The 64,485-nt window shown below is 40.8% G+C and overlaps 1 protein-coding gene across 1 annotated transcript; it reads right to left on the minus strand.

Moving 5' to 3' along the window:
* Positions 1-17,113: 17,113 nt before the first annotated feature.
* On the minus strand, positions 17,114-55,931 carry LOC139367549 (RPE-retinal G protein-coupled receptor-like). Its single transcript, XM_071105797.1, has 7 exons — positions 55,770-55,931; positions 55,277-55,433; positions 53,766-53,887; positions 44,856-45,009; positions 27,217-27,334; positions 19,108-19,221; positions 17,114-17,464 (listed from the first exon to the last, which is right to left on the minus strand). Exons 1-7 carry the CDS (start codon positions 55,846-55,848, stop codon positions 17,321-17,323), a joined length of 888 nt encoding a protein of 295 aa, XP_070961898.1. The 5' UTR covers positions 55,849-55,931; the 3' UTR covers positions 17,114-17,320.
* Between the last annotated feature and the right edge of the window lie 8,554 nt (positions 55,932-64,485).

Here is a 64,485-nt window from a genome sequence, read left to right on the forward strand (position 1 = left end):
TCCTTTTAAATATTGAGTATGTAATTAATATTCTGATTCTTTATAAGGGACAATGTCCCTAGAGAGGGGAATGTTGGGGAATAATCAGAATTAGTTTGTAACATAGGTAAGATGTTTTATATTCATTATATGTTTGTAAGTTACTTCTCATCATAATGTTATTTTTGTATAATACTGTGGCGGGGTTGCAGTATCTGTTCTATGTCAAGACTAAGTTGCTTGGGCCGGAGAGAGGGGAGAGGTCAAGCGTGTATCTTGTGGCTCCACAATGTCTGTGTGCCAGTGAGTGTGTCTCTGTGATCTTGTCAAGATAGGATGGATTTGATATATGGCTGTTGATATGGAGGATTTGTTTATGGTTCTGAGTTTGAGAAAAGTACATAGTTTAGGAGACAAAGCTGAATGATAAATTATGCCCATGCTGTTTGGATATGTGTGTCTCTGCTATTAAAGGATCTCTGTTGCAATGTGTAAGGGGCTCTCAGAGAATTCATTGATAGACAATGAATTGATCTGAGAGTCACAGGGTTGTGATAGAGCTCATATAATTAAAGATGGACTTTGTGATAACTAACTCTGACTTGTGTGTGGTTTTCTCTCATGATTTGGTAAATAGAGGAAATTTCCACGACATTGGTCACCTGTACCTCTACAGATATCAACATGAGAAGATTGAATTGTCCCCTTCATATCCTGAAGGGTAAGTATGAATTTTACCATCAAATTGGGCCGAAATCCAGAAATGTGCAGGTTTAAATCATCACAGAAAGGGAAACCAATGTCATCAACCTAGTCTCTAGGATATGTCGAGTTCAACGAGGTCTGACTGCTATGAGCGTGCAAATAATAGGCCCGGAATGAAGCCTGACTAGTAGTGATTTAGTGATGCTTTGGATATATTGCTGCCTCTGGGTCACACAGAGATATGCCGTTTTTGATGAGCTCATCAAGGGGAGGTTGTGGTGGATAAACCACAGAGTTATTCTAGCTGCACATGCTGGTTCATGTAGTCTGACACATCCCAGTTTCTACATAAGGAAAACATGGGTTTTCAGGTTATGCTCTAACTCTGCTTCTGTGAAGGCAATGTTCAAAATTCCTTTTAGCACATATTCAGGGTCACCTGTACCTCTACAGATATCAGCATGAAAATATTTAATGGTCCCCTTCATATTCTAAAGGGGATGTATTAACTTTACCATCAAATTGTGCTGGAAACAAATGGCATCAACCTAGTCTCTAGGCAGTGCCTAGTTTAATGAGATGCCCCATTTGACCGTAACACGCTCTGTCTGACTGTAGCAAACGTGCTAATAGTAGGCATAGAATGAAGCTTGACTGATAGTAATTTAATGATGCTTTGAACATATTCAGGGCTCTAGGTCACACAGAGATTCACCATTTTTGATGGGCTCATCGGTGAGAGGTTGGTGTGGATAAGTCACAGAGGTATACTAGCTGCGCGCTCTTGTCAAGTAGTCTGACACATCCGAGTTTCTCCATAAGGATAAAATGGGTTTACAGGTTATGTTCGAACTCTGCTTCTGTGGATGCATTTTTCAAAATTCCTTTTAACACATGTTCAGGGTCACCTGTTCCTCTAAAGATATCAACATGAAAATATTTAATGGTCCCCTTCATATCGAAAAAGGGGAAGTATGAATTCACCATCCAATAAGGCTTAATTCCAGAAATGTGCAGGCTTAAATCATCACAGAAAGGGAAACAAATGGTATCAAGCTAGTCTCTAGGCCATGTCGAGATCAAGGAGATGCCCAATCTGACTGTTGCTTGCTCGGTCTGACTGCAGAGACTGTGCAAATAGTAGGCCCGGAATGAAGCCTGACTAGTATTGATTTAATGATGCTATGGCCATTGTGCGGCCTCTGGGTCACACAGAGACACACCCATTCCGATGGGCTCATCGGGGGGAGGTTGAGGTGGATAAGCCACAGGGTCACCTGTACCTCTACAAATATCAACATTAAAAGACTGAATGGTCCCATTCATATCCATATATTCATGGTCCAGGCTGTACCGTGTTCAAGGAGATGAACCACTTGACCATAGCTCACTCGGTCTGACCGCAGCGACCGTGCAAATAGTAGGCCCGGAATGAAGCCTTATACTAGTAGTGATTTAATGATGTTGTTGATGTTGGACATATTGCGGCCTCTGGGTCACACAGAGACACACCATTTTCAATATGCTATTCAGGGGGAGGTTGGGGTGGATAAGCCACAGAGTTATTCTAGCTAAGCGCGCCGGTCAAGTTCTCTGACACATACGAGTTTCTCCCTAAGAATAAGATGGCTTTACAGGTCATGCTCTAACTATGCTTCTGTGCAGTGTCGTGTCTTTGGCTAGGCCGGATTAAGTGATATGACATGCTATTCTATAAAATAATTTCTCCGTAATTAATATCACCTGATTGAGCTAATCATGTAAATGTAATTAACTAGAGAGTCGGGCACCACTAAATAATATTTATAGAGCTGTTATCTTCTGAATAAACTCGTAAAGACCTCGTAATATTTTACATCAATAGCAGTCAACATTAATATTAATTTTACTTCAGTCTCATAATCTGAAAGTTGTAAATTCTTGGTTATCTGCCCTGGCTAACAATTTGAATCAGCAATACAAAATTGGGTTTGATTATTTATTTACTAAATACCTAACTAATCACACAGAATTCAAATACACACAATTGATCATAAATTGATTACAAATGACGTCATAAAGAAAAACGCCCCAAGCGGGCGGAACAGATGTGACAGCTTGTTACACAAAAGAAAAGGGGCTGGGTTTGAGTGAAGGAGCAGGAAGACTGAGGAACAAAGGGAAGAAGCTGGGCTATCGTAAATACAGTATCTTATGCATTCTAAATTACCCTCCATTTGGAAAAGGAAAATGCAATAAATATTTACTCTGAGCTGCTCTTCAGTAGGTTGGTGGTAGATGGAAAACCGTGTTGCCAAACCGAGTCCTCTGTCATTTGAAGAATGTCTCTGGTGGTCACTTGGATAAGTTGTAGTAACGTCATTGTGTGGTAGACGGGATACTCTGTCTGTTCCTTCCTAATCTTGCAGTTGTGGTCACTAACTCAACAGCTAGGAGCTATCACTTCTGTCGTGAATAAGAGTTCAAAGTTCATACCATTCGCAACCAAAGCTCATGCTGATGTTGGCTTCGTTCTGTAGTTATTATCTGAACCATTCTGACACAGGACCGTCATCTTACCTCATCGGAACAGGAAGTTATGTTGTCGTCAAGGCTTTATATAGAAAGGTAGAAAAGGGGTGTGTGTCATAGTTTACAACCTCTGTGTCTTCACGTGGGCAGGCCACTGTGTGAGCAGCAATATCTTATTAAAATCCACATCTCACATTTTAGAAGCTAAAATCACATTTCATCCCATCACAAATAATTTAATATTCAAACATTTAAATTGAACAACAATTCCATGTGAATCCGATAACTCTCTGTAGTACCTCCCGAGTGGTGCAGCGTTCTAAGGCACTGCTTCTCAGTGCTAGAGGTGTCTTAACAGATCCTGGTTTGATTCCAGGCTGTATCACAACCGGCCATGATTAGGAGTTCCATAGGGCGGCACACAATTGGGCCAACGTCATTAGGGTTTGGCTGGTGTCGTGTCTTTGGCTATGCCGGAATAAGTGATATAACATGCTATTCTATAAAATAATTGATCTGTAATTAATATCACCAGATTGAGCTAATCATGTAAATGTAATTAACTAGAGTCGGGCACCACGAAATAATATTTATAGAGCTGTTATCTTCCGAATAAACTCTTAAAAACCTCGTAATATTTTACATCAATAGCCGTCCATATCAATCGTCACCTTAATTCAGTCTCATCTGAAAGTTGTAAATCCTTTTATCTGCACAAACCCTGGCTAACAAGTTGAATCAGCAATACAAAATTGGGTTTCATTATTTATTTACTAAATACTTAACTAATTACACATACACACAATTAATCATAACTTGATTACAAATTACATCATAAAGGAAAACGTCCCTAGCGGGCGGAACAGAAATGACAGCTTGTTACACAAAGGAAAAGGGACTGGGTTGAGTGAAAGGCGGGAGACTGAGGAACAAAGGGAAAAAGCTGTGCTATCGTAAATACAGTATCTTTTGCATTCTAAATTAACGCCCTTTGGAAAATGGGCAATAAACATTTACTCTGAGCTGCGCTTCAGTAGGTTGGTGGTAGATGGAAGTCCGTGTTGTCAAACCGAGTCCTTTGTCCTTTGAAGAATGTCTCTGGTGGTCAATTGGATAAGTTGTAGTAACGTCATTGTGTGGTAGACGGTTTACAACCTCTGTCTCTTCACGTGGGCGGGCCACTGAGTGAGCAGCAATATCTCATGAAAACCCACACATGAAAACTCACATTTTAAAAGCTAAAATCACATTTCATCCATCCCATCACAAATAATTTCATATTCAAACATTTAAATTGAACAACAAATCCATGTGAATCCGATAACTCTGATGTGTAGACTTTCCACTGTAGAGTTTATGTCATCTAATCATTGATGAGAATGTCTCAGATGACAACCGAACTGACATCATATTCATTAACTTCTTGAAACTAGGGGGCATTATTTTCATTTTAGGAAAAATAACGTCCCCAAAGTAAATGTGCTATTTTGTCAGAATATGCATATAATTGACAGATTAGGATAGAAAACACTCTAAAGTTTCCAAACTGTAAAAATATTGTCTGTGAGTATGACAGAACTGATATTGCAGGCGAAAGCCTGAGAAAAATCAGGAAGGGACTCTTGTTTAGAAAGCTCTGCGTTCCTATGCTTCCCAGAACTGGGCAGGCTTAAATCATCACAGAAAATAAATCAAATGTCATCAACCTATCAGCCATGCAGTGATCAAGGAGATGCCCCACTTGACAGTAGCTCGCTCGGTCTGACCTCAGCGACTGTGCAAATAGTATGATTGGAACGAAGCCTGACTAGTGGTGATTTAGTGATGCTTTGGACATATTGCGGCCATTGTGTCACACAGAGACCGATGGGAGACCGATGGGCTCATCGGGGGGTGGTTGTTGTGGATAAGCCACAGAGTTATCTTCTTATGGCTGATATCCCGCTACCGGGATCGATATGACAACAGCCAGTGAAAGTGCATCTCATAATTTAAAATCCTCAAAAATACAAGTATTGTATACCATTTTAAACATAAACTTGTTGTAAATCCCACCACAGTGTCCGATTTCAAAAAGGCTTTACAGCAAACGCACACCACACTATTATGTTAGGTAACCGCCTAGTCACAGAAAAACACAGCCATTTTTCCAGCCAAAGAGAGGAGTCACAAAAAGCAGAAATAGCGATAAAATTAATCACTAACCTTTGATGATCTTCATCAGATGACCCTCATAGGACTTCACGATACAAAATACACAATACATTGGCATGTCATTTCCAAAACATCCTGTGATTTTGCAGAGAGCCACATCAATTTACAGAAATACTCATAATGAACATTAATAAAAGATACAACTGTTATGCGTCGAATTATAGATATAATTCTCCTTAATGCAACCGCTGTGTCAGATTTCAAAAAAACTTTACGGAAAAAGCACACCATGCAATAATCTGAGTACAGCGCTAAGACAACAAAACAAGCCATACAGTTACCCGCCATGTTGCGAGCATGCAGTTACAGTTCATGGAAACTTGTCAAACGATGCATAGAATCAATCTTTAGGATGTTTTTAACACTAAATCTTCAATAAATGTTCCAACCTGTAGAATGCCTTTGTCTTTAGAAATGCAATGGAACGCAGCTAACTCTCACGGGAGCGAGCGTGATCAGCTCATGCCAGACACCTGATTGAAACAGCTCTCTTTCTCCCCCCCTTCATAGTAGAAGCCTCAAACAAGGTTCTAAAGACTGTTGACATCTAGTGGAAGGCTTAGGAAGTGCAATATGACCCCATAGATCCTCTATATTCGATAGGCTATGAGTTCAAAACTACAAACCTCAGATTTCCCACTTCCTGGTTGGATTTTATCTCAGGTTGCCTGCCATATGAGTTATGTTATACCCACAGACATCACTCAAACAGTTTTAGAAACGTCAGAGTGTTTTCTATCCAAATCTACTAATGATATGCATATCTTAGCTTCTGGGCCTGAGTAGCAGGCAGTTTACTCTGGGCACCTTATTCATCCAAGCTACTCAATACTTCCGCCCAGCCATAAGAAGATTTATACTAGCTGAGCGTGTCAGTTCATGTAGTCTGACACATCCAAGTTTCTCCCTAAGGATAACATGGAATTACAGGTTATGCTTTATCCTCTCTGGTACAAGTATATACACTGAGAACATGTGACACTTAGATTGCACACAGGTGAACTTTATTTAACTCTGCTTCTGTCTAGGACATTTTCAAAATTCCTGTTGCCACATATTCAGGTTCACCTGTACCTCTACAGATATAATTATTAAAAGATTGAATGGTCCCCTTCATACCCTAAAGGGGATGAATGAATTCACCATCAAATTGGGCTGAAACCCAGAAATGTGCAGGTTTAAATCATCACAGAAAGGGAAACAAATTCCATGAACCTAGTCACTAGGCCGTGCCGAGTTCAAGGAGATGCCACACTTGACCATAGCTAGCTCGGTCTGACGGCAGCGACCGGTTCAAATAATAGTTATTTAATGATGCTTTGGACATAGGGGGGTTGTTGGGGTTCGTTCCTTGTTTCTTTTCAATCATTGGCTCATTGGTGAAATTAGCATTCAGACAATATCTTTGATGAAATCATTCAAAAACCTTTATTGATGCAATTGCAGACAGAAGTTGACAACAGGAACATAGCAGTCATGTTTCCGAGTAAGTTCTGCAAAATTGAAAAAGTCCAGTCTTGGTGATGTCACTGCATACGTCATTACCTTCTACTCATCAAACCAAGCCCATGCATACACAGCTCTACAAACTTGCAAGAGAGGATTGATTAACTTTTAGCTGATTCCTCGACAACCTATTTTATTTGCTTGGATTTTAACAGAATTGTTACAAAATGGCATCTACCCCTTTCCAAAGTACGGTTAAACTGACTTTTTCCAGATTGGCAGCAACCACCTTCAGAGACTACGGTGAATGTTTAATCGCATGTAAGAGCTGAACCTACTTTTCACCTACTTTTCACAGTTCAGGGATACTGAACTGTGAAAAGGCCACATTTCCAATGTGGAAACTGTCAGATTATTGAGGAACATATGTCTGAGCTGGACATACTTACTCTGGACATCCAGAGTAAGCAAATTGAGACATTGCAGAGTATCCTGGATAGATCTTACTCTAAGAACTTTTCCTTTGCTATTCCTCACCCTGGTGGTCGTGCCACTGCCTCACCACCGTGTTGCCACTTTCTGACTGACTGGCCAGAGCTGCCCGACAGAGACCTCTACCTAGTGAAGTCACATCTCTCCTCCCATCTCACCTGCCCTCTCCATCCTGCCCCGACCTCCCGTCCCGTTCCCCCCGCTCCACCCCCCTTAGAAAATAGAGAAGCAAGGATGCTTTATGAGGAGCTGTAGGGTGCCACGGTTATCGATCCTGCATCCCAGTGGAGGCACGTCACACACTATAAACCCAGCACAAGCTAAAACCCTGTGCTACACAGGAGCACAAGTACAGGACATTACAAGGCTGCTTCCGACCATTCTACACCCGACGGGAACTGCCGCTGTCGTAGTCCATGTGGGGTCAAACGACATCAGTGCTAGCTCAGAACTTCTGAAAATTGATTTTAAAGAACTGATTCTAGCATTGAAATATTCCAAAAAGCAGCCAATAATTTCAGGTCTGGTACCATCGTTGGGCCAGGCTAGTGGCATTACACATCTGGCTAAAATATTACTGTAGCTCTTTTCAAATCACTTTTATAGGTAACTTTGACAACTTCTGGAAACAGAAGATACTCTACAGGAATGACGGAGTCCATGCAATTCATCTTGGCTCCTGGACTCCAAGCATTTCAAGACTGCGTTAAACAAGAATCAAACCAAGAATCAAACCAAGAATCAATAACCATCAGAATCTATTCTCACAATGTCCTACTCACTCACAACTTTCAGCTTAACTCTCCTATTTCTTTTTCCCCCAGTGGGCAAAAATATAACCCCTCTCATTTCAATGTTTTTCCTTACCTCTATCGTAAGATTAAAGCCCAACTTTATAACTTCCTCTTCTCTTTGCTCTCCACACTTATGAAATGTATCCTATTCCTTTAAAAATAACACGCGCAGCGCCAAAATTATAACATGCGTCAATCAATCTATAAGAATGAAAAACATTTCGGTAATCACTTTCTATTGCCATTCTCTCCCCGCTATCATTCAGATTTTTTAAAACTTAGGTAACTGTCTTCTCTATTGATACAGTAATTTAAATACGACTCAATTCTCAATACATTATTCCATCAGATAATTTAGTGAACAGACATCGTCTTGCATCAGAATTCACTTCGTTATTATTTTAAGTTGAATTAGTCTATCAATTTAACCGAAACAATCTATTGAAAACGTTCAATTTATCCCTTCTAACAATTTGAACCAGACAAGCTATTAAAACGTTCAGTTTATATCTTATACAAACACTAGCGACCATAACTTTCCAGGCAAGACATACAAATAGATTATTTACAATCAAAAACTCTAAATTCAGTCAGTGCAATGACTGGGAATGGAACCCCGGCGTCCCACATGGCAGGCGAGAATTCTACCACTGAACCGCTAATGCTATGCAAAAAACTAAGATTCTCCGGAAATAAACCCAATTTACAAGTAACATCAAAATACGTCACTGTCGGCAATTCCCAGAAGAATAATAGCCCAATTTTAATAGTACAAACGTTACTCCAGCCATGATTCTCAAATTCCAAATGAATATATTAGCAATCAAAGAATAAAATTGACAGTTAATGACTAGGAAACAGATATTGCGCCTTTTAATAAAAGTAGATTATGTTTACTTATGCAACGTATTTCAATTACTTTACTACATCACATTAATCACGCGATGATAAATTAGTTTGATAGAAAACCTTAGGCTTTGTATGACATTATAAATTACATTGAGATTCCCCCTTAATTCTCTCTAACTTTATTCAGTTTATTCAATAAATCCCGCAACTTCTCTCATACTGGGAAGAAAAAATATAACATGTTAAGTCCTTAAGGGCAGTTTAATTTCAAATGTTTCACCCAGACGGAGATAATCCAATATGCGTTTTATAGTTACATCGTTAGGGTAAGATAACCAAAAGTGGACACACTCTAATCAGTTTCTAGAGCTCAATTTCCCAGATTTTGTAGATTATTTTAATAGTGCTTAAAAACTTCATCTTTAGCAAATTATCAATTTAAGATACCAACTCAAAACCTATGTACGTCAAATGGGTGGTTTAAATTGTATCTTATCATTCTCAGCATTACTTTATCAAATCTCTAGTAATTGATTATACACACATACAATTTATCATAATTTCAAATAATTCACAGAATCCATTTAAAACTTAAGAAACCTTAGGTACGCACACAGAACTTTAAGGATCACCCACACAGGATTGGTCAGATGTTCACACAGAACTGGTCAGACGTCCACACAGAACATCAGAAAATAAAAAGGTTTGCCCACACAGAGTCAACCCTACCCCGCTCACACAGAACGGTCCGACAACTATTACCTAGTGAACCCATAACAAAATACTCACACAGAGTAACCCAGGGCATACCTGGCTAGCACATTTAAAATAATTGGAATTCACCACCTCTGAGGGTCACTTAGACAATCACACAGACACACAGAATGAGGTCCTTCTTCCAAAAGGGCTTCACAAGTGTAAGGGGATAAAGAATATGTACATAAAGATATATGAATGAGTGATGGTACAGAGCGGCATAGTCAAGATACAGTAGATGGTATCGAGTACAGTATATACATATGAGATGAGTATGTAAACAAAGTGGCATAGTTAAAGTGGCTAGTGATACATGTATTACATAAAGATGCAGTAGATGATATAGAGTACAGTATATATGTATTCATATGAGATGAATAATGTAGGGTATGTAAACATTATATTAGGTAGCATTGTTTAAAGTGGCTAGTGATATATTTTACATCATTTCCCATCAATTCCCATTATTAAAGTGGCTGCAGTTGAGTCAGTGTGTTGGCAGCAGCCACTCAATGTTAGTGGTGGCTGTTTAACAGTCTAAAGGCCTTGAGATAGAATCTGTTTTTCAGTCTCTCGGTCCCAGCTTTGATGCACCTGTACTGACCTCGCCTTCTGGATGATAGCGGGGTGAACAGGCAGTGGCTCGGGTGGTTGTTGTCCTTGATGATCTTTATGTACTTCCTGTAACATCGGGTGGTGTAGGTGTCCTGGAGGGCAGGTAGTTTGCCCCCGGTCATGCGTTGTGCAGACCTCACTACCCTCTGGAGAGACTTACGGTTGTGGGCGGAGCAGTTGCCGTACCAGGCGGTGATACAGCCCGCTAGGATGCTCTCGATTGTGCATCTATAGAAGTTTGTGAGTGCTTTTGGTGACAAGCCGAATTTCTTCAGCCTTCTGAGGTTGAAGAGGCGCTGCTGCGCCTTCTTCACGATGCTGTCTGTGTGGGTGGACCAATTCAGTTTGTCTGTGATGTGTATGCCGAGGAACTTAAAACTTGCTACACTCTCCACTACTGTTCCATCGATGTGGATAGGGGGGTGTTCCCTCTGCTGTTCCTGAAGTGCACAATCATCTCCTTAGTTTTGTTGACGTTGAGTGTGAGGTTATTTTCCTGACACCACACTCCGAGGGCCCTCACCTCCTCCCTGTAGGCCGTCTCATCGTTGTTGGTAATCAAGCCTACCACTGTTGTGTCGTCCGCAAACTTGATGATTGAGTTGGAGGCGTGCGTGGCCACGCAGTCGTGGGTGAACAGGGAGTACAGGAGAGGGCTCAGAACGCACCCTTGTGGGGCCCCAGTGTTGAGGATCAGCGGGTGGAGATATTGTTGCCTACCCTCAACACCTGGGGGCGGCACGTCAGGAAGTCCAGTACCCAGTTGCACAGGGCGGGGTCGAGACCCAGGGTATCGAGCTTGATGACGAGCTTGGAGGGTACTATGGTGTTAAATGCCGAGCTGTAGTCGATGAACAGCATTCTCACATAGGTATTCCTCTTGTCCAGATGGGTTAGGGCAGTGTGCAGTGTGGTTGAGATTGCATCGTCTGTGGACATATTTGGGCGGTAAGCAAATTGGAGTGGGTCTAGGGTGTCAGGTAGGGTGGAGGTGATATGGTCCTTGACTAGTCTCTCAAAGCACTTCATGATGACGGAAGTGAGTGCTACGGGGCGGTAGTCGTTTAGCTCAGTTACCTTAGCTTTCTTGGGAACAGGAACAATGGTAGCCCTCTTGAAGCATGTTGGAACAGCAGACTGGGATAGGGATTGATTGAATATGTCCGTAAACACACCAGCCAGCTGGTCTGCGCATGCTCTGAGGGCGCGGCTGGGGATGCCGTCTGGGCCTGCAGCCTTGCGAGGGTTAACACGATTAAATTTTTTACTCACCTCGGCTGCAGTGAAGGAGAGGCCGCATGTTTTGGTTGCAGGCTGTGTCAGTGGCACTGTATTGTCCTCAAAGCGGTCAAAAAAGTTATTTAGTCTGCCTTGGAGTGCAAGACATCCTGGTCCGTGACGGGGCTGGTTTTCTTTTTGTAGTCCGTGATTGACTGTAGACCCTGCCACATACCTCTTGTGTCTGAACCGTTGAATTGAGATTCTACTTTGTCTCTATACTGACGCTTAGCTTGTTTGATTGCCTTGCGGATGGAATAGCTACACTGTTTGTATTCGGTCATGTTTCCGGTCACCTTGCCCTGATTAAAAGCAGTGGTTCGCGCTTTCAGTTTCACGCGAATGCTGCCATCAATCCACTGTTTCTGGTTTGGGAATGTTTTAATCGTTGCTATGGGAACGACATCTTCAACGCACGTTCTAATGAACTCGCTCACCGAATCAGCGTATTTGTCAATGTTGTTGTCTAACGCAATACGAAACATGTCCCAGTCCACGTGATGGAAGCAGTCTTGGAGTGTGGAATCAGATTGGTCGGACCAGCGATGAACAGACCTCAGCGTGGGAGCTTCTTGTTTTAGTTTCTGTCTGTAGGCAGGGATCAACAAAATGGAGTCGTGGTCAGCTTTTCCGAAAAGAGGGCGGGGCAGGGCCTTATATGCATCGCGGAAGTTAGAATAGCAGTGATCCAAGGTTTTGCCAGCCCTGGTTGCGCAATCGATATGCTGATACAATTTAGGGAGTCTTGTTTTCAGATTAGCCTTGTTAAAATCCCCAGCTACAATGAATGCAGCCTCCAGTTTGCAAAGAGTCAAATAAAGTTAGTTCAGAGCCATCGATGTGTCTGCTTAGGGGGGAATATATACGGCTGTGATTATAATCGAAGAGAATTCCCTTGGTAGATAATGCGGTCGACATTTGATTGTGAGGAATTCTAAATCAGGTGAACAGAAAGACTTGAGTTCCTGTATGCTTTTGTGACCACACCACGTCTCGTTAGCCATAAGGCATACGCCCCCGCCCCTCTTCTTACCAGAAAGATGTTTGTTACTGTCGGCGCGATGCGTGGAGAAACCAGCTGGCTGCACCGACTCCGATAGCGTCTCTCCAGTGAGCCATGTTTCCGTGAAGCAAAGAACGTTACAGTCTCTGATGTCCCTCTGGAATGCTACCCTTGCTCGGATTTCATCAACCATATTGTCAAGAGACTGGACATTGGCGAGAAGTATAGTGGGGAGTGGTGCACGATGTGCCCGTCTCCGGAGTCTGACCAGAAGACCGCTACGTTTCCCTCTTTTACGAAGTCGTTTTTTTGGGTCGCCGGCTGGGATCCATTCCGTTGTCCTGGGTGAAAGGCAGAACACAGGATCCGCTTCGCGAAAGTCATATTCTTGGTCGTACTGATGGTGAGTTGACGCTGCTCTTATGTTCAGTAGTTCTTCTCGACTGTATGTAATGAAACCTAAGATGACCTGGGGTACTAATTAAAGAAATAACACGTAAAAAAACAAAAAAACTGCATAGTTTCCTAGGAACGCGAAGCGAGGCGGCCATCTCTGTCGGCGCCGGAAGTACTCTGTTTACCAAATCATGAGAGCAAACCACACACAAGTCAGAGTTAGTTATCACAATGTCCATCTTTAATTACAGTGCCTTGCGAAAGTATTCGGCCCCCTTGAACTTTGCGACCTTTTGCCACATTTCAGGCTTCAAACATAAAGATATAAAACTGTATTTTTTTGTGAAGAATCAACAACAAGTGGGACACAATCATGAAGTGGAACGACATTTATTGGATATTTCAAACTTTTTTAACAAATCAAAAACTGAAAAATTGGGCGTGCAAAATTATTCAGCCCCTTTACTTTCAGTGCAGCAAACTCTCTCCAGAAGTTCAGTGAGGATTTCTGAATGATCCAATGTTGACCTAAATGACTAATGATGATAAATACAATCCACCTGTGTGTAATCAAGTCTCCGTATAAATGCACCTGCACTGTGATAGTCTCAGAGGTCCGTTAAAAGCGCAGAGAGCATCATGAAGAACAAGGAACACACCAGGCAGGTCCGAGATACTGTTGTGAAGAAGTTTAAAGCCGGATTTGGACACAAAAAGATTTCCCAAGCTTGATGATGAGCCCATCGAAAATTGCTTATCTCTGTGTGACTTAGAGGCCTTAATATGTCCAAAACATCATGAAATCACTATTAGTCAGGCTTCATTCCAGGCCTACTATTAGCTTGGTCGCTGCAGTCAGACAGAGCGAGTTACGGTTGGGGCATCTCATTGAACTAGGCACTGCCTTGAGACTAGGTTGATGCCATTTGTTTCCCTATATGTGATGATTTAAGCCTGCACATTTCTGGACCTCATCCCAATTTGATGGTAAATGTAATACTTCCCTTTTAGGATATCTGTAAAGGTACAGGTGACCCTGAACATGTGCTAAAATTAATTTAAAAAATTGCCTGCACAAAAGCAGAGTTAGAGCATAACCTGTAAACCCATGTTATCCTTAGGGAGAAACTTGGATGTGTCAGACTACATGAACCGCAGCTAGAATATATTTGTGGCTTATCCACCCCAACCTCCCCCCGATGAGCCCATCGAAACGGCGTGTCTCTGTGTGACCTAGAGGCCGCAATATGTCCAAAGTATCATTAAATCTCTACTTGTCAGGCTTCATTCCGGGCCTATTATTTGCAGGGTCTCTGCAGTCAGACCATGCGAGCTAAGGTCAAGTAGGGCATCTCCTTGACCTCGGCAAGGCCTAGAAACTAGCATGATGCCATTTGTTTCCCTTTCTGTGATGAATTAAGCCTGCACATTATAAAGTGGGTTCAAATGGCAAGTCATTTCAGTAATTCATGATCAGTAACTGGTCAAAAACTGTAATTTGATCTAATGAGTAATAACAGTTTTGTAATTGATAAAAAACAAGTTTGATATAAGCCATATTTTGTTTCTGGAATTAGTATATTATTGTTTGTTAAACAACAAAAGTTAAGTATATATTATTCAAAAAGCTGATGCAAATAGTAACCTATTTTTTTTTAATAGAACTCGCACAATATGTTTTACAGTTTTGACAGAATAGTGATTTGTCACAAAAAGCACTTGGGGAAGCACTTGGGGAAGTCCACTGAAAAGTATCAATAATACATCAATAATAATTTGTATGAAGCTGTTTCAAAATACGAACAACTATAGATCAGAGACATCCACAAATCTCACGGGTGTTCACAAGTCACTTGCATCTTTCACTGATTAGACTGTGGGGTTTAAAATTTCAATGCACAAATACCTAATATGTCTAAAATATTTCTTAGAACTATGATTTTTACAGTTGATTCAATTCAATAATTTAAATGGACTATGTTTGATGGCAATTACTCTTTCTTTATACCAATGTGATTCTATATATTGATATTTAACCTTTATTTAACTAGGCAAGTCAGTTAAGAACAAATTCATATTTACAATGATGGCCTACTGGGGAACAGTGGGTAAACTGCCTTGTTCAGGGGTAGAATTAAAGATTTTTACCTTCCAGCAATCTTTTGTTTACTGCCCCAACGCTCTAACTACTAGGCTATAAACATCCTGATGCAAATATTTGATTGAATTGTACGTAACAGGGAGTTTTACCTCCCCACAAAACACAAAAATACAGCTACTATAAATGTTGCTGTTTATGTTTTGGAATTCTAAGAAGTTGCAATCTTATTAGAAAACAGCACGTAACAGCACTTAAATCGTATTAAGATTACATGGTTGATTTGGAAAGGTCAGAGTTTGTGAATTGCCAAATTTACTGTGCTATTCTGATGATGTCACTGATAACACACGTGACATTGTATAGATGATTGTCAATCAAGGACGGGAATGGAAAGAAGGACCATTTTCACTCTGCATTTTAGATAGTTGAACAGCTCATGTGATTTCTATGTATTGATGCTTACACATTGCTTACATCTCTCACCCTAGATACCTGAATGAGACTCATAGATACCATAATTTTAGGCCTACACTCTGCATTAGGAGTTTTTACAATTGCAAAGCAGATCATCTGAGTTTCTCCTATAATAACAAAAGGATTTTATGTTTGATTATCATCATTGTCATTGATTATCATCTGCTATGGTAACTGGCTCTCTCTCTCAGTCTGACCTATGTTACCCTATCAGCCTGGAGGTATGGTGCATCATAATGGAGTTATAATACACTGTAAGACTTTTCATAAAACATGTATGATAATGATCTTGACTAGATAACACCCATTTTTATTCAGTTGAAAGGTTGATGTAGAGATATAACATATTATAAGACATTAGAAAGCCTCATACATGTTATAAAGCAGGCTTTAAGTAAAGTGTTACCACTGTATCAATGAGGTCACCTTATATCTTACTACCTTGTTAGTCTTTATTGTATTTATCTTATCTCCCATACTCTCCTATGAAAGTATTGTATCCATTCTTTCTTTTCTGAGCATCAACCATCAGACAAGGTACGTACGAAGTGTTGTGGTAATAATGTTGAAAAGGAAACAGATGTTAACTGATGCTGGCTGCTAAACTGTTCTCTCCACGTAAACTGAATCATACATAAAACTCGAAGAGTTGGATGGAATGAACGGGTCTCAAACACTACCTTGTGCTCTTTCGTTAGAATCAATTAATGTCAAGGGACTTTACCTTAGTAACATCACCTTAATCAATGACGTACAAGGTTTAATGTCACATTTGGTGCATCATAATGAAGGCGATTGTTTACTTTTACTGACCAGTTATAACCTGTCAACAATGAACATCTATTTTTAGTAGTTTACTTTCTAACAGGAATGATGTGCTAACAAAAAAATACTTCTATGTGAAATAGGACAACATACATTACTGCCTTTGAAACTAAGCCTGGAGGAGAGAAGAGCATGCAAAATACATTTCTTTCTTTCTTATAATCTCAGGGTGGCCAGAGGGATGTGTTTTCATGAAAATCACCCTTTTTGGTAGGATTGCAGAGTGTAGCTGCTCTACTAATTCTGCTTTGTAGCTCATCCAGGACCTTTGCCTGTAATAACCTACAAAGCAAGATTGGAATGCCCAATCTCTGGCTGACCATATGGCTTCTACTGGGACTAGAGCTCTAAAGGATTTCTATCAGGGGAGCTCTACTCTTTACATGAACTTATCCAGATTCAAAGGAATGCAAAGTAGTATCATGTTTGATGAGTGAAGCCTGCAAGTATGATGCATTTTGATGTGGTTATAATGTACTGTTAGAGCAACAGTTGGTATACACATGTATGACCCATTATATTAGCATCTCATAATATTAAATGCACATTGCTTTGGGAACCAAAGGACAATGAGTTACAGTGCATTTGGAAAGTATTCAGACCCCTTGAATTTTTTCCACATTTTGTTACGTTACAGCTTTATTCTAAAATGAATAAAACATAATTAATCTACACACAATACCTCATAATCACAATGTGAAAACAGGTTTTTAAAAATGTTTGAACATACACACACACACACACACACACACACACACACACACACACACACACACACACACACACTGAAGGCCAGGTCCAGTGACTTTAATGAATCTACAACAACATTCGTACCTTTTGGAAAACCAAGAAGACAGTTTGTGTGATTTTCACATGCTTAGTTTATTTGAACTTGTTCTCAATTTGAGGCACTTCAGTCTTTTCCCCAGTGAGGAACTGCCAGATGCCTCCTCTGTAGTTCTCATTGCCCAGGGCGTACACGAAAACGTTGAAGGTGGGAGAGGTCTTTGCCAGAATAGGAGCCAACTTCAAACAGAAGACCAAACAGAGCAATGTCAATGTCTCAGTACGAGCTCAAGAAGAAACAAATGGTACATTTGTGTCGAACTGTACAACAAGTTTGTTAAAATACAGATATACATAAAGTGACTGAACTGAATGACTCAGTTGGTTGGAAAATGACATTTGGCACATCAGAGTTGTGAGTTTGCTTCCTGAATGGGCAATACACTATACAAGTATGTGTTAAATGCACATTGCTTTGGGAACCAAAGGACCATGAGTTACAGTGCATTTGGAAAGTATTCAGAACCCTTGAATTTTTCCACATTTTGTTTACGTTACAGCTTTATTCTAAAATGAAACATATAAAAAATCTTCTTTAATTTACACACAATACCTCATAATCACAATGCGAAAATAGTTTTTTTTAAATGTTTGAACATTTATTACAAATCAAAAACAGAAATACCTTATTTACATAAGTACTTAGACTCTTTGCTATGAGACTCGAAATTCAGCTCAGGTGCATTCTGTTTCCACTGATTATCCTTCTACAACTCGATTGGAGTCCACCTGTGGTAAATTCAATTGATTGGACATGATTTGGAAAGACACACACCTTTCTATATAAGGTCCCACAGTTGACAGTGCATGTCAGAGCAAGGTCGAAGGAATTGTCTGTAGATCACCGAGACAGGATTGTGTCGAAGCACAAATCTAAGGAACGGTACCAAAACATTTCTACAGCAGTGAAGGTCCCCAAGAACACAGTGGCCTCCATCATTCTTAAATTGAAGAAGTTTGGAACCACCAATACTCTTCCTAGAGCTGGCAACCCTGCCAAACTGAGCAATCAGAGGAAAGGGGCCTTGGTCAGTGAGGTGACCAAGAACCCAATGGTCACTGACAGAGATCCAGAGTTCTTCTGTGTAGATGGGAGAACCTTCCAGAAGGACAACCATCTCTGCATCATTTTATGGATGGAAGCCATTCCTCAATAAAAGGCACATGACAGCCCACTTGGAGTTTGCCAAAAGGCACCTAAAAATGCTCAGATAATGAGATTGATAATTGAACCCTTTGGCCTGATACCTAAGCGTCACAGCCAGAGCTCTGACTTGAACCCGATCGAACATCTCTGGAGAGACTTGAAAATAGCTGTGCAGTGACGCTCCCATCCAACCTGACAGAGCTTGAGAGGACCTGCAGAGAAGAATGGGAGAAACTCCCCAAATACAGGTTTGCCAAGCTTGTAGGTGCTTCAACTAAGTACTGAGTAAAGGGTCTGAATACTTATGTTAATGTAATATTTCAGTTTATTTATTTTTTAATAAATTTGCAAACATTTCTAAAAACCTTGTTTTGCTTTGTCATTATGGGGTATTGTGTGTAAATTGATGAGGGGGGGAAACAAGTTAATACATTTCAGAATAAGACTAACGTGACAAAATGTGGAAAAAGTCAAGGGGTCTGAATAATTTCTGAATGCACTGTATATAATCAAGCAGTGTGATTAATGACTACTGTATTACACAGAAATCCTGAGTATTGCATTTGGTAAATGGAGTAAAAGACCGTTGGCATAAACAAACTCATATGACCTTGAGAAATCTATATGAAGTTTTCTGTCAGATTAGATGCACTGTGTGCATGTGTGTTGTCCTTACCATCCTAATTTTGGGAGAGACCAAGTTGGCATTCTCAACAGCAGCGTAGAAGGCAAGGACTCCATAGGGTCCCCAGCAGAACAAAAATGTCTTCAGGGGAGTGGAAGTGTTAAACTGTAGAGAGATTGACAGTATATTACTTACAATGCCTTGAGAAAGTATTCACACCACTTTACTTTTGCAAAATGTTGTTGTGTTACAGCCTGAGTTTTAAAATGGATTAAATATGTTTTTTTTTTGTCACTGGCCTACACACAATACCCAATAATTTCAAAGTGGAAATGTTTACAAATGTATTTAAAATGAAAAGCTGAAATGTCTTTAATCAATACGTATTCAACCACTTTGTTATAACAAGCCTAAATAAGTTCATGTGCAAGTCACATAATACATTGCATGGACTCTCTGTGTGCAATAGTGTTAAAATAATGTTTTATGACTACTTCATCTCTGTAGCACACACAGATTTATCTGTAAGGTCCCTCAGTGGAGCAGTGAATTTCAAACACAGATTCAACTACAAAAACCTGCAAGGTTTTCCAATGTCTCGCAAAGAATGGTTGGGTTAAAAAAAAGCAGACATTGAATATACCTTTGAGCATGGTGAAGTTATTAATTAAAGATACAGGTTGGATAAACAACATTGTAGTTACTCCACAATACTAACATAATAGACAGAATGAAAAGAAGAAAGCCTGTACTGTCACACCCTGACCATAGTTTGCTTTGTATGTTTATATGTTTTGTTTGGTCAGGGTGTGATCTGAGTGGGCATTCTATGTTGTGTGTCTAGTTTGTCTGTTTCTGTGTTTGGCCTGATATGGTTCTCAATCAGAGGCAGGTGTTAGTCATTGTCTCTGATTGGGAACCATATTTAGGTAGCCTGTTTGGTGTTGGGTTTTGTGGGTGATTGTTCCTGTCTCTGTGTTAATTTGCACCAGAATAGGCTGTTTCGGTTTTCCACGTTTGTTGTTTTGTATTATGTTTAGTTGCTTTATTAAAAAAACATGAATAGTAACCACGCTGCATTTTGGTCCTCCTCTCCTTTGACACAAGAAAACCGTTACATGTACAGAATAAAAACATTCCAAAACATGCAAAGGGAGAAAGAGAGAGCAGGGAGATGGAGAGAGAGAGGGAGAGAGAGAAGGAATTGTTACTATTCAGCCATGAAGAGAACAAAAAAAGAAAGAAAAACATCTCGGATCATGGGGCTTACATGCATGTGACGGTCTGGTCACAAGCATGGGATAACGGCTGGGATAGAAACATAATATGTAGCTTACCATAATTTCATAATGAACTACATTCCGAGTTCAGCTCGTAAACAAAGACATCATGCACCGAAACAGGTACACAGGGAAACGTTGTTCACTGACCATTGAGTAATCCCATGTTTCATATTCATACTGCAATATACTTGGGGGTAACAGGTTCGTTTGTGTATGTGTTCTTTTTGAGTACACATGACAAAAAGATTGGATTGCCATGTGTACAACTGTTGTATCCATAAAGGAATGTTAATTACATAGTTTACAGTTTTGTAGACATTTCTAGTAGAAACCCAACACTCTGTTTGTCAGGGGAGTCTGAGAGGAGAGGGGGCTTTGTTTTTCCAAAATAGTGATAAGGTGATGTGTCTTGGAGGTCTTGGATGTGTGTGTGTCTGTGTGTGTGTGAGAGAGACACAGAGAGAGCAAGTCTGTGTGTGAGTGATGCTATTTGAAGGTTACATAACAGTAACAGTGCTGCCTTAGTGAGAAGAGCTCACGCTTTCCTGCAGAATAGTCACATTTGTGCTCCGACTAGCGCGGTCTTAGACCTAGCTACAGCACCATGAGTAAATGTCTTATGCAACATATAGAGGCAACCTGATTCAGTCCCTCCAGTCCCGCGGGACGTATGTATAGTGGCTTCCTTTACGGCACAGTGGTTGCTTTTCAAACCAACTCACCTAATCCCTTCTCCCGGGGGCCTTGATGCTCTACAACTTACATGGGCAAAAAAACTAAATAGATTAACATTGGCACTATAGGGATTGTGCATGTTGACAGAGGGTGTTCTTTAATGGAAGCCTCTCCAACATAATCCAGGTAGAATCAGGAATTCCCCAGGGAAGCTGTCTAGGCCACTTACTTTTTAAAGTCTTTACTAACAACATACCACTACCTTTGAGTAAAGCCAGTGTGTCTATGTATGCAGACGACTCAACACTATACAATTTTTTTAATTAACTAAATAAATGATTATTTACAATGACGGCCTACCCCGGTGTCATGACGTTGGCCTGGGGGGTAGGTTTATGACAGTCATAAATACCTCTTCCCCCCTTTTTCCTCTCTCTACCCTACTGAGGTTACCCTTGGTTAACATAGAGATTCTGAGAACGTCAGAATGTGAGGGGAAATGAACTATATTCTGGTAATCTGAACAATTGAACATATGCGGTGGTACTTAATGAATATGATGTCAGTTCGGTTGTCATCTGAGACATTCTCATCAATGCTAAGATGACATAAACTCTACAGTGGAAAGTATACACATCAGAGTTATCGGATTCACATGGATTTGTTGTTCAATTTAAATGTTTGAATATGAAATTATTTGTGATGGGATGAAATGTGATTTTAGCTTTTAAAATGTGAGTTTTCATGTGTGGGTTTTCATGAGATATTGCTGCTCACTCAGTGGCCCGCCCACGTGAAGAGACAGAGGTTGTAAACCGTCTACCACACAATGACGTTACTACAACTTATCCAATTGACCACCAGAGACATTCTTCAAAGGACAAAGGACTCGGTTTGACAACACGGACTTCCATCTACCACCAACCTACTGAAGCGCAGCTCAGAGTAAATGTTTATTGCCCATTTTCCAAAGGGCGGTAATTTAGAATGCATAAGATACTGTATTTACGATAGCACAGCTTTTTCCCTTTGTTCCTCAGTCTCCCGCCTTTCACTCAACCCAGTCCCTTTTCCTTTGTGTAACAAGCTGTCATATCTGTTCCGCCCGCTAGGGACGTTTTCCTTTATGACGTAATTTGTAATCAAGTTATGATTAATTGTGTGTATGTGTAATTAGTTAAGTATTTAGTAAATAAATAATGAAACCCAATTTTGTATTGCTGATTCAACTTGCTAGCCAGGGTTTGTGCAGATAAAAGGATTTACAACTTTCAGATGAGACTGAATTAAGGTGACGATTGATATGGACGGCTATTGATGTAAAATATTACGAGGTCTTTAAGAGTTTATTCGGAAGATAACAGCTCTATAAATATTATTTTGTGGTGCCCGACTCTAGTTAATTACATTTACATGATTAGCTCAATCTGGTGATATTAATTACAGATCAATTATTTTATAGAATAGCATGTTACATCACTTATTCCGGCATAGCCAAAGACACGAAACCAGCCAAACCCTAATGACGTTGGCCCAATTGTGTGCCGCCCTATGGAACTCCTAATCACGGCCGGTTGTGATACAGCCTGGAATCAAACCAGAATCTGTTAAGACACCTCTAGCACTGAGAAGCAGTGCCTTAGAACGCTGCACCACTCGGTGATTGTGAGTGATTGAAATGACTGCTACACTTAAAGCGATGCAGTTAGTTTCAGAATGGGTGGCAAGGAATAAGTTAGTCCTAAATTAGTGACCCGATTCAGTAAACTAGGCATATGTTGCAATTAATGACTTCGCAGGAGAGCCGTTTGAATGGTAAAAAAACGTTTTTAGCAAATAGCGTTTTTTTGGCAGAAATGCTTTCTCGAACATGTGAACTTTCATGTGCCGTAATATCAAACTTGTACGCTAGTTATTGAGTGTAAGGGGGGAATTATTTTTTCAGTAACCTGGTTATATTATGAGCCTAGTTGGTTTAGCCACAGAAAAAGCCAGCAACCTTCCCGCTAGTCATGATTGGCTGAGATAAGTGGGCTGGAAATGCTGAGAGATGAGATTGGATTGGTCTGCCATGTAGCAAGCACTTGTCTATTGGAGCTGGTCAGTATTTCTAGGTAGTCGTGTCGAACACGTTTTTTTTTTAAGTATCACGTAGTAAAACTGCATAAACCTAATGTCAAGTTAAAGTGTATTGTTCGCTAGCTAACATTAGCTGGCATGCTCACTAGCTAATGTTATGTGTATGCTCTCCGCTTTCTGGAGGACTGAGTTTTGAAATCAATGGAATTCGAGTATGACAGCTAATGAGATGGAGAAAGCACCCGTCTGGATTACATCTTCAAACTAAGGGCAACCATGCCTAGCATCAGACAGAAGACGCATCCAACCATGATGTAAGATAGTCTAGCTAGCTACATTCAGATATTACATATTTCTAATTTTGACAGTATGGTTTAATTTCAAGTGTACTGTTAGCTAGTTAACATTAGCTGGCTGGGTCGCTATGTAATGTTATGTGTATGATCTTATTCTTTGTATCTCAGACATATTTGCTTGGCTAGTTATAGCCATAGAACTGGTTAGTTTGCTACCTGCAAATTCATGCAGGGTAGTAACGTCATGAGTTGTGATTATGGTCCATTGTTTAGCTAGCTAGCTACATGTCAAGACTCCACTATGCAAGTCTCCATTTCAGTACAATGTCACTGCAACTGTTGTTAGACGTACTAGCTGGTAAATTCGCTCTGGCTATCTACTCCAATTTCAGACCATGGATAAGATATTGTAGCTTGCTACATTTTCAGATTTTACTCGCTTCTAATTTTGACAAAATATTTTTTTAAAGTTACAGTGTACTGTTAGTTAGCTAACATTAGCTGGTTGGCTTGCTAACTAACATTATGTCATGCGTTGGGATTCATTGTTTACCTACCTAGGTATCTAGCCCACATTTCTTAACAATAAACTAATCTTAGTGTGCCAGAGAGCAGAATAACTGATACATTTTTTAACGCTGAACACCCATTGAATATGTCCGGTGTTAGTAAACGTAATTCAAATCGTAATTCAATTGTTGCCAGCAGCACTGTTAGAGTCACCAATGCTCTGAATAACATGAAAACAGCCTAACCAGCTCTGCTAGGGTGAGTAAAATGGTCAGAGTGGTGTGTTCTCTCATTATGTGTCTGGAAGTAGCTAGCTAATGTTAGCCAGTTAGCTTGGGTGCTTTCGGCTCAACCCTACTTATTGGCCTGAGCGTACAGTGTGCTCCTTGAATGCGAAATGCTCTGCATTTACCAACGGACAATCTGACTGCACAGTTGAAGTCACCAAAGCTCTGGATAACATAACAGCCTAACCAGCTCTGCTAGGGCGAGTAATGTTCAGCGAGCTGTTCTCTCTCTCTCTCTCTTAAATGTCTGGAATTAACTGGCAAGTTAGTACAGAACGCTCGGATCAACCCTTAAAGAGATGGGTGGGGCTAAGGCTTAAGAGGGTGTGAACAATGCTGAATGGGTGTACACAAAGGGCTCTCCAATAGCAGTACCAAAACATTAAAAGACAGTTATCAAAAGTTAGTTTACATGTTGATCAACTTTCAAAGCAGAATTACTTTCCCATTTTTCCCTCAGATGCAGTGTATGATATTTCACTTTGTAGCTCTGAGTCTCTACTTTTATCCAATGTAAAAAAAAAAGGAAATTCCAACGTTGCTCCAAAAGACCAAATCCAGGTGGTGAGTAACATGTATCAAAAACTAAAAGCATTGCATTTGAGAAAAATCATTAACTAAACCCTAAACCTCAACTAAATCTTGTAATATGGAAATTGAGCAAGTTGAGGTGAGTAAACTGCTTGGAGTAACCCTGGATTGTAATCTGTCATTGTCAAAACATATTGATACAACAGTAGCTAAGATGGGGAGAAGTCTGTCCATAATGAAACGCTGCTCTTTACAGCACTTTCAACAAGGCAGGTCCTACAGGCCCTAGTTTTGTTGCACCTGAACCACTGTTCTGTCGTGTGGTCAGGTGGCACAAAGAGGGACTTAGGAAAATTGCAATCAGCTCAGAACAGGGCAGCATGGCTTGCCCTTGGATGTCCACTACCGTTCAAAAGTTTGGGATCACTTAAAAATGGCCTCGCTTTTCAAAGAAAAGCTTTTTTTTTGTCCATTAAAATAACATAAAATTGATCAGAAATACAATGTAGACATTGTTAATGTTGTAAATGACTATTGTAGCTGGATACAGCAGAGTTTTTATGGAATATCTACATAGGCGTACAGAGAACCATTATCATCAACCATCACTCCTGTGTTCCAATGGCATGTTGTGTTAGCTAATCCAAGTTGATCATTTTAAAACGCTAATTGATCATTAGAAAACCCTTTGGCAATTATGGTAGCACAGATAAACTGGTGTAGCGATTAAAGAAGCAATTCAAACTGGCCTTCTTTAGACTAGTTGAGTATCTGGAGCTTCAGCATTTGCGTCAGCATTTGTGGGTTCTTTCTTCTGAAACTCGTCAGTATTCTTGTTCTGAGAAATTAAGGCTATTCCATGCGAGAAATTGCCAAGAAACTGAAGATCTCGTACAACTCCCTTCACAGAACACAAACTGGCTCTAACCAGGCCTTCTAAGCAGAGTTCCTCTGTCCAGGGTCTTTTGCCCATCCTAATCTTTTCTTTTTATTGGCCTATCTGAGATATGGCTTTTTCTTTGCAACTCTGCCTAGAAGGCCAGCATCCCGGTGTCGCCTCTTCACTGTTGACATTGAGACTGGTGTTTTGCGGGTATCATTTAATGAAGCTGCCAGTTGAGGACTTGTGAGGCGTCTGTTTCTCAAACTAGACACTAATGTACTCGTCCTCTTGCTCAGTTGTGCACCTGGGCCTCCCACTCCTCTTTCTATTGCTTGGAAGGCAGCCACGGTTCGTCCTTTATTTAAAGAGGGAGATCAAGCTGATCATGACTGTTAAAGGCCTATCTATAATTTACCCTGTTCATCAAAAGTGTTCTAAAAACTTGTCAATAATCAACTGGCTTTCTTGTTGTATATAGTATTCTCTCTGGTATGCAATCTGGTTTCCACTCAGGTTATGGATTTGTCACTGCAACCTTAAAAGGTCCTCAATGATGTCACAATTGCCCTTGATTATAAGGAATGTTGTGCTGATATTTGTATTGACTTGGTCAAAGTTTTTGATACTGTAAACCATTCCAGTCTTGTTGGCCGGCTAAGGAGTATTGGTGTCTCTGAGGGGTCTTGGGGCTGGTTTGCTGACTACCTCTCTCAAACAGTGCAGTGTATAAAGTCAGAACATCTGTTGCCTCAGACACTGCCTGTCACCAAGGGAGTACCCCAAGGTTCGATCCTAGGCCCCACTCTGTTCTCAATTTACATCAACAACATAGCTTAGGCAGTAGGAAGCTCTCACATCCATGTATTGTCTTATACTCAGCTGGCCCCTCCCCAGATTTTGTGTTAAAGGCTCTACAACAAAGCTTTCTTACTGTCCAACAAGGTTTCTCTGCCCTTAACTTTGTTCTGAACACCTCCAAAACAAAGGTCATGTGGTTGGGAAAGAAGAATGCCTCTCTCCCCACAGGTGTGATTATTACCTCTGAGAGTTTAGAGCTTGAGGTAGTCACCTCCTACAAGTAATTGAGAGTATGGCTAGACGGAACACTGTCCTTCTCTCAGCACATATCAAAGCTGCAAGCTAAAGTTAAATCTAGACTTGGTTTCCTCTATCGGAATCGCTCCTCTTCCACCCCGCCTGCCAAACTAACCATGATTCAGATGACCATTCTACCCATGCTAGATTACAGAGACATAATTTATAGATCGACAGGTAAGGGTGCTCTCGAGCGGCTAGATGTGCTTTACCATTCGGCCATCAAATGTGCCACCAATGCTCCTATACTCCTCTGTAAACTGGTCATCTCTGTATACCCGTCGCAAGACCCACTGGTTGGTGCTTATTTATAAAACCCTCTTAGGGTTAGGGTATAAAACTCCCCTTTTGGTAGGCCGTCATTGTAAATAAGAATGTGTTCTTAACTGAATTGCCTAGTAAAATAAAGGTTAAATAAAAAGAGTAGCTGCTGCCTTGGCATGGGGATCCATAATAATAAAAATACAGTATTGGAATAGGGCTTAGCCACGAATGAAAATAATAGCAGACATGCTTCTTACCCTGGGGTTTCCAGTCTTCTTGAATTTCTGGCCGATGGACTGGTAGGAGGACATGACAACAATGGTCTGGATGGCCATGTTGAAAATGGCCATGGGGATCAGGTAGGATGTATAGTTGCTGTTTAGAAGAGGAAAGAACACAGGATGTTATGAAACAAGTGCACCTGGGGAGCAAAGACAAATGTTTTACAATACAGAAATAGACAATACTCTACAGTGGCTGGCAAAAGTATTAACCCCCTTTCGCATTTTTCCTATTTTGTGTTTTACAACCTGGAACTAAAATAGATTTTGGTGGGGTTTGTATCATTTGATTTACACAACCTGCCTAACACTTTGAAGATGCAAAATATTTTATATTGTGAAACAAACAAGAAATAAGACAAAAAACTGAACTTGAGTGCGAAACTATTTACCCCCAGAGTCAATACTTTGTAGAGCCACCTTTTGCAGCAATTATTGGGGTATGTCGGGGTATGTCTCTATAAACTTGGCATCTAACCACTTTTTCTCATTCTTCAAAGCAAAACTGCTCCAGCTCCTTCAAGTTGGATGGGTTCCGCTGGTGTAAGGCAAACTGGGCTTTGACTAGGCCATTCCAAGACATTTCAATGTTTTCCCTTAACCTTTTATAACTAGGGGGCGCTATTTTAATTTTTGGATGAAAAACGTTCCCGTTTTAAACAAGATATTTTGTCACGAAAAGATGCTTGACTATGCATATAATTGACAGCTTTGGAAAGAAAAAACTGACATTTCCAAAACTGCAAAGATATTGTCTGTGAGTGCCACAGACTGATGTTACAGAAAAAACCCAGATAACAATACAATCAGGAAGTGACGCATTTTTTTAAACCGCCTCATGGCAATGACTCCTTATATGGCTGTGGAGGAGCTAGGAGTCAGCTTACCTTTTCCATGTTTTCCCCAAGGTGTCTGCAGCATTGTGACGTATTTGTAGGCATATCATTGGAAGATTGACCATAAGAGACTACATCTACCAGGTGGTCGCTTGGTGTCCTCCGTCGCTTTTATTGCGTAATCTCCAGCTGCGTACATTTTTTCCATTTGGTTCAGAGGAGAAACCAAACTGCCACGAATGATTTATCATCAAATAGATATGTGAAAAACACCTTGAGGATTGATTCTAAACAACGTTTGCCATGTTTCTGTCGATATTATAGAGTTAATTTGGAAAAAAGTTTGGCGTTGTAATGACTGAATTTTCTGGGTTTTTTCTTAGCCAAACTTGATGAACAAAATGTAGCGATTTCTCCTACACAAATAATATTTTGGGAAAAACTGAACATTTGCTATCTAACTAAGAGTCTCCTCATTGAAAACATCCAAAGTTCTTCAAAGGTAAATTATTTTATTTGAATGCTTTTCTTGTTTTTGTGAAACTGTTGCCTGCTGAATGCTAGGCTAAATGCTATGCTAGCTATCAATACTCTTACACAAATGCTTGTGTAGCTATGGTTGAAAAGCATATTTTGAAAATCTGAGACGACAGTGTTGTTAACAAAAGGCTAAGCTTGTGAGCCAATATGTTTATTTCATTTCATTTGCGATTTTCATGAATAGTTAACGTTGCATTATGGTAATGAGCTTGAGGCTATAATTATGCTCCTGGATACGGGATTGCTCGACGCAACAGGTTAAATACCATAGCTACTAGTAACGGTAAGGATTTTACTAACATGGGTAGTAAATCCTCAAAGGAGGTCCCGGAATTAACGGGAGAAGGGAAATAATGCAGGGAAGAGATAAGAGAAACACCTATTTTGGCCCGACATGCGGGAGTAAGTTTAAAGAAGGAACGATAATTCGCTCATGTGTGAGACCTAATAACTTATCAAGATTCACAATAGTAACTATTCCTAATTTCTGATAGAAGAGAGCGAGATTAATGAGAATCCTCGCCGAGGAAAAGCTTGGGCTTTAAAATTAGGGCTATTTTCTGTTGTCCCGATGCCGGAGTTACGAATACAGACAATTGTAAAATGGGTCTATTTGCGGAGAATCTTAGTATTTTACATAGCGTTAGTGGTATAGTGGTGAGCTTAGCTGTCTTGCAAACTGCAGTCCAGGGTTCGGTTCCCAGCCAAGGTGTGTTTTTGATTGTAATTAAAGTAATTGTTTGTTTTGCAGAGAAAGTTATAGTCACTAGTATTTGTATAAGATATAAACAGAACGTTTTAAATAGTTTGTTTGGTTCAAATTGAAAGACTAATTCATTCAACTTAAAATAAGGACGGAGCGAATTTTGAGGTAAGACGATGTCTGTTCAATAAATGATCTGTTTGAATAATGTATTGGGAATAGAGTTATAATTAAAATGCTGAATCAAAGACGAGAGAGTTATTTAAATCTAATGAATTCTAAATAATAATGAAGAGACAATTACGATAGATTTGTGCCCATCGAAATGTTATTTTATATATTAGCGAATTGAGAGATGAGAGATGTTGATTGATGTTGTAAGTTCTAATTCAAGATTCAACAGATGTGATAAATTAGGTTTGGTTTATCGAACCCGTACTACTGTTGCTGCAGACAGCCAACAATTATTTACAATTCATTGAAAGTCGTTGCGGCTTGTGTCTAGGTTGAGCGCTTGTTGATGAGATCACTCGCAAGGTACTTTTGTCACCACAGAAATGATGTTGTGACTGGGGGTGACGGAGAAAATTGTTTGTGTCTTTAAGAAGAAAAATGCCTTGCATTATTGTTTTGAGTCACTTTTCAGAAGTTGATAAAAATTTCCAAATACATTTTTAAAAGTAGCTGTAAGTCATCAGGGTAGTCAGGAAAGATGCTAAAAACTAGCAGCAGATTCGCTAGGTGGGCATCATTGATTTGTGGTGTTTATTTGGACTGTATTTGGCTATGAGAAAGGGAGATCTGAATGTCTGAATCGTAAAACATAGTGATAATGGATTCTGATGGTTATTGATTCCTGGTTTGATTGTTTAAGTAACACCAGTTCATTTGAGCAGGAAAGTTCATGTAGTCTAACATTAAAATCTGTTTCCATTATGTGGAACAATGTTAGGGTATTAATGTTGAAAAGCAACCTCTATAGTAAAAAACAATTGCATATGTTTTGGGAAATTAGCTAGGTTGAATTTGGTTATTTGAGCTTTTCCCATGATACATAGACAGGGGGCAAGTTGTTCTTTTTTGAGGAACATGCAGACTGTGTTTTGTTTATTTGAGATGTAAACATGAGTCTCTGAGTAATATTGTCATCTGAAGCATTATAGTAGGGAGTTTTTGTATAGTTTGTTTTTGCGACAGAGGGGAAAAGTAATACATTAGATCATAATGTTTTCAGGTTAATTGTATCTAAGGGTAGCATGTTTAGTTAAGTATACATATACATTGACGTTGCTTAAATCTTATGATTAATGATTTGAGGTAAGAGGAATTATCATTAGGTTTGGTTTATAGTTCACTTTTGAGTTTCGGAATCGATGTAGCATAGTGAATGCTAGTTACGTGTTTTGTGTTCTTCTGGGAGAATGGGAGTTTATTGTCTCTCTTTTAGATGTTTCCTGGGACTATAATCTTGGGGAGAGTGGGTGAGATTGAGGCCATAAACGACCAAATTGAAAAAGGCCTGGAAGTGTTTGTTTATTCATCAAGGTTTGCAAATATACACATATAAAACATTTGTTAGGACTATTTGTTTTAGTGCAAAGGTATTTAAAGAGGCACGCACACATATGGAACTTCATGAGTTTTTATTTTATGAATTTTAATTACACAAGTGATTTTTTTTATTTTAAGGATAAAGGGTTCTTTAATTTGTCTAATGAGGTATGGAACATGACTATAAAAGGGTGGTATGACCTTTGACCTTATCATGGCTATCTCTTGGGGTCTGATCAGCCTCAGGGGAGAGCCATTTGTATAATGAATTTGTGGTCATTTGGGTTACTACTTTTAAGGTAAATTAATTATAATGGAGTTATAGTTTTGGGTTAGAATTATTGTTTGAACCACAGATAAGAAAGTGGTTCAGGATTCTGTTTTACAACATTAGCTGTGAAGTTTTTGAATTGGCAATTATTGATTTGGTTTTACAACAGAAAAAAATCCTATTTATCATTGAGAATAAATAGGGGGAGATAATATACATTGAGGTATGGATAGGAGATATATTAAGCCAATAGGGCAGGAAATTATATAGAAAAATAAGTTTAAGTTCTTAGGGGTGAGAAACTACTGTAGATAAGGTATTCCACACTATGCAACATATATTAAATTATTGATGAAACTGATTTTAAGGTTAATTCATGTTATTGTCAGATAAGATATTGTGGATCCCTGAAGGAAAGAGCTTATTAGTGTTGGAAGGATTTGATATGGTTAGCATTTGTTTTGGCTTTGTTTGACTATTAGGAGTTTTTTTTAAATAGTATTAAATTTAACAGGAATATATGACATCTGTGATGATTTAGGATTATTGTTAGGATCAAGATAGATTGATTAAGGAAATGTAAGGACTTTAGAGATTGCCACTCATAGACATGTTTTTTCTAAAATCAATGATTTTAGATAAAGTCAAACCGTGAGATGCTTAGTGGTATTTGAGAGATAGGAGGGAAAATGGTTACTGTTTAAATCAATAAATATATATATATATATATATATAAGAGAAAAAATATATATATAGAAGGAGCACAGATACTTCTTAAAATAGATAAGACACTTGACAGAGAATTGGTACAGGATTGACATGAATGGACACCCAAGGGAGAATTGGACATGTGGAGAATGAAAGGGGCGCTCCTACATGATGATGTCAGACATAAGTGCAGAGCAGCACTTTATTATGGACAGACTTCTCCCCATCCTAGCTACTGTTGAATCAATATGTTTTGACCATGACAGTTTTACAATCCAGTTACTCCAAGCTGTTTAGTTTCCTCAACTTGCTCAATTACCACATTATTAATTCAGTCCCTCCAGGATTCTGCGATTCTGCGATCGCATAATTCAATGCAATATCAACCATCAGCGCATATTATGCGAGAGCTCGCAATTTTGACCAATTCCAGCACTTTTAGCACAGAAAATGGTCCAATAAAAAGCGGGTTTGTAATTTTGACGAATTACTGCACTGTTGCCATGGAAAATGGCCCAATTCAACCACACGTCAAGAAAGTTTTTCCCCCCTGGCCTGTCAGCATATTCACACGTGAAGATGATGGGTGATTGTTGATGGCTGACAGGCAGCACAATGAACAGAAATTTACCAACAAAGATAACAGCTAACGACCGTGCAAATCAATTTCCAAATGTTTTTGGACACTAGAAAAAGTCGACAATCAACAGTCCCTCTGAATCAGCAAAGCATATGAGAATGTCAGAACAGTTACCACAGCAGCGGCAGATCACAATGACTGAAGTGGTAGCAGGGAAGACTGTGGCAAGCACTGAAAGAATCAAGGTGAGTGGCGTTTTTACTCAAACTTTTACTCTGCTAACCTTGGCTTAAGTAGGGTGGTCTGCACTCTGCTCTCCCCATTCTGTCTATGGAGAGCGCTGCTCAAATCACAGAGTGCAATTTCTCAGCATTGCCATTTTAAACTCTCTGTAAAACTTAATAAGGATCACGAAAGCACAATCTTTCTGGATTTATTTTTTTTTTAGTAATAATCAACCACAACTCTATTATTCCGTGTTCTGTTCTTTATCTCCCTTACAACCCTTTCAGAAAAACAAGACAATTTATTAGAAAGAAATATCGATCCTCAAATTGAAAGTGATTCATCAGCTTTGAATCTATTAGTTTTTTAAGAGAGAGAGAGTGAGTGAGTGTGTGAGTGAGTGAGACTTTCGGTCTATCTTTAATGAAACTTTCCCTCTACCACACGATACAAAACAACACCGCACATCACAATAACCCCCAAAAACTTACCATTTCTACAACCGTATGTCCAATACATCTTCCCCAGCTATACAGACAGCTCCCCCCAACACTCCATATCTCCTGAAATATCTCCACACTTTTTATCATTCTATAGAACTCAAATTCTACCCTAAGGCGCGCAGAGACCATCCCATTAAATAATAGTAAAGGGTCTGTTATCCCCCCACCTTTGACCCTGTTCCTCCTTGTTAGCCAAATAGCCAACTTCGCCTGAGCAAACAGAAAATTCAACAAAATACATTTGGCCTTCTCCTTATTTGAATACCTGTACCCATTGTAAACATCCCAGCAGTAAAAACTACTCCCAACCTCTCACCACAGACATTCCAACATAGACATTAATTGCATTAACTTTTTATGGCTGCAGGGGCAGTATTGAGTATATTGGATGAAAAGGTGCCCATTGTAAACGGCCAGCTCCTCAGTCTCAGTTGCTAATATATGCATATTATTATTAGTATTGGATAGAAAACACTCTAAAGTTTCCAAAACTGTGAAAATATTGTCTGTGAGTATAACTGAACTGATATTGCTGGCGAAACCCTGAGGAAAAACAAAACAGGAAGTGGCTTCTATTTTGAAAACTCCATGTTCCATAGCCTCCCTTTGCTGGATTTTAAGGGATATGAACCAGATTCCGTTTCCTATTGCTTCCTCAAGGTGTCAACAGTCTTCAGACAGTTTCAGGCTTTTATTTTGAAAAATGAGCCAGAACGATAACATCGAGTCAAGTGGTCACATGAGTTTTGCTCGCGCAACAGAATTTGGACAGCCATTGTTTTCCCCTCTCCTACTGTGAAAGACATTTGCGGTTGATATATTATCGATTATATATTTTAAAAACATCCTGAGGATTGATTATAAAAAACGTTTGACATGTTTCTGTGGACATTACAGATATTATTTGGAATTTGTCTGCGTTGTCGTGAGTGAAAACATCCGAAGATCATCAGAGGTAAACGATTCATTTGATTGCTTTTCTGATTTTCGTGACCAAGCTTCCTGATGCTAAGTGTACTTAATGTTTTGTAGTGCGATCGATAAACTTACACAAACGCTTGGTTTGCTTTCACTGAAAAGCATAATTTCAAAATCTGACACAACAGGTGGATTAACAAAAGGCTAAGCTGTGTTTTCCTATATTGCACTTGTGATTTCATGAATATAATATTTGTAGTAATATTTATTGAATGTAGCACTATGCTATTCAGCGGTTTTTGATGACACTTATCTTCTTGCTCCTACTTGAGACGCAGATGTCTCAAGTAGACACCTGGAAATGCAAATGCGCTACGCTAAATGCTAAATGTACTCGTTAAAACTCAAACCTTCATCAAAATTCACATGCAGGGTATTGAATTAAAGCTACACTCGTTGTGAACCTAGCCAACAAGTCCGATTTTTAAAATGCTTTTCGGCGAAAGCATGAGAAGCTATTATCTGATAGCATGCAACACCCCAAAATGCCTGAATGCGATGTAAACAAAGATATAGCTTAGCCGGCGCTACACAAAACGCAGAAATAAAATATAAAACATTCATTACCTTTGACGAGCTTCTTTCTTGGCACTCCTATATGCCCCATAAACATCACTATTGGGTATTTTTTTTGTTTAAATCGGTCCATATATACCCAAAATAGCTTTCTATGGATGCTGTGTCATTCAGAAAAAAACATTGTTTTTAAACGCTGCGTCATTTTTTTAAATTAAAAAAGTCGACGCTAAACTTTCACAAAACACTTCGAAATACTTTTGTAATCCAACTTTAGGTATTAGTAAACGTTTATAATCTATCAAAATGATTACAGGGTGATGTATATTCAATAGCTCCTCGTTTTCAAATCAATGGCTGCCAATGTGCACATTCAAAACATCCTGGTGGAGACCGGAAGAAATGAAATCCAGTTAGTTGGATTTACAAAGAAAAAAGTCCCTTGAAAATGACGACAATGGCGACATCGTGTGGAATCTGTAGGAATTGCATGCAGGTCGATAATTAATTTTGTGCCCTTTTAACAACCCATGAAAGTGACGCATGGAAATAATTTTTAGCTTTCAAAGAGCAGTTTTTCTTGCGCTTTTCAATGAAACACACGATCTGTTATAGTCACAGCCGTGATTTAACCAGTTTTAGAAACTTCAGAGTGTTTTCTATCTACACATACTAATCATATGCATATACTATATTCCTGGCATGAGTAGCAGGACGCTGAAAAGTTGCACGATTTTTAACAGAATGTTCGAAAAAGGAGGGGGCAGACTTGAGGTTTTAACCCAATATCGAGATTGCAGCCATAACAAGTTAACCTGGCGCACACAGAAAACACATGGATCACAGTTTTTTTCATAACACAGAAAGGACACCCCTGCCCAATTCCCAGTTCAACCTGTACCAAGCAGCTGTTAGTGGACAGGAAGAACCCTCCACTGGAGGTATCCTTTTTTTAAATTGAATTTTTACCCCTTTTTCTCCCCAATTTCATGGTATCCAATTGTTGTAGTAGCTACTATCTTGTCTCATCGCTACAACTCCCGTACGGGCTCGGGAGAGACAAAGGTTGAATGTCATGCGTACTCCGATACACAACCCAACCAGCCGCACTGCTTCTTAACACAGCGCGCATCCAACCCGGAAGCCAGCCGCACCAATGTGTCGGAGGCTACACCGTGCACCCGGCAACCTTGGTTAGCGCGCACTGCGCCCGGCCCACCACAGGAGTTGCTGGTGCGAGATGAGACAAGGACATCCCTACCGACCAAGCCCTCCCTAACCCGGACGACGCTAGGCCAATTGTGCGTCACCCCACGGACCTCCCGGTCGCGGCCGGTTACGACAGAGCCTGGGCGCGAACCCAGGGACTCTGATGGCACAGCTGGCGCTGCAGTACAGCGCCCTTAATCACTGCGCCACCCGGGAGGCCCCACTGGAGGTATCCTGACCTCTTTGGTACTGTAAAGACCCCTCCATCTAAAACCCACCATACTCTCCGCCCCACATACCCCCTGCCAATGATGTGCCTTCACTCCTGTTAGGCTCCTAATGTTCCTTACCTCAACGCAGAAGTTGTAGAGGGCTTTACCTCCCACCCCTTCAAACTCCCACAGGTTCAGAGTGTTAAAATCTAACAAGTCCTCCAGACCCCCTTGCCAGTCTCCAGTCTCTGCCGTCACCTGCAGTGGCAGAAACATTGGTGGCCCCTCCCCCTTTGGCCGCTCAAACACCCCCCTTACCGGCTCAGACAGTGCCCCCTGGACCTCCTCCAGGAATCTCTCCAGCAGCCTAAGATACGTTATTCCTGTTTGTTGTGCCAGGACTTCTGGGGTTTTCCACCCCTCCTCTCCCATCAGTCGCAGGTCACCCAGCCTTTGTAAACCCGCTGCCATCAGTTGCCTCTGCAGGGTGGTCGACTGAACCGATCTCAAAGGGATGGCTGGGTTGTGGTAGATAGGCTCCTCCCACACCCACAGCTCGACTCCCCACCCCCTTCTCGTGTGGGCCTTAGCAGCTGCAGAGTAAAAATCTGAGAGACCTGCTGTACTAAGCCTCTCCAGCTTCATGAGGAACAGGTGCCGGTCCAACCCTAATCCGCCAGCTCTCCTCAGCAGTGCGCATGCTGGTTCCCTCCAGCCAACATCAGTATAGTACAGCAGTCTCTGCGCCGACTTTAGTCAGTAAGCAGCCACCCTGCTCTCCAGTTCCACCAGGCCCTGTCCTCCTTCGTGGATGGTCATGTACAACACTGTTGCCCTCAGCCAGTAATGGCTCGACCAGAAAAAGTCCACAAACTTGTGTTGCAGGTCTGCGAGCAGACAGACAGTTTTTGCCACAGGGAAGATGCCACCAGGTCCAACATGTCCCTGATTAAGAACAAGTTGTCTGTGATTGAGTGTCCCGGTACACAATATGTTTGGTCCTCATGGACTATCGAGTCCAGATGGGACTTCAGACTGTTAGAGAGGACCTGGCAAATATCTTGTAGTCCGCACAGAGCAATGCCACAGTTCTTAAGTTCACACAAGTCCCCTTTTTTGGGCAGGAGAGTCAGAGCCGCCCGATGGTAGCTCATCGGCTACTCTCCTACCCCGACACATTCACGCAACATGCAAAGATATCCAGTCCAATTATTCTCCAGAATGTTTTATAAAACTCCACTGGGAGTCCATCGGTGCATGACCAGGGGACATCTGGGTTACGGCCTCTGCCAGCTCATGGGACAACAGAGGAATGTCCATTTCATCCCTCTGTGCCAGAGAGAGCTTAGGGAGTCCTGCAAACAAGACCTGAGCACACATATGATCACACATTTCTGACCTATACAACTCAGTTTAACCTTTTGTGACTAGGGGGCAGTATTTTCATTTTTGGAAAAATAACGTTCCCGTAATAAACGGGATATTTTGTCAGGACAAGATGCTAGAATATGCATATCATTGACAGCTTAGGATAGAAAACACTCTAAAGTTTCCAAAACTGTAAAAATAATGTCTGTGAGTATAACAGAACTGATGTTGCAGGCGAAAGCCTGAGAAAAATCCAATCCGGAAGTGCCTCATGTTTTGAAAGCGCTGCGTTCCAGATTACTTTTTCTCCGTATTCCCCAAGGTGTCTACAGCATTCTGACGTAGTTTTACGCATTTATGTTGTAGAATACCCGTAAGCGTGTGGTCACCTGATTCTCCCAAAGGGATTATTGCGTAAAATACAGAGGTAGCCATTTTTCCAATCGGTCCTACTGAAAAACTAATTGTCCCGGTGGATATATTATCGAATAGATATTTGAAAAACACCTTGAGGATTGATTATAAACAACGTTTGCCATGTTTCTGTCGATATTATGGAGCTAATTTGGAATATTTTTCGGAGTTTTTGTGACTGCAATTTCAGGGCGATTTCTCAGCCAAACGTGAAGAAGAAACTGAGCTTTTTCGCCTACAAAAATAATATTTTTGGAAAAAAGGAACATTGGCTATCTAACTGGGAGTTTCGTGAATGAAAACATCCGAGGCTCATCAAAGGTAAACAATTTAATTTGATTGCTTTTCTGATTTCCATGACCAAGTTACCTGCTGCTAGCTGGACAAAATGCTCTGCTAGGCTATCGATAAACTTACACAAATGCTTGTCTAGCTTTGGCTGTAAAGCATATTTTGAAAATCTGAGATGACAGGGTGATTAACAAAAGGCTAAGCTCTGTCTCAATATATTTAACTTATTATTTTCATGAATAGGAATATTTTCTAGGAATATTTATGTCCGTTGCGTTATGCTAATTAGTTGATGATTACGCTCCCTCATGCGGGATGGGTAACTAGAGGATAACACTCCACAGTTCGCTCCCGCATCTCTCCCACCACAGAGGTCACCCGCCCATTAGACAGCCGTAGACAATGCATACCCTTGGCTTCACCTCTCTGTCTTTCCAAACCAAAGAAGAAGGAGCTAGAAGCATCCATCTCATTGAGCATGGAGAACCTAGCTCTTACAAGTGCTCCCTTTGCTTTAACCTGGAAAAAACTACCCAGGTCACTACGTAGTTCAGATAAAATTAGTCTGGAGGCCTTCATTGCCTTCCCCCACCATCTCTACCTCCATCTCACTAATACAATGATCTAGTTCCCCCAATAGTATCCTACCCTCTGAGAATGAGAGAGCTGTGTACTGTTGACAGAAAAGCAGAATTTTGACTTTTCCCACATCCCACCATTGACAGACTCATACTCCTCTCTTCGCTGCCCCCACCGTTCCCAAAATGTCTGGAAACTTTAACAAAAAGTGGCATCCTGTAAGAGCTTTACATTAAACTTCCAATAGGATGCATGCCAGGGCCAGGCCCTGGTGAAATAGACAGTCAAACCATGGTTATGTGGTGATCCGAAAACCCAACCAGTAGAATGGTTGCGCCCAACAGCCTATTGCTCAGATTCCTGGACATGTAAAACCTTCATCCATGTATCCTGTCTTGTGTTGGGATGTTTAGTTCTCCAAACATCCACTAGATCAAACTGATGAATGATGTCCCTTAACACTGACACTGAATGAGGCTCTTCCACCATTTCTGTCTTTCATAAAAATCCATTGTACAGTTCCAGTCCCCGTCAATCACCAGGTGCTACCTGTGAGAGTTCCTGTCTAAGACACCCAAATAGAACCCTCCTCTCTCTCCCTGTGTTAGAGGCATACACATTTATAAATGTGTAAATGTGTATTGTTGATTTCTACTTTTACAACAAGCAGCCTACCCCTACATACCTCCTTTGAGGAGCACATTTTTACAGACAGAACTGGTACAAACAGGACTGCCACCCCTGCATTAAAATGTGTCCCATGGCTAGACACATTTGCCCCTTTCCACCAGAGCCCCCAATCGACTTATTCAACACATCACTATGCGTCTCCCGCAGAAACAACACCAGTACTTTTTTGGTTTTACATATTCACCCAACACACTCTATCCCGCATCCCTGACACCATTTATATTAAGCGAGCCTACCCGAAGAGTCTCCATAAGAGGTGGGAGAAAAGCCAGCAAAGAAAGAGACCAATAGCAAAGCTCAAAAAGCCCCAGTGTCAGAAAGAAACTATACATCTAAACAGTGTCTGAAGGTAAACCCTTACACACTGTTGTGACCCATTTCCTCAGCCTAAACTGTTTCCTGGGTGCGAGGACACCATGCCCCTCGTTTTTTATAGCATTTGTACTGATCTTACAAACTTTCCCAGATAAGATAATAAGCCTAAAGATTAAATTGTACCCCTTGGTCTCATTCAGGAACCTTGTCAGTTCTCTCAACATGTAGAGTGCCTTGCGAAAGTATTCGGCCCCCTTGAACTTTGCGAACTTTTGCCACATTTCAGGCTTCAAACATAAAGATATAAAACTGTATTTTTTTGTGAAGAATCAACAACAAGTGGGACACAATCATGAAGTGGAACGACATTTATTGGATATTTCAAAATGTTTTAACAAATCAAAAACAGAAAAATTGGGCGTGCAAAATTATTCAGCCCCTTTACTTTCAGTGCAGCAAACTCTCTCCAGAAGTTCAGTGAGGATCTCTGAATGATCCAATGTTGACCTAAATGACTAATGATGATAAATACAATCCACCTGTGTGTAATCAAGTCTCCGTATAAATGCACCTGCACTGTGATAGTCTCAGAGGTCCATTAAAAGCGCAGAGAGCATCATGAAGAACAAGGAACACACCAGGCAGGTCCGAGATACTGTTGTGAAGAAGTTTAAAGCCGGATTTGGATACAAAAAGATTTCCCAAGCTTTAAACATCCCAAGGAGCACTGTGCAAGCGATAATATTGAAATGGAAGGAGTATCAGACCACTGCAAATCTACCAAGACCTGGCCGTCCCTCTAAACTTTCAGCTCATACAAGGAGAAGACTGATCAGAGATGCAGCCAAGAGGCCCATGATCACTCTGGATGAACTGCAGAGATCTACAGCTGAGGTGGGAGACTCTGTCCATAGGACAACAATCAGTCGTATATTGCACAAATCTGGCCTTTATGGAAGAGTGGCAAGAAGAAAGCCATTTCTTAAAGATATCCATAAAAAGTGTCATTTAAAGTTTGCCACCAGCCACCTGGGAGACACACCAAACATGTGGAAGAAGGTGCTCTGGTCAGATGAAACCAAAATTGAACTTTTTGGCAACAATGCAAAACGTTATGTTTGGTGTAAAAGCAACACAGCTCATCACCCTGAACACACCATCCCCACTGTCAAACATGGTGGTGGCAGCATCATGGTTTGGGCCTGCTTTTCTTCAGCAGGGACAGGGAAGATGGTTAAAATTGATGGGAAGATGGATAGAGCCAAATACAGGACCATTCTGGTAGAAAACCTGATGGAGTCTGCAAAAGACCTGAGACTGGGACGGAGATTTGTCTTCCAACAAGACAATGATCCAAAACATAAAGCAAAATCTACAATGGAATGGTTAAAAAATAAACATATCCAGGTGTTAGAATGGCCAAGTCAAAGTCCAGACCTGAATCCAATCGAGAATCTGTGGAAAGAACTGAAAACTGCTGTTCACAAATGCTCTCCATCCAACCTCACTGAGCTCGAGCTGTTTTGCAAGGAGGAATGGGAAACAATATCAGTCTCTCGATGTGCAAAACTGATAGAGACATACCCCAAGCGACTTACAGCTGTAATCGCAGCAAAAGGTGGCGCTACAAAGTATTAACTTAAGGGGGCTGAATAATTTTGCACGCCCAATTTTTCAGTTTTTGATTTGTTAAAAAAGTTTGAAATATCCAATAAATGTCGTTCCACTTCATGATTGTGTCCCACTTGTTGTTGATTCTTCACAAAACATACAGTTTTATATCTTTATGTTTGAAGCCTGAAATGTGGCAAAAGGTCGCAAAGTTCAAGGGGCACTGTACTTTGACCCTTCTGCTTGACTGGCGGACCCATTGAAGAGGAGTTTGAAAAAAATAACTCCGTATCCTCTTCCTCAGACTCACTTTCCTCCTCATCTCCATCTCCCATCCTGACCACCTGCCCATCCTCTCTGGTCAGGGCCTTCCCGCCAGCACCAGGCAAAGGTTCCATGGTGCCTTTGACCACATCCTTTTTCCTTTTCTGCTTGACACCCTCCTCCTCCCCCCTAGTCTCTTACACTTCCCCACTATACTCTCCTCATCAACTAGCATAACCTGACTAGAACCAGCCTAATCTACACCACCCTCCATAGCATGACTACACCCAGCCTCAGCTACCCCACCATCTCTAGCCTAACTAGGCCCAGCCTCATTTACACCACCATCTCTTGCATGACTAGGCCCAGCCTCATTAACACCACCATCCCTGGCATGACTAGGCCCAGCCTCTGCTGTCTGCATCTCATTACCCCCTGCATGTTGATTTCCCCCACAAGGTGCCCTCACCTTGTCTACGGCCTTTATGATGGCACTCTTATGCCCAAATTCCTCACACTCAAAACATCGTAGACTATCTGTGCTGGCAAACCCTGTGTAGAGCCCCTTCCTATGCATCACTTTAATGAGCTGTTGCTCATTGTTATTCAGAAGCATAAACACTTGCCTTTTTGCACTTTTTATATTATGTATTCTGCTTAAAATCAACCTAAAATTGAGCACATTTGACTTTTATTGCTTTATGTCAAAAAACATTGCAAAATGTATTGCAGAATTTCAGAAAAGCTGCCGCAAAATCAAGCATTTTTGGCCGCAGAAATCCCAAAATGTTGAAATCCCAAAATGTTCATAGATCCTGGAGGGACTGTTCATTACAATATTTAGTTAAGATATATGGTTTTGTGAATGATTTGTCCCAAATACAATGCTTTTAGTTTATGAAATAGTTAGGACAAACTTATTCCTTGCCACCCATTCTGAAAGCCAGTCTCATGTCATTAGTAAAGACTGAGAAAAGTAAGGGGCCTAGACAGCTACCCTGGGAATTCCTGAATCTACCTGGATTTTGTTGGAGATGCTTCCATTAAATAACACCCTCTATGTTCTGTTAGACAGGTAACTCTTTATCCACAATATAGCAGTTGGTGTACAGCCATAACACATTTGGTTTTTCAGTAGTAGACTATGATCGATAATGTCAAAAGCCGCACTGAACAAAACAGCCCGACAATCTTTTTATCATCAATTTCTCTCAGCCGTCATTTGTGTAAGTGCTGTGCTTGTTGAATGTCCTTCGTGCTTAAAGTCTGTTACTGTAAAATGGCATTGTATCTGGTCAAACACCATTTTTTCCAAAAATGTACGAAGGGTTGGTAACAGGCTGACTGGTCGGCTATTTGAGCCAGTAAATGTGGCTTTACTATCTTTAGGTAGGTGAATAACTTTTTCTTTCCTCCAGGCCTGAGGGCACACACTTTCTAGTAGGCTTAAATTGAAGATATGGCAAATAGGAGTGGCAATATCATCTGCTATTATTGTCAGTAATTTTCCATCCAGGATGTCAGACCCAGGTGGCTTGTCAGTGTTGATAGACAACAATATACAATCTCTTATACACTAGATTAGGCCCAGTCTTTGGAACTTTGGTTTTCCTAGATATGGCTACTATATTGTGATCACTACATCCGATGGATTTGAATACTGCTTTCAAACAAATTTCTGCAGCATTAGTAAAGATGTGATCAATACATGTTGATGATTTAATTCCTGTGTTGTTTGTAACTACCTTGGTTGGTTGAATGATAACCTGAACCAGGTTGCAGGCACTAGTTACAGTTTGAAGCTTTCTCTGGAGTGAGTAGCCAGAAAATAACCCAGAAAATATAACTCTATTGATTTCACACACACTATCAACCATTTCACACATGTTATCCAGATAACACCAACAGGCTCCTGAAGAGCTTCTATTCCCATGCCATAAGACAGCTAAGTAGCTAACGAAGTAGCTAACAAAATGGCTACACAGACTAAAAGATATATATCACTAGCCACTTTAAACAATGCTACCTAATATAATGTTTATATAATGTTTACATACCCTACATTATTAATCTCATATGTATACGTATATACTGTACTCTATATCACCTACTGCATCTTTATGTAATACATGTATCACTAGCCACTTTAACTATGCCACTTTGTTTACATACTCATCTCATATGTATATACTGCATTCAATACCATCTAAAAATCAAATCAAATCAAATCAAATTTATTTATATAGCCCTTCGTACATCAGCTGATATCTCAAAAGTGCTGTACAGAAACCCAGCCAAAAACCCCAAACAGCAAGCAATGCAGGTGTAGAAGCACGGTGGCTAGGAAAAAACTCCCTAGAAAGGCCAAAACCTAGGAAGAAACCTAGAGAGGAACCAGGCTATGTGGGGTGGCCAGTCCTCTTCTGGCTGTGCCGGGTGGAGATTATAACAGAACATGGCCAAGATGTTCAAATGTTCATAAATGACCAGCATGGTCGAATAATAATAAGGCAGAACAGATATCTACTGTATCTTGCCTATGCCGCTCTGTACCATCACTCATTCATATATCTTTATGTACATATTCTTTATCCCCTTACACTTGTGTCTGTCTGTAAGGTAGTAGTTTTGGAATTGTTAGCTAGATTACTTGTTGGTTATTACTGCATTGTCGGAACTAGAAGCACAAGCATTTCGCTACACTCGTATTAACATCTGCTAACCATGTGTATGTGACAAATACAATTTGATTTGATTTATCTGAGTCTACCTTTGTATTTTATTCTTATTTTTGCACGGTCTCTATGCACACTCACAGGACCCTATACACTTTGCACACTGATACTTCAACACTCACTACATCATTTGCTCATACGCACATACATTTGTACTGACTCTACACACACCCACTCACATACAATCTCATATACACTGCTACTACTCTACATATATCCTGATGCCAAGTCACCTTACCCCTATACATATCTACCTCTATCACTCCAGTATCCCTGCACATTGTAAATATGGTTCTGGAACTGACCGTGTATATAATATGCTTACTTACATAATTGTGTTATGTAATAGTTTTTATATTGTGTGTTTTTGTTCTACCTTGTTATTTGTAGTATTATATTGTTATTGATTACTGCAAAGTTGGGTTTAGAGATTGCAAGAAAGGCATTTAACTGTACTTGTGCATGTGACATTAAAAACTTGACACCTGAAACTTGAAACATGGGTGTCTTTGTCACCTGTCTCCTTTGCTGTAGTCCAGGGTACAGCATGTCCTGAGGGGTTCGTAGTCATACTCTCCCCAGCCGATGAGGGGCATGGCTGACCAGAAGGCGGTGAACAGCCAGATGAAAATAGCCAGAGTGATGGCACTGCTCCACTGTAGCTTTGTCCCTGATGAAAAGCACAACCATAGAAATACAATAATTATGATAGAATCTATTACAATAATCTATAGAAGCCATGGAAGTGGAACGATTAGACTAGATTCTATTTCCAATTGAAATGGAGAGGGAGAGTAAAAGTGTGTGCCATGCTATTAGAAACACACACAGTTACTCTCCATCATTCCAATGGAAAAATGAAATATCCCATCAGGCATATGATTTTCCAGGACTAGACATATGTACAGTGCATTCGGAGAGTATTCATACTTTATAGCCTTACTCTAAAACGGATTAAAAATACACTACGGTTAAAAAGTTTGGGGTCACTTAGAAATGTCCTTGTTTTTGAAAGAAAAGCAAAATTTTTGTCCATTAAAATAACATAAAATTAATTAGATTGTAAATTACTATTGTAGCTGTAAACGGCAGATTTTTTTTATGGAATATCTACATAGGCGTACAGAGGCCCTGTCACGACATCTGCCAAAATCGGTGCCTCTCCTTGTTCGGGCGGTGTTCGGCGGTCGACGTCACAGTTCTTCTAGCCATCATTGATCCATTTTTCATTTTCCATTTGTTTTGTCTTGTCGTCCTACACACCTGGTTTCAATCCAATTCCTTACCTGTTGTGTATTTAACCCTCTGTTTCCCCTCATGTCTTTGTCAAAGATTGTTTTTATGTCAGTGTGGTATATGTATTTGAATAGGTGTGCGATGGGTCCTCGTAGTCATTTTTGTTATTTAAGTACATTTAGTTTTTGGAGTATGTTTAGTGGACTACTATTAAAAGACTCCGTTTGACTCTCCTGCGCCTGACTTCCCTGCCACCTATCCACATGACTCTGACAGAATCTCTGACCATCATGAAGTCAGCAGGAGAAGGTACTTCTTTCATGGAGGTGGAGGAACCCGTCATTGAACAAGCGGAGATGATTGACAATCTGAGCGCCGCCATGGATCGCTTTGTCCAGAATATGGACCGCTGGGAGAGACAGAGTTTTTCCAGCGCCACCACCAGCACAACCGGAGTCTCCCTTGAACGCCTTTTCCCCTACTGAACTTAACAGGATCCATTTATCCCTACCTAAGGGATACAACGGAGATACTGCCAGTTGCCAGGGTTTTCTCCTTAAACTAAACTTGTATCTGACCACGGTCCACCCAGCTCCATCGGACCGTGAGAAGACTTGCGCCTTCGTGTCATGCTTCACCAGGAATGCCCTGTAGTGGGCCAGCGCTGTGGGTGGAGAGGAGGATGCGGCGTTGGACGATTTTGAGGAATTCACCCGCCATTTCAGGACAGTATTCGACCACCCACCCAAAGGCAAAGCGGCAGGTGAGTGCCTCTATCATCTGAGGCAGGAGACGAGGAGTACACAGGAGTTTGCTCTGGAATTTAGGACCCTGGCTGCCGGCGCTGGATGGAGCGACAGGGCCCTGATTGACCATTACCACTGTAGTCTACGCGAGGACTTCCGTCGGTGAGCTGGCCTGTAGAGACACCACCCTCACCTTCGACCAGCTGGTGGACATCAGGCTGGACAACATTAAGGCTACTCGTGGACGTCTAGATCGGGTCTGGCTGTTCCATCCTCCCGCACCCTCTCTCCCGAACCTATGGAGTTGGGAGGGATGGTGCACAGGGAGACCGGAGGAGGTTCCCGCTGGAGCACCAAGTGTGGTCGCAGAAGGCACACTGCTGGTCAGTGCCGGGTTGGTTCCTCTGGGAATAAAGACAGCAGTCAGGGCACTCTGGCATCACCCAAGGTGAATAGGCACCATTCTCATCCAGAGCCCTCTGTTGCACTAATGTTTGTCTGTCACTTTTCCTGAGTTTTCCCTGCATTCCCAGTATAAGGCGCTAGTAGATTCAGGCGCGGCTGGGAATTTCATTAATAAAAGTTTAGCTCATAGTTTAGGGATCCCTATTGTTCCTGTGGATATATGCCTTTCCCTGTTCATGCCTTAGATAGTTGACCATTAGGGTCAGGGTTTATCAGGGAGGCCACCGCTCCTTTGTGTATGATAACGCAGGGGGGTCACAAGGAGAAGATCAGTATTTTCCTTATTGATTCTCCTGCATATTCTGTGGTGCTAGGCCTACCCTGATTAGCTTGTCATTACTTCACTGTTTCTTGGCCACAGAGGGCTCTCACGAGGTGGTCGCGAGAGGCCTCAGGTAGGTGATTCGGAGTTTCCTTTGGTGCTGCTATGGTGGAAAGTCCAGACCAGGTTTCCACTGTGCGCATTCCCCCAGAATATTCTGTAAAAAGAAGGCGACTCAATTACCACCCCATCGACGGGGGGATTGTGCGATAGATCTCCTGGTAGATGCTGCATATCCCAGAAGTCACGTGTATCCCCTGTCGCAAACGGAGACGGTGGCTATGGAGACATAAGTCTCAGAATCCCTGCGTCAGGGGTAAATTCAGCCCTCCATTTCATCAGTCTCCTCGAGTTTCTTTTTTGTGAAGAAGAAAGATGGATTGATTATCGAAGTCTCAGTAAAATCGCGGTGAAATATAGTTAGTTACCTCTTATTACTACAGTTACTGAGTCAATGCACGGGGCACGCTTCTTCACTAAATTGGATCTCAGGAGTGCGTACAATCTGGTGTGTATTCGGAAGGGTGATGAGCGGAAGACGGCATTTAGCACCACCTCAGGTCATTATGAGTACCTTGTCATGCCATATGGGTTGATGAATGCTCCATCAGTCTTCCAATCATTTGTAGATGAGATTTTCAGAGACCTGCACGGGCAGGGTGTAGTGGTGTATATCGATGATATCCTGATATACTCCGCTACACACGCCGAGCAATTGTCCCTGGTGCGCAAAGTGTTTGGTTGCCTGTTGGAGCATGATCTATATGTCAAGGTTGAGAATTGCTTGTTCTTCCAACAATCCATCTCCTTCCTAGGGCATAGGATTTCCACATCATGGGTGGAGATGGAGAGCGACCGCATTGCTCCAACCACGGTAAAGGAGGTGCAGCATTTTTTAGGGTTTGCCAATTACTACCAGAGGTTTATCTGGGGTTTTGGTCAGGTTGCTGCTCCCATTACCTCACTGCTAAAAGGGGGGTCGGTGCGCTTGCAGTGGTCGGCTGAGGCGAACAGGGCTTTTAGGCACCTGAAGACTCTGTTTACCTCGGTTCCTGTGTTGGCTCATCCGGATCCCTCTTTGCCAATCATAGTGGAGGTGGACGCATCTGAAGCTGGTATAGGAGCAGTGCTCTCTCAGTATTTGGGTACGCTACTGAAGCTCCGCCCCTGTGCTTTTTTTGAAGAAGAAGCTCAGCCCGGCGGAGCGAAACTATGATGTGGGGGACCAGGAGCTGTTAGCTGTCGTAAAAACCTTGAAGGTGTGGAGATTGGCTTGAGGGGGCTAAACCCCCCTTTTCTCATCTGGACTGACCATCGCAATCTGGAGTACATCCGGGAGGCGAGGAGACTGAATCCTCGTCAGGCAAGGTGGGCCATGCTTCTCACTCGTTTTGTGTTTACTCTTTCTTACAGATCAGGCTCCCAGAACGTTAAGGCAGACGCATTGTCCCGGCTATATGACACAGAGGAGCGGTCCATGGATCCCACTCCCATATTCCCAGCTTCGTGTTTGGTGGCGCCAGTAGTGTGGGAGCTGGATGCGGACATTGAGCTGGCGTCACGTGCAGAGCACTCTCCCCCTCAGTGTCCAGCTGGGCGTCTGTACGTTCCGTCTGCTGTCCGCGACCGATTGATCTATTGGGCCGACATGTCACCCTCCTCTGGTCATCCTGGGATAGGTCGGACGATGCGCTGTCTTGATGGGAGGTACTGGTGGCCCACTTTAGCTAAGGACTTGAGGATTTATGTTTTCTCCTGCTCGGTGTGCGCCCAGTGCAAGGCTCCTAGACACCTGCCCAGAGGTAAGCTACAAACTTTACCCGTTCCACAACGGCCGTGGTCGCACATGTCGGCTGATTTTTTTTACTGATCTTCCACCTTCACAGGGTAACACCACGATCCTGGTTGTTGTGGATCGGTTTTCAAACAGTAACCAGCCAAGCAGAAGCGTTACAAAACTCAGAAATAGAGATAAAATGAATCCCTTTCCCTTGATGATCTTCATATGGTGGCAATCAGAATAAATTAATTTACTCAATAAATGTTCCTTTTGTTCGAAGAAGTCTCTTTATATCCAAAAACCTCCGTTTTGTTAGCGCATTTTCTTCCGTAATCCACAGGCTCAAACTCAGTCAAAACAATCAGACAGAAAATCCAAATTGTATCCGTAAAGTTCATAGAAACATGTCAAACGATGTTTATATTCAATCCTCAGGTTGTTTTTTTAGCCTAAATTATCTATAATATTTCAACTGGACAATAACGTTGTCAATATAAAAGGTAAACAAGAAATGCACATGCGCCTGAAAAACTCATTAGGTTCCATTCGTTTAGACTGGTCTTACTCCCTCATTTATAAGAATACAAGCCTACAAGATTTATAAAGACTGTTGACATCTAGTGGAAGGCATAGGAACTGCAAAGGGAGTCCTAAGTCAATGGATACTGTAATGGCATAAAAAAACTGCTTCCTGAATGGATCTTTCTTAGGTTTTCCCATGCTAAATCAGTTCTGTCATACTCACAGACACTATTTTAACAGTTTTGGAAAATTTAGATTGTTTTCTATCCAAATACCAGTTATATGCATATCATATCTTCTGGGCCCGAGTAGCAGGCCATTTAATTTGGGCATGCTTTTCATCCAAAATTCTGAATGCTGCCCCCTACCCTAGAGAGGTTAAAGAGTCTCCATTACACTCCGTTTGACTCTCCTGCGCCTGACTTCCAAGAATAGAAAGAGGAGTGGGAGGCCCCACGCAGAGTTGCAAAGAAAAAAACATATCTCAGACAGGCCAATAAAAAGAAAAGATTACGATGGGCAAAAGAACACAGACACTGGCCAGCATCCCGGAGTTGCCTCTTCAATGTTGACTTTGAGACTGGTGTTTTGCAGGTACTATTTAATGACGCTGCCAGTTGAGGACTTGTGAGGCATCTGTTTCTCAAACTAGACACTTTAATGTACTTGTCCTCTTACTCAGTTGTGCACCAGGGCCTCCCACTCCTTTTTCTATTCTGGTTAGGGCCCGTTTGCGTTGTTCTGTGAAGGGAGTAGTACACAGCGTTGTACGAGATTTTCAGTTTCTTGGCAATTCCTCGCATGGAATAGCCTTCATTTCTAAGAACAAGACTAGACTGACGAGTTTCAGAAGAATGTTCTTTGTTTCTGGCCATTTTGAACCTGTAATCAAACCCACAAATGCTGACGCTCCAGATACTTACGTAACTAGTCTAAAGAAGGCCAGTTTATTGCTTCTTTAATCAGAACAACAGTTTTCAGCTGTGCAAAAATATTTGAAAAGGGATTTCTAATGATCAATTACCCTTTTAAAAGTATAAACTTGGATTAGCTAACAAAACGTGCCATTGGAACACAGGAGTGATGGTTGCTGATAATGGGCCTCTGTACGCCTATGTTGATATTCCATTTAAAAAATCTGCCGTTTCCAGCTACAATAGTCATTTACAACATTAACAATGTCTACACTGCATTTCTGATCAATTTGATCTTATTCTAATGGACATGAAATGTGCTTTTCTTTCAGAAACAAGGAAATGTCTAAGTGACCCCAAACCTTTCAACGGTAGTGTGTGTGTATGTATATATAGTGCATTCAAAACTATGAAATAACACATATGGAATCATGTAGTAACCAAAAAAGTGTAAAACAAATCTAAATATATTCTACATGTGAGATTCTTCAAATTGCCACGCTTTGCCTTAATGACAGATTTGGCATTCTCTCAACCAACTTCACCTGGAATGCATTTCCAATGGTCTTGAAGGAGTTCCCATAATATGCTGAGCACTTGTTGGCTGTTTTTGCTTCACTCTGCGGTCCGCCTCATCAAAAACTAAAATAGCCCTTACACAGCCTGGAGGTGTGTTAGGTCATTGTCCTGTTGAAAATCAAATGATAGTCCCACTAAGCCCAAACCAGATGGGATGGCGAATTGCTGCAGAGTGCTGTGGTTCCCATGCTGGTTAAGGGTGAATTCTAAATAAATCACTGACAGTGTCACCAGCAAAGCACCCCCACACCGTAATACCTCCTCCTCCATGCTCTACGGTGGGAAATACATCCGTTCACCCACACCGCGTCTCACAAAGACAGGGCGGTTGGAAACAAAAATTTGGACTCCAGACCAAAGGACAAATTTCCACCGGTCTAATGTCCATTGCTCATGTTTCTTGGCCCAAGCAAGTCTCTTCTTCCTATTGGTGTCCTTTGGTAGTGGTTTCTTTGCAGCAATTCAATCATGAACACCTGATTCACACAGTTTCCTCTGAACAATTGATGTTGAGACATGTCTGTTACTTGAACTCTGTAAATAATTGATTTGGGCTGCAATTTCTGAGACTGGTAACTCTAATGAACTCGAATGAACTCTAATAAACTTAACAAATTAGCCAAAATTGAATCCAAGTAAAAATTCCCTGTCTTAGGTCAGTTAGGATCACCACTTTATTTTAAGTATGTAAAATGTCAGAATAATAGTAGAGGGATTTATTTCTGCTTTTATGTCTTTCATCACATTGCAAGCGGGTCAGAAATTTACCTACACTCTATTAGTATTTGGTAGCATTGCCTTTAAATTGTTTAACTTTGGTCAAACATTTCGGTTAGCCTTCCACAAGCTTCCCACAATAAATTGGGTGAATTTTGGCCCATTCCTCCTGACAGTGCTGGTGTAACTGAGTCAGGTGTGTATGCCTCCTTGCTCGCACACGCTTTTCCAGTTCTGCCCACACATTTTCTATGGGATTGAGGTCAGGGCTTTTTGAAAGCCACTCCACTACCTTGACATTGATGTCCTTATTAAGCCATTTTGCAACAACTTTGGAAGTATGCTTGGGGTATTTGTACATTTGGAAGACCCATTTGCGACCAAGCTTTAACTTCCTGACTGATATCTTGCTTCAATATATCAACAGAATTCTCCTCCCTCATGATGCCATCTATTTTGTGAAGTGCACCAGTCTCGCCTGCAGCAAAGCAACCCCAAAACATGATGCTGCACCGCCGTGCTTCACGGTTGGGATCGTGTTCTTCGGCTTGCAAACCTCCCCCTTTTCCCTCCAAACATAACAATGGTCAAAATGGCCAAACAGTTCTATTTTTGTTTCATCAGACCAGAGGACATTTCTCCAAAAACCAGTCTGGCTTTTTAATGGCGGTTTTGGAGCAGTGGCTTCTTCCTTGCTGAGCGGCCTTTCAGGTTGTGTCAATACAGGACTTGTTTTACTGTGGATATAGATACATTTGTACCTGTTTCCTCCAGCATCTTCACAAGGTCCTGCTGTTGTTCTGGGATTGATTTGCACATTTCGCACCAAAGTACCTTCATCTCTAGGAGACAGAATGCGTCTCCTTCCTGAGCGGTTTGACGGCTGCGTTGTCCCATGGTGTTTATACTTGCGTACTATTATTTGTACAGAGAAACGTGGTACCTTCAGGCGTTTGGAAATTTCTCCCAAGAGTGAACCAGACTTGTGGAGGTCTACAATTTTTTTTATGAGGTCTTGGCTGATGTCTTTTGATTTTCCCATGATGTCAAGAAAAGAGGCACTGAGTTTAAAGGTAGGCCTTGAAAAAAAGCCAAAGCTTCTAAAGCCATGACATAATTTTCTGGAATTTTCCAAGCTGTTTAAAGGCACAGTCAATTTAGTGTGTGTAAACTTCTGACCCACTGGAATTGTGACACAGTGAATTATAAGTGAAATAATCTGTCTGTAAACAATTGTTGTACAAATTATGCACAAAGTAGATGTCCTTACCAACTTGTCAAAACTATAGTTTGTTGACAAGAAGTTTGTGGAGTGGTTGAAAAACGAGTTTTAATGACTCCAACCTAAGTTTATGTAAACTTCCGACTTCAACTGTATATATCAAAAACGTTCCACAGGGATGCTGGCCCATGTTGACTCCAATGCTTCCTACAGTTGTGTCAAGTTGGCTGATGTCCTTTGGGTGGTGGATCATTCTTGATACACACAGGAATCTGTTGAGCGTGAAAAACCCAGCAGCATTGCAGTTCTTGATACAAACTGGTGCACCTGGCACCTATTACCATACCCCGTTCGAATCCACTTAAATATTTTGTCTTGCCCATTCACCCTCTGAATGGCAAACACACACAATCCATGTTTCAATATTCTTAAGGCTTAAAAATCATTCTTTATCCCGTCTCATTCCCTTCATCTACACTAATTGAAGTGGATTTAACAAGTGACATTAATAAGGGATCATAGCTTTCACCTGGATTCACCTGGTCAGTCTATGTCATGGAAAGTGCAGATGTCCTTAATGTTTTGTACACTCAATGTATAGTTTGACAAGGTCATAACACAATAGAAAGTGTGTCAGTGTGGGTATAGCCTGCAGATTATGTCTTTGTGAGAGGTCATTAAAACCATATAGATGAGTGACCTCATAACAGACCAATAGACTCTTAGGCCAGATGGCCTTTTAGGATGCTGTGAGGCCCCAAGAACAGCTGCACACAAAGATTAGTCCTGTTTAGTATGTGTTTGTTTGTGCATTTGTTGTTGGGGATAGATATGTGTGTGTATGTGTGTGTGTGTGTGTGTGTGTGTGTGTGTCTATGGAGATTTATGAGACCTAAGAAACCTATGAGACTCGTGTCACTTACTTGTGCAGTACTGGTGGTATCTGTCCCATGCAATGGCAGCAATGAAGTGGATGCTGGCGAGAGCTGTCACGAAACCCTGGAAGCCATGAGTCTGGCAGCCATCTGAGCCATAGGGCCAGTACCTGGAGAAGGGCATACAGTAGTAAAGAGGGGGAAAGACAATACATTAGGCCTTAACATTATGGTATTATTTTTATTGTGTTCAACAATGAATTGATAGACTGGTAGAGCACAATGTAACAGAAAACTGTAATTCATTGGTCATTTTTAGTGTTATCAACAGTAAAAATAAACTTTAAAACATTTTACTGCAGCATACTGTAAATGATGGTGCATTGTGGGAAAATTGGCATATTTCAAATGGTACTGTAGTTCCACCCCACAGAATGCAGTACCGTATTGTTTCGTTTGAGCCCTAAAAATCTTTATGACCATTAGGAGATGCATGGTATGTTTGTTTCTGGTCCATTAACATATTTTGAGGTGTACCTTCTAAGAAGCTATATTTGTTAAACCCATGAGTGAGAATGCTGTACCAATTTAACTCATATGTAGTTATAGTATTCTTTCAATTTAAAATGTGTAGTCATCAGATTGAAATGGCAGCAAGTCTCAAAGCTTAAAGTGTTGAGCATTATGTAATGTCTTTTTGGTCTGTTCCACCCTGTAGTCTCTGTCGGTTTAAAAGTCTTTGAGAAAGCCTCTAGAAGTGCAAGTGATTTAAAAGGTGAAATATGAAATATTATACTGTAATCACTTGTTATTACAGTGAAATACAAACTCTTCCCCTTAATGAATTTCCTTCATTTGGCCATTAATTAATGAATTAATTCATTCCGATTACGGTAGCAGTTACATTTTTATAGTATAATATAGGCAAGTGTACAGTCAATTTGTGGTAGTGTACTGTGTGTCATTGCACAGTACTTGCTTTGATACTGTATTTATATTACAGTAGGTGTACAGCAATATGAAATACAGAATTTTACTCACCACCGAGATTGTGTAAGATACTGTCAAATTAATGGCAAACACTTTACAGTGCATAGAACTAGACTGCAGGGAAGGCCAGTGTCTGTTTATGATATTTTGCATTGGCCATGGTCATCTATTAATACACATTTGAAGTGAATCTGGTGCCTGTTTTAATCCTAAACCACCTAGACGCCAACCCAGAGCATCATCGTTCATCCCCCCCGATTAAAGAGTTCTAAATCCTCCGCCTTTATGCATCACAGCACAGTCCCCGGAAGGTCTGTTATGACTCTACCTCGTTGGTGTACTACTCTAAAACTATGCAGAGATATTGATTAGCCAATTGATTGGAATATGTCAGTGAGAGAAACATATTCTCCTTTGAGTTGGTCCGCTATGGTATTGAGAACCCCCAGTATATAATATTCCATATTCAATTCATGGTATTTTGCAGTGGCAAAACGTTGCAACAATGAGTCAGTGTGAGTAAAAACTGAATAAGGCGATGGAGAGGATTAGTATGCTATGTCACTCACCTCAGAAAACTGGAGAAAGCAGCAATGGTTGCGTTCGTAGAGATGCCCATATCGGCCAATGCCAAACTCAAGACTAGGAAATTGCTGGGGGTTCTCAGTTCTCTTATTTTGAGGAAAGCAGCGACTGTCACAGCATTCAGGAAGAATCCCAGAAGACCTTTAAGGGACACAACACAGAATAGGTTATAAACACAGTGGCAGTGTGCATAGCAGAGCGCATATTCCATGATGAGAAGTAAAAATGAAAAGTTTTCTTTTGAAAGGCTGTTTAAACAATAATAATGTGTTATTCCAGACTATTGAATGTAATCATGCAATTTTCTGGACAAAATCAGCATTTCATTCATATTGCATCAGGTCACATAACTGCGCTGCTACCACTCCTTGTTAAAGAGTGCGTAAACAGGCCACCAACCCTGAACACGGAGCATCAGGTCTAACATTGCATATAGAAGCATAGCTACCGCATTTATGGATGAATTCCATCACTCACCTTCCACTAGCAGACAAGATCCCAAAGAGAATACATCAAAGTCTGAGAAGCCATCCGGTAAAGGGTAGGAAGACACCATCTTCAGTGCGATTTTTCACACCAGTAAAGCGCAAATCACAGATCTACTTACTCTTCACTGTCCGCTTGCTTTACAATGTGCCTCTAACCTAACTGATCCCACTTTTAAAGGGGCATTTCACGTGAAAAAGCATGCATGCAATTATGTAAAGCTCTCTCACTCTCTTGCCCCAATCCGCACAAGAATGTATTAATGAACATAACAACACAACCCACTGTCCCCTAATACGTATTTACACACCGCTACTCTAAAGCTCTCTATTAGTTACACAACAAGCCTTTCTGTCTGTGTGAGACCACCGTCTGGAGAAGGATGACCTTAATGTCAAATGCACATGTTTGATGTAGTCTATACAACTCTGTTGAACGGATGTTCTGTTACTAGTTACCTGTCCAAAATAACATAACTTTTGGATTAGCCAAACATAATCGGATTACTTTCAGTTACTATTGGATCCCCCTTAAGAGGCATTGGAAGAAGACAAAAAGGATCCGTCAAACACATTTGGTGTGTCATCATAGTGGTCTCTGACTGGTGGTCAGACTCACTCAAGTTTCCATCCAGTTTATAAAGTCATACTGTATAAAAATCATAATTTATTTGTTCCATATGGTGGGATATTTTTGCGTCTGTAAAATGTATTATGGCAGTGGAAATGTGGCCGTGAATGTGTTAGCCGTAGCTAGAAGGCTAGCTAGCAGACAAAAATAGGCCACATGTTTAAAAAATATAGAATTAGTTAGTGATTTAGTTATTTGTCATGTTAAAGTTCTGCACTATGCTAAGTATATGTGTCCCCTTCTTTGGGTCTGATAGCACAACCAAAGGAGAGAATCACTCAAAATAAATCGACTTCAGGAGATGAAGTGAGTTAGTAAGACTGGAGCACTCCACAAAGGATGTGATGATTTACATATAGTGTAAAATCTTCTCAAATCATTGGATTCATGTTTAGAAAAACTGACTGCAAGATTTGTTCACACAATAGGCAAGTTGTATTAATTATTTAAGGGTTTTTGTGCATTATTTTGTGCATCATTAAGTAATTCATTGTTTCCCTTACATTTAAAAATGGTAACTGACATGCACACACACACACACACACACACACACACATATACATACACATTTCAGACACTCATCTCAGTGAGACACTGACCTCACTGCGAAACTGAGACAATGAACTATTCTTAGATTTGACTGGAACAAAGCAGGATAATCAAATAACTGCAGGATGTTTTAAAGGTATGAGATCTATGTTCATAACTTCATGAATAAAAAAATCTAATGGGAAAGTCAACTCTGTAAACTTTGCTATAGTTCCGTAATACAAAAGGAGGCTTAGTTGAGCGAGATGACGAGATGCTTTCTGACAAAGGTGTGAGAGATACAAAAGCCACAACTTGACATAAATTATACCATCTATTCTTTAGTGGAACATGCTATAATTGCGACATCCTAATTGGCAGCTTTTCATACCATAGGGTTAGAGGGGAGAACAATGGTCATATTGTTTGCCTACAAAACTGGATTATCAGATTGGGAAACCTTGGGAAATGTCATTAAAAAACCTGAAGCCCAGTGCAGTCAAAAACATTATTTTCCTGTGTTTTATATATTTTTTATATATATTTATTTCCACACTATGAGGTTGGAATAATACTGTGAAATTGTGAACATTATGATAATTCCCTTTTTAGTGTAAGAGCTGTTTGAAAAGACTGCCTGAAATTTAAGCCTGTTTTGCTGGTATGGAGTTTTGGCCTGCCCGGTGACACCGCCAGGCGATAAATTAGAAAGAGAGTTTCAAACCTTTCTGCCAATAAAAGCTAATTTTAAGTTTTCCCATCCCCAGTTAGACCAATCCTAGCAAAATTCTTGCTTGAGAAATTGCTCTTTTGCTAAGAAGAGATTTTTTTTTAATTTTACCATTTTAATAGATACTTCATTTTTACCCAGAATGGATTTGATATTGAGATAAAATGGCTGCATATGATCACACAAATCATCATTACTAAATGAGGTCATTTAGGATTCTGTAATGTTTCACGTATTGTGTATTTTAATAAACTGATTTAGATGTGTGCTTTCGGTTTCTGTTTTGGTCTGTGACCAAAATAAATACACTACATGTTTTAATGCATGTTTGTTCAGATCTGAGGCTATGGAATTTGTGATAAAAACTAGGCTATGTATGAGTCTCTAATATGACTTGTCTGACACAGATTTGTGTTATTATGAACTGATCTGTTTATAGCATAGCTCTTAGTTGTCTCTAATATTAAAGCCCACAAATCCATCTGTCCATTGCTGACCTCAGAATGGCTGGCTTTAGGTGTACAGAGAAATTGCCATCTGCACATGGGTTTTTGGCTGTCATGGAAAAACAAATTTTTCATGAAAAAACAACAATATTTTCCAACAATATTTTCCTCTAATTATATCTGACCCACAAATAAAATGTATTTCCATCATTTTTAACCTATGCAATTTTGTTTGGCACTTAACATTTTGATTTTTACCATGTATATATATAAAAAAAATATGCCAAATGTCTCTGCCCAAAATATGTCAAATTGTATCTGGCTAATTTAGATTTCATATTTTTCTCATTGAGCTTGAATAAGGTACAATTTTAAGGCACACTTGATAGAAAAGTCTCAATTTGTCAGGCCATGGACTTTACAAGGTCTTGAATGCATTCCACAGGGATGCTGAGCCCACAGTTGTGTCAAGTTGGCTAGATGTCCTTAGTAGTGCATGAAGTAATAATATTTTACTGTCAGCCATTGTTGCCATTAATGCTAGTTTGACCACTAGAGGGCATCTTTGGAAGCAAAGTTATTGAAATGACATGTGTGCCCCTAGAGTCCATTTAACTGTAGCTGTTTTAATGAAACTTACTTATTAGCATAAAGACTTGAAATCACTGGGCACTTTAATAATCGGAACACTAGTCACTTTAATAATGTTTACATATTTTGCATTACTCATATACTGTATTCTATTATATTCTACTGCATTTTAGTCTATGCAGCTCCACCATTGCTAGTCCAAATATTTATATTTATATGTTCCATCCCTTTACTTTAAATGTGTGTGTATTGTTGTGAAATTGTTAGATATTACTTTTTAGATATTGCTGCACTGTTGGAGCTAGAAACACAAGCATTTCGCTACACCCGCAATCGCATCTGCTAAACATGTGTATGTGAACAACAACATTTGATTTGATTGGAAAGGCCTACTTCAATATGCAGTATATCTATCAATCATCACACAGCATACAAGTCATCCATGTCTTTAAATAAAGTCAAGCATTTTAGTTATAAAATGAAATAACAAAGGGAGCCTTGAATAATTCAATAATGAATAAACCGCAACATGTTGGCTAAAGCGATTGAATTCAGGAATGCATTTCTCAGTGTTTTAATATTGACTGTACTAGAGACTGTAAAACCTTTTTTGTTTGTTAGAACAGATTATATAGGATTGATTATAAGTTGTTTGTAAATACTTAGAGTATTTGTTGTACTGTTTATACTGTTAGAAATGTAGCTTAATGAAATTGATTAGTATTATGATGTTTCTATTCCAAGAAAAATGAAAATGCATTTTGCAGTAGCCTATGTAGGCCTTAGGGTTTCCGTCTGGAAAATAATTGTAAGCTAACCAATTCCCAAATGAAGATTCAGTGGAAATAAAAATCTGATTGATTTTTCAAGATTTTTCAAGATGTCTCAAAGCAGAGCGAAACAGTGCTGAAATAGTTGATCACACATGGTTAGGCTAATGCTTCCAATGCTATTATAACAATTGGATGATTTTGGGTGTTTCAGTAAGCAACACTTTGTTGCATTCAATTGCTTGAGTCTAATTTATTCCAATGTTTCTGTCATTCAGATATATTTATTCCCATAGTAATTCAATATGGATCTATCCAGATGTGGTTACAAAACAGTGCATGTGGTGGGCTGTGCAAAGAGATGTCTCACAAACATCCATGAATACATTTAAAGTCCTTCAACAAGGCAATAGTCTATTGTCCTGCTGATAGCCTATCAGGCTGCTAAACCATTTAAACCGGGCCCACACTATTGTTGCAGACTTATTGTACAGTGCACTTTCACTCAGTTCTCCGCCTAACTCTCTGGCCATGCCACCAGGTTATTCTTTCTATTGTTGTTATCTATCAGGTAACATTTCCGGGCTCCTGGTGGTGCAGCGGTCTAAGGCACTGCATCTCAGTGCTAGAGGCGTCACTACAGACACCCTGGTTTGAATCCAGGCTGTATCACAACTGACCGTGATTGGGAGTCCCATAGGGCGGCGCACAATTGGCCCATGTTTGGCCGGTGTAGAACGTCATTGAAAATAAGAATGTGTTCTTAACTGACTTGCTGAGTTAAATAAATAATGGAATACAACAGAATGTTTTCATTTCTCATCAAACATCCTAAAAATACAAACAGTATACTGAAAAACTGAAAATCCACCAAAGTCAGCCTTTAAATGCTTTATTATCCAAATGTTGCATGTGTGTGTGTGGATGACAGAGAGAAACAAAATGGTGCAGTTTGAGGCCACGTGGCGGGATGCAGGCGCTGGAAATGGGGGTGTGAGCAGGTGGGTAAGGGTTTTCCTCCTCCTCTTCGTCTGAGGAGGAGAAGCGAGAAGGATCGGAGGACCAATGCGCAGTGTCGTAGGTGTCCATGGTTGTTTATTTAAAAAACCTAAACTGAACACTATGAATACAAAAACAATCAACGTGAAACGAATGAAAACCGAAACAGTACCAGACACAGGTTGAAACCCGGGCTCTGGGTAAGCACTGGAGATCTAGTGCCTGCTACGCGCACCTCTCACTTAGGCTCCTCTCCCACATTTGCCCGGCACGAGCGGAGCGTGGACACCGGGGTGAAGGACGACTCCGGCAGCTCCGGAGTGAAGGGCGATTCTGCCGGCGTGGCAGGCAGCTCTGGCAGCTCCTGGCTGACTGGCGGCTCTGGCAGGTCCTGGCTGACTGGCGGCTCTGGCAGGTCCTGGCTGACTGACGGCGCTGGCAGCTCCTGGCTGATTGACGGCTCAGGACAGACTGGCGGGTCTGACAGCTCAGGACAGACGGGAGACTTTAGCAGCTCAGGACAGATGGGAGACTCTAGCAGCTCAGGACAGACGGGAGACTCTAGCAGCTCCGGACATATGGGAGACTCTAGCAGCTCTGGACAGACGGGAGACTCTTGCAGCTTTGGACAGACGGGAGACTCTAGCAGCTCTGGACAGACGGGAGCAGAGAGACAGCCTGGTGCGTGGGGCTGCCACAGGACCCACCAGGCTGGGGAGACCTCCAGGAGGCTTGGTGTTAGGAGGCACCTGAAGGACCGGGCTGTGGGGGAGCACTGGAACTCTGGTGCGCAGCCTTGGCACCACTCCCCCAGGCTATTTAACTACTCTAGCCCGGACCCTCCAGAGTGCAGGCACAGGTTGAACCGGGCTGTGGGTAGGCACTGGAGATCTAGTGCCTGCTACTCGCACCTCTCCCTTAGGCTCCACTCCCACATTTGCCCTGCACGAGCGGGGCGCAGGCATAGGACGCACTGCACCCTTCCAGCGCCCTGGAGACACAGCACGCAGAGCCGGAGCAGGATACCCTGGACCGAAATGGCGTACCGGCGACCAGACACGCTGAGCAGGCACCATACACCCTGGCTGGAACGTGAAACGAACGAAAACCGAAACAGTACCGTGTGGTGAAAAACACAGACACGGAAACAAACACCCACAAACAAACAGTGAAACCCAGGCTACCTAAGTATGATTCTCAATCAGAGACAACTAACAACACTTGCCTCTGATTGAGAACCATACTAGGCCGAAACATAGAAATCCCAAAATCATAGAAAAACAAACATAGACTGCCCACCCCAACTCACGCCCTGACCATACTAAATAACGACAAAACAAAGGAAATAAAGGTCAGAACGTGACAATGTGTGATATAGTTTTCATTTGTATGTGTATGTTTTGTATTGTCTAAAAAGATCAAATAAAATCTTACTATAAAATTAAATAAGGAAAAATGACAAAGTTGCAACATGCATCTGGGTATTTATTTGATTTACACTACCGGTTAAAAGTTTAAAAACTCATTCAAGGGTTTTTCATAAATGTTTACTATATTCTACTATATTCTACATGTAGAATAATAGTGATGACATCAAAACTATGAAATAACAAATATGGAATCATGCAGTATCCAAAAATAGTGTTAATCTCTCTGCGTACGGAACCTGCTAGCAGGCTGAAACTGGAGGAATATTTTTTGAACGGGAGAGGACATCGTTTTGGACTGGTAAGTTCTTATCATGCTAATGCCCTTGTTTGAAATTAATAATATAAAATATTATTTTGTGTTTTTTATTTTATTTTAGAAGCAATATATAAACATGTAATGTCATGAAATGTGAGATGCGTGTGTCTGCCGCCCCACCCCAACCCACATCAAATAGCCTATTTGAGGCTGTTGAGGGGAGGGCAGGCCCACAACAATGGCCAAAGTGAAGTGGAGACAGAAGATACAGCTGGTCTGTTGTAATATAATAAAGACAGTAGATCTAGCTGGTATGTCATAATATAATGGAGACAGTAGATCAAGCTGAAATGTCATAATATTAACATTTCCACAAACTTCAGAATGTTTCCATTCAAATGATACCAAGAATATGCATATCCTTACCTCTGGGGCTGAGCTACAGGCAGTTAGATTAGGGTATGTCTTCAGGCATAAATTGAGAACAAGTGATGCAGCCATAAGAGGTTAAACTAATAACAGACAAACAATTATATGTTGTCATGTTTTTATTGAACACACCGTGTAAGCATTCACAGTGCAGGGTAGATAAAGTATGTGAACTCCTGGATTTAATAACAGGTTGATCCTCCTTTTGCAGCAATAACCTCAACCAAACGTTTTCTGTAGTTGCGAATCAGACCTGCACAAAGGTCAGGAAGAATTTTGGACCATTCCTGTTTCCAAAACTTTTTCAGTTCAGCAATATTCTTGGGATGTCTGGTGTGAACCGCTCTCTTGAGGTCATGCCACAGCATCTCAATTGGGTTGCGGTTAGGACTCTGACTGGGCCACTCCAGAAGGCACATTTTCTTCTGTCTTCTGTTGAAACCATTCTGTCCAGGTTAGCTTTTGGAGAAGTCATTAGCCGAGATGTTCAGATACTTTTTCCAACCTACACTGTGAATGTTTAAATGATGTATTCAATATAGACAAGAAAAATACAACAATTTGTGTGTTATTAGTTTAAGCACACTGTGTTTGTCTATTGTTATGACTTAGATGAAGATCAGACCAAATTGTGTGACCAATTTATGCAGAAATCTAGGTAATTCCAAATGGTTCACATTTTTTCTTACCACTATGTAAATGTGATATTTTTGCTTTGTCAGTATAGGGTATTATGTGTAGATTAATTAGAACAAATGAATTTAATCCATTTTAGAATAAGGCTATAATGTAACAAAATGTGGAAAAAGTCAAGGGGTCTGAATAGTTTCTGAATGCACTGTACAGTACAAGTCAAAAATGTGGACACACCTACTCATTCAAGAGTTTTTCTTTATTTTTACTATTTCCTACATGATAGAACAATAGTGAAGACATCAAAACTATGAAATAACATTTAATGACCAAAAAAGTGTTAAACATGTCAAAATATGTTATTTTGGATTCTTCAAAGTAGCCACCCTTTGCCATGATGACAGCTTTGCACACTCTTGGCATTCTTCAACCAGCTTCACCTGGAATGCTTTTCCAACAGTCTTGAGGGAGTTCCCACATATGCTGAGCACCTGTTGGCTGCTTTTCTTTCCCTCTGCAGTCCAACTAATCACAAACCATCTCAATTAGGTTGAGGTCGGGTGATTGTGGAGGCCAGGTCATCTGATGCAGCACTCCATCACTCTCCTTCTTGATGAAATAGTCCTTAAACAGCCTGGACATGTGTTGGGTCATTGACGTCCTAATGAAGCTGGTTGAGAGAATGCCTAGAGTGTGCAAAGCTGTCATCGAGGCAAAGGGTGGCTACTTTGTTTTGGTTACTACTTGTTTCCATATGTGTCATTTCTATGTCTTCACTACTAGAAAATAGTACAAATAAAGAAAAACCATGGAATGAGAACAGTTGAAGTTGGAAGTTTACATACACCTTAGCCAAATACATTTAAATTAAGTTTTTCACAATTCCTGACATTTAATCCTAGTAAAAATTAGTAAAAATTAGTAAAGATTTCATCTGTATTTCTTTCATCATGATTAGTATTTGGTGGCATTGCCTCTAAATTGTTCAACTTGGGTAAAACGATTCGGGTAGCCTTCCACAAGCTTCCCATATTAATTTGGGTGAATTTTGGGCCATTCCTCCTGACAGAGCTGATGTAACTGAATCAGATTTGTAGGCCTCCTTGATCGCACACACTTTTTCAGTTCTGCCCACAAATGTTCTATGGGATTGAGGTCACGGCTTTGTGGTGGCCACTCCAATACCTTGACTTTATTGTCCTTAAGCCATTTTGTCACAACTTTGAAAGTATGCTTGGGGTCATTGTTAATTTGGAAGATCTATT

This window comes from Oncorhynchus clarkii, chromosome 16, assembly GCF_045791955.1.
Source record: "Oncorhynchus clarkii lewisi isolate Uvic-CL-2024 chromosome 16, UVic_Ocla_1.0, whole genome shotgun sequence".
Classification (NCBI taxonomy): domain Eukaryota; kingdom Metazoa; phylum Chordata; class Actinopteri; order Salmoniformes; family Salmonidae; genus Oncorhynchus; species Oncorhynchus clarkii.

Coding starts and splice junctions, on each gene's coding strand:
- LOC139367549 (XM_071105797.1), bottom strand. CDS start 55,848: ATGGTGTCTTCCTACCCTTTACCGGATGGCTTCTCAGACTTTGATGTA. Junction 45,010..53,765: donor ATACCACCAGTACTGCACAA/GTAAGTGACACG, acceptor GCTTTTCATCAG/GGACAAAGCTACAGTGGAGC. Junction 17,465..19,107: donor TCTCTCCCAAAATTAGGATG/GTAAGGACAACA, acceptor TTCTGTTTGAAG/TTGGCTCCTATTCTGGCAAA.